The sequence below is a fragment of the Pyrgilauda ruficollis genome, unplaced genomic scaffold (assembly GCF_017590135.1).
Source record: "Pyrgilauda ruficollis isolate IOZ18807 unplaced genomic scaffold, ASM1759013v1 scaffold29, whole genome shotgun sequence".
In the NCBI taxonomy this organism is placed as follows: domain Eukaryota; kingdom Metazoa; phylum Chordata; class Aves; order Passeriformes; family Passeridae; genus Pyrgilauda; species Pyrgilauda ruficollis.
This window is the reverse complement of record NW_024524266.1, coordinates 349,917-422,005: the sequence shown is the minus strand read 5'-3', so window position 1 is coordinate 422,005 and position 72,089 is coordinate 349,917. Positions and strand designations below refer to the sequence as shown.

Below are 72,089 nucleotides of genomic sequence, written 5' to 3'. Positions count from 1 at the left end.
CACAGCAGACAGACAAGCAGAGCTGTCATGCAGCCTGTGGCACCAGCACTCCCTATCCCACCACTCCTTCCAATGCTAAGAGAACCCCATTTACCTTAAGGTGATTGGGGTCAGGCCCCACTGGGGGACTCCAGGACATGCTGTCAGGCGCCATTCGTGATGATTCCTCAGTAACCTGCTGAAAGGAGCCAGTCTGACACAGCCATCCTCAGCCTAAGAGGAAAGTTTATTGGTAGACACTCACTGGGATCCAGGGCACACAGTCCTTCCTAGAGAAGCGATGCTGTGGATCTCCAGAGCTGAGATGCCACACGCACCTCCCCAGCACCAGTGCACGCTGCAGCCCAGGCAGAGGGACAGGCAGGAGCAGAAAGGTGCTCACCCTTCCCTGGTGCTGCAGGGCACCACAAAAATTCTGCCTGTTCACCAGCCTGGGCTGTTTGCCTCCAGCTGCTGGTGCCAGCTCTGTTCTGGTTCCTCAGCAGCACAGTACAGAGGGAGAAAGCATCTGTGCTTTCCCTGCAGCTGGGAGCCTCTCAAGGACTCTCATCAGCTCACAGGGGCTGGGATTGCTCCTTAGGCTGGGCAGATAATGGGTAACCAGCTTCATACAGGTCTCTCCCCACTACAGCACCAGTGTAATTAGTCAGTGTTCTGCTGGAGGTAAATATTAATTAACTGAGATGAACCTTCTTTTTACCTTAAGATTTCAATTTAATTTTTATTCCTGAATCTAGGATACATGTCATACAAGAATAACACATTAATGCATTAAAATTGAAAATTAGTGGAGACGATGAAAGGATGAGAGGTATAATTAACTTTCAAATAACATACAAGTGCAAGTAGGCAGTATGATAATATGCATAACAAATAATAATAATAATATCACTGCTTAAGGTAAAACCACCTATTTTAACAATGGACACAATTAAGATGATTTCTCAACATGTTTTTGGGAAGTGTCTGTTCATTGCAGCCTTGCCTGAGCCAGCAATGAATGCTCACATGATCTTAAGTGCCAGCACAACCATGTCCTGTTATATGTCAGGGGTAAGACCTAGGCACAATGCCCTACTTCATCCCACCACCTTCACTTTGATATCCCCTGAGACCACAGCTGAGGAAACCATGTTTGAAAGGAAGCCACAGCTTTTGGATGAAAGTTAATCTGGTCTTAGGTCCCTGTCCTACTTTAATCAAAAGCTCAGCCTTACTCCTGCAAAATAATTTTTTGCAGATATGGTGATCTGTGGCACCCTTAAGCCCTCAGTAGAAACAGAGTGTTTGGCAGTTCTGGATGAAAACACCGCTTGCCAGGTGAACCAGGCTGGTCAGGCAGACACAGGAAGCCAGAGCAGATCCCATAAGTGGGAAGTTAAGCCTGGGTCCTTCATACAACTTCCTAAAATCTTTCTTGCATCCACTTTAGAAGTCCAGTCATGGCTGAGGTGATGTTTTCTGTATGGACTCTTGGTCCCTGCTGGCTTTGGTGAGCTCACATTTTCATGGTGTTTGATTCACTGAGTAGCAGAATTAAGCCAAAACTGAGAAGGCATGTTCTGAAAAGTGGAAACAACTTGTCAATCTTTGATAAGATGTATTTTAGATTACAAAGAGAGAAACCCTCTTATTCAAAGTTCATGTGAGTTAAGATGAGTAAACCATTAAAAAGAACAATATTAAGTAAGTGTTTTTATAATTTCAAGTGTTTCACAGGCATGAATTAATTAGCTGTAATATGAGATAAAACACTGGATATCAAAATGTTCCCGGATTTCACTGGGGCACAGGTGCCATTACAATACAGACCACAGATAAAATAGCTTGCAAATGACCCCATAGAAACTTCCAGGGCATTAAAGGGAGGGAAGGGAAGAGGAAGGGAAGGGAAGGGAAGGGAGAATGGCTTGAAAGCAACAGCTCTTTTGAACATCTCAACCAATTTTCAGCATTTATTTTCAAGGAGACAAGTGAAAAAATATTGCAATTGTTTTAAAAAGTGAAGAGGAACAGATGCAGCTAATAACTCAGGAAACAATGATTCATTAATTAAATTAGGGATCAGAGTTCTTAAAACAGCATGTAAAGACTGAAAAATTGGTCTGATGGATGACATTAAATGTCAGATAATTAGGATCACTTTTGACAGAACAGAGGTTTAGCAAAGAAACCTAAAGTTTTTAAAGAACACTGCAGTAGCTTCTGGAAATATCTGCATTTCAGTAGATATTCTTAGTAGAGCAGATGAAGACAGAGCTCTGTCAGCAAAGGCAATTTTGAAATTCATACAAATTCGTTTTTGAGATTGTTTTAATCTCACTCCATTAAACGCTTCCCATAACAACATATTGCACTTTACCACACTTCCTCTTTTGTCTCAAAATATTGCCCTTTCAGACATAAATTGCTAGCCAAAACTCACAGTCTTGAAGTTTTCTTTCCACTGTGGTCAGAACATGACTGCATTTGGCCCGAGGCTCTGTACTGGAGCATCCTGACTTCACCTACTGAGCCCTATCCCCAGACTTCATGTCATCCAGCCAATCCAGGACATTTTACTTATTCTGGCCAGAATCCAGATCCAGAATCTGATCTGAAATCACTGTGGCAGGGGAAATATCAAGATTCCCTTCTCCACTGAAAAGTTTTAATTTAACAAAGGCTTTAGGTCAACCCTGGAAGAAGTGTTCTACACCAAGTGTTGAGATGTAAACACAAGGGTCTGTCCAGCAATGCTCTCAGTGCACTTTCACAAGATTTCCTTGGGTTCAGCACTCACTTCAGATGGGTGTCCCCTTCAAAAGCATATGGTCCCTTTGGTGAATTCCTCACTTCACCAAAAGTAACAAGAATCTTTCCATCTCCTTCAGCAAATTCCCCTTTTCAAGTGAAAATTAATTTTAGTGTATATGACTCCATGTCCCTATACTGAATTTATCAAGATCTCCCTGAATTTTCCATCAGACTTTTAAACCATCTTACCAAATAATTTTAGAGGGAAGTTCCTTTTAATCTTCAGCACTGTGTATTAAACAAGTGATCTTTAAAATGGTGATAAAAGTAAGCTAAATGACTGGTAACCATTAAATACTCTAACTACATGCTGTCATGTTAACCATAGGGTGCAACACCATTTCTCTTTTCTTTGTCATACATTAGGACTGTCCCACTGTATGTATATATGTATGTTTATATGTTGTGTAAACAAATTGCACACTCTTGTGTCCACACACTGCTTCTTCTGTCACTCATGTCCTGTGGATTTTCACCTCCAGCAGCACGACAGCTCACTCCAAGGAGGGGTTGCTGTTTACAAGTATAAATGGGTAATACAAGAAGAGAAGTGAATTTTCTGGCCTCAGAGTAGTTGGTGGCAGCACCTAATAATTAAATACTGGAGGCTTTGCTTAATTGCATCCTTCCTTGTGCAAGGCAAGATCTGAAACAAGGGCAGAGGAGATGAGCTCTGTCTGTATTGCCCTTGTGGATGCTGCTAAGCTTTCATGGGTGGTGCAGCCCTATCTCCCAATACCCCCACAGGAAGGTTATGGGCTCCTGGGTCTGTTTCAATACAGGTACACTGATCCTTTCCTCTTCTTGACAGCACTCCTTGAACTGGCCTGTCTGAGACTGTCTCCACAAAACCCCAGCTAAGGTAGTTAGCTCCACAGTCAGATTGTTCCGCTAGCACTTCCACCCATGCAGGGTTAGTCCACCACCAGACTTCCATGTTTCACTCTTTGCTAGAAGGATGGAGACGATCATGCGTTTTCACTTCTACATTGTGTTGTCACATATTTTTAAAAACTTGATGGAAAGCTGATAAAAGCTCAAAGTCACCATCTTGTAACTTGATGCCTTCCAAAACACAAGACGGGTTGTAAAGTAAGTTCATATAGCTTATTAAGAACAAAACCCAAAACCCAGGATTATTACCTATCTAATTTGCCCCAGTGACACTTTACAAGCCACCATACAAGACAAAAGTAGAAAGGACAACAGCATAAACTGCACAAAGACGAGAAATAGAAGGTAAAAAAGCCAACAACAATATATCACAAACAGCTCAGTAAATAATAGTGCAATTTTCCTAGCTAATAGAATGGTTTAACACCTGAATACACTTACACGCCTGATTAAACACTAACAACGTAAACCCATGAAAGAAGATTATAAGTTGTAATATCTCTTTGCAAATAATAGCATATTAGCCACTGTTGCATACTTCTCCAATTACATCCCTTTCATTCTTTTCATCTGGAAAACAGTTCACATTATAATAGCCAGCATCATTTGTGTTTTAAAACAAGCTATTACATTGTATGCGGTGTATATTGCCAAATTGCAGGTCTCTTTCTCCATATATCTAAGGATACTCTCAAAGTTAATAAAATCAGCAATTGGCAGAACAAGTTATCTTTAACTTGGCTTTCTATGAAAAAAAATGCTTAAACTTCAACAAACACTTACTTCTGGTCACACTGGACACTTTTTCCCAGCCTTCTTCCCTTTCTTATCACAGGTTGCCAGGAGCATGAACTGCACCTAAGAGCAGCATGCCCACATTTACCAAAATCCACGAGCCTGCCCACATCCACATCCATACAGCTGTGTTTGGCTTCTGCTCAGTTGACTTGAAACACGTGTGGGTGTCTTGAAAAGAAATGTGGAAGGCGAAAACCTCTGTTTCCAGTCACAACAATCTCAGTTCACCACCTTCTCTAATCAGTCACTTTCATCCCTTTCTATTTTCCATGCACTTCCAGCTATGCAATTCACTGTCTCTTTTTTCTTGGACATTCAACCACTGTAATTTACTGACCTTCAGGCCTCCCTCCTGCTTGAATTACTTAGAAATCCCTGGTTGGTTTGAAAATCCTCCAAGTCAGGCAAGAAAAGAGAACCCTTGGAGATTTAAGTGAGCAAAAACTTTCCAACCCAATGGCAGAATGCTGGGAAATTCCAACACAGTGCCCTGTAGCATTTTTATTGCTGAAGCTCTTAAAGGACAGGATAAACAAAAATTTCTCAGGAGCAGTTTGGGTGTGCTCCATTCTGTTTTAATGCACCAGGTGAGACTCCACCACCTGCTGCATTTGCATGATTCCTTTATAGCATAAAGCTCTATATTAAATAAAGCCTGAGGCTGAGCTAGTATGGCAATTTACAAGCTTCAGAGGATGTTCAAAACAAGGAGGAAAATCAGCCCAGTCTTTTTAAAGCATGAGTTTTCAACAGATATGATACTCATTCAAAAAAGGTAGCCTAGATGGATCTATCTGTTAAGAAAAGCCCAGGACAGTAGTCTTCTTTTCAGATAATTACATTCTCTTTTCTTCCCAATTTTTTACTCCAGCTGTTGAAGCTTATAAAATAGTAGTGATGATTTATTTATCATCATAGAGACAAGACAGTATATTAAGATTTTTCCATGATCTTCTAAACCATCAGGTACTGGCTATTTACTAAGACAGAGCAAGGAAATTTTGGACCAGTCTTCATAACTGGTACAGTTATTACTAAGTTCCCAACCAAGAAAGTTCAAATAGTTTAAAATTTTTCCTTTTGCTTTTTTGACTCCTAGAAGGTTACAATTTGCATGGTCTTTATAGTCAGTCTACCCACTAGTATGCCCATGGGTTTCACAGTAAGTTATTGTTAAACTGCTCCTATGACTGAGACATAATCAGAAACTATATCACCACTGTTTCTAGTGATCACCTTTCCTAGACACTCTCTTGGGGTGGATTATCCAATGTTATTCTGATAGCACCCTGCACCTCTCTTACCAAAGAGCTCTTAGTGTTAAAGAGCTTTATAGGAGTAAGGTCCCTTGGAGATAAAGCCGGGAGGAAACAAACTAACAAACCAACAAACAAACAAACAAACACAAAACAAAAACAAAAACAAACAAACAAAAAAGAGTAAAGGTAAATGTTGGCAGATGCACAAGTGAATTTAGCACATTTTGGTGGCATGCAAAAAGGAATTGAACCTGGCTCTAAGGTCCCTTGGAGATAAAGCCGGGAAGAAACAAACTAACAAACCAACACACAAACAAACAAACAAACAAAAAAGAGTAAAGGTAAATGTTGGCAGATGCACAAGTGAATTTAGCACATTTTGGTGGCATGCAAAAAGGAATTGAACCTGGCTCTAGTCCACTTCTACCACCTCAACAGGAATGAGGATAACTGCTAAAGCAGACAGATTAGGTAGTTTTCCCCCACTTTTATTTTGCATTCCTTTTTTCTTGTGCAGAACTGTGGGTCTGTGAAGATACAGTGTGAGAAATGAAAAGCAGATAAGACAAATTGAAGACAAAAAATCCCATCTGAAAGAGTAACCTGATGTAACCTCACACCCAACAGATATCTCAGGAGTAATAACAATAGCTAACTGAGACCTGACAGAGCCAGAAAGCTCATCTGCCAAAAACTTGTAGGTGCTCTAGATTAGTAGTTTGGGAGGGTCTCTTATTGCTGTTATTATTGAGGTGGACACAAAGATGAGACATTTATATCTACAGGATCCAATGAAAATAAAAATTTTTTTCACCCTTTGCTCCCTGATCAGCTGAGAACTGTTTTAAGTTTCACATTTCTCTCAAAGGCTCTGGATGAACTTATGTTGCCTGCAACCACACTATCATTTCTCAGGGTAAGCACAGACCATATGCCAATGAACAGACATCTGATTTAATGCAGTTACTGAGGGCTGGAAAAAGGACATTTCTGAAATATCAGTGTCAGGCTGGGGGGTTCCTCAAAAAGTCATTTAGTTCATTTCCCAGGAACTGCTGTGAGATCAAGATTGGACTTCCAGGTGGAAATTGCTCAGGCATATCCATAGCATATACAAATGAAGTGACAGCAGCAGGAGTTTGAGACCAAGTGACCTACACCACTCTAGAGCTCAACTCAGCTGCCACCACCATCAAACCGCATTTTGCCAGACCGGTCTTAGAAAACCAACTTGGCTAAATTACTTTAGGAATTTTGGCTTTGCAATTAAGCTACAATTTTTTTATGGCAAACTAAGCTTCTTGACAACTTCCACAGGTCAGGCCAGGATAAGGATCTGTTCTCTTAGGCACTGTAAGACCAATGTCATGGCAGCCTTCCTTGCCTCTTTCTTGAAGTCCAGTGTGCAAAGTCATAGGATTCCACTGTGAGCTTTACCAGAGTCTTCCTATGTCTTACAATTGACATTTCTTCTAAGATATTTCTGAAAGAGGATTGTGTCACTGGTTCAGATTAGGCTGCTAATCCTGGGAACGCATGGTGCTGACTGTCGCAGCGTGGGGGCTACGTGCCCCCGGCCCGGCGACGGCAACAACAGGGGCACGACAGATCCCCCTGGCAGACCCTGCGCAATTCCAGCTGCCAGCGGAGGTTCGGTGCAGATGAACAAAGAGGTCTTGGGGTCGGAACAGGGGTAGCTTTATTCACCAACACAACTCCCCGGACCCAAGGTCCAAAGACCCCGAACCAAGGGCAGGCACTAACTTACAAACAGGGGCAGTCTTGGGGGAGGATACAATTTTTGACCAATCGGGAGGACTGAGGGTGGAACACAAGGCGGAGAAATACAATGTGTAAACCAATAGGAGATCTTAAGGGAGGGGAAAGGCTTAGATAAACCAATGGGGTTTCAAAGGATACAAAACTGACACAGAAGGTTCTGGAGGGAAGGGCAGGCTTAGGGAAGGATTGACATCTGAGGAGGGGAGGAGCAGGGAAGGTTTTGGGGGAAAAGGGTAGGGACAAGAGGGATTGACAACTTAGCATGGAGTGGCCAGGCAACAAACAAGAACTGACCGTTAACCAAGCTTAGTCACAATAAGGGAGTGAGTTTAAATTTAGCAACATAAGATACAAAATGGGGAACCTATGCCACTCCAAAGGCAGGGGGAGAAAAACACAGAGGGATTTAAAAACCACAAATCAAGCAGTAAAATATACCAAATAAAGAAAATGAAAACACACCACAACAACTGACACTTGGAAAGAAAAATTACCCAAATTTGTGCATCAATTTCTTCTTCTTACATGCAGTGATATGCACTGTGCATTCATTTTTTTTCCTTTTTTTTAATATCAGGTCATCTCTTCAGCGTACCAAAATCATTCTGAATTACAAATGTCCCCCGAAGTTATCGACAGGCTGCCCCAAATTTCATCTCATGAAAAATTTTATACTCATATGCTGTCTATCAACATCAAGGCAGTTGATGTAAAAGAGGCTGAGGGAAGACATCATCACAGTCTACAGCTTCCTCACAAGGGGAAGCAGAGGGGCAGGCACTGGTCTCTTCACTCTGGTGACCAGTGAGAGGACCAGAGCGAATGGCCTGAAGCTGAATCAGGGGAGCTTTAGGTTGGACATCAGGAAAAGTTTCTTCACCAGAGGGTGGCTGTGCGTGGTAATGGGCTCCTCAGGGAAGTGGTCACAGCCTGACAGAGTTCAATAAGTGTTTGGACAATGCTCTCAGGTGCATGGTGTGACTTTTGGGGTGTCCTGTGCAGGATCAGGAGCTGGTCTTCAATGCTCCTTGTGGGTCCTTCACAATTCAGGATATTCTATGATACTGTTATTCTACAATTGCATCAATATTGGCTGTGAATACAATAACTGGACAGTTAAAAAAAAAAATGTTAATGACTTGAGTGCAGGAAAGGCTGCAATGTGTATCTGTCCGTATGAAGCACTTCCTTGTCCTGACCATTATCAGCAAATTCTAGTGTTTTTTGATTTGGACTAATTAGTAGTCAATGACATAGATAAGATGTGTGTTAACAACCTCCACAGGAAAAAAATCACCAGGAGGTTGTTAAATAATAGCAGTGGAAAGGTTAAATTGCTCACTCAGGGCAAGTCTGTACCCTACAGGAAATAATTTCCTACGCAGGTCTAGTAGAACGCTGCTGTCTCAAGCACTGGTATTTAAGACCTGTTCAAAGCATATTGTTCTGGTTGTGGCTCCAATGGCTCCTGATGTTGCTACTAAAGTTTTCTTCTGCCTAAAGGTTACCTTTAAGAAGTACATATTTTCAAAGTACATCTTTTCGTTCTTGCTTCTTTGCTGCACTCACTTGCACTTGTGCCAGCATTGCTCGCAGCCTGGATAAACTCCAAGGTAGATGACGGAAATGGCATGCATTGAAAATAAAAAAATAAATTAAAATATAACCACCCCTGTGGTCTTTGTCAGGACTCTGTGGAGGGAATGGCAAGTACACTTGCTTCACCACAAGAGTAGAAGAAACACAAAGCTACCAAAGTTTGTACTTGAAGCTGGAGGAATCACTATCCACACTTGATACTGGGGGAATGGAAATGCCAGTGAGAATAATGCTCCCAGCTGGACCTCTAATCATCTTTGAAAAACAATGACATCGAGGCATAGGATCAGAAGGACCAAATACTAACTGCATTGAAAAGCAGAAGTAATCATTCATCTGGAAGGCATGTTGTAGAGCCATACTTGGGACCCAACCAGAGAATAAGCCTCCACAGAAGAAAAAAAAATTTAAAAAAAAGAAAAGAAAAAAAAGGAAAGAAAGAAAAAAAATGAAAAAGAGAAAGAGCAACATTTTGTCTGGAAAAGTTGCTCCATGGGAGTTACCCTGGTTATGTGTCACGGGAAGAGTCAGGAAGCAGATCCAGGTTGTGTCTGAACTGAACCACTCAAAGCCGGTTCATTAAAACAGGAAGCCTCCTGGCATGTTGGCAACTTCAGTTTATTCACCTGAATAAATTATTATTCACATTATTTGGTGTAATGACCTAAAAAAGGAAATATACGTATATATACTTTATGTTCTATAAATACATGGTACACGTCCCTACTCCGGAGGCAGATACCCAGGGAAGACAGCAAGGTAAGAGCAAAACCGTAAGTAGTCACTGATGGTTTGAGCACCACTTAAGCAGCTCAAATCTCTTGAAATGAATGGGGGCGGTCGCACACATGAAGACCGTCTTGCACAGAGAAACGCTGTGGTCCAACCAAACTCTTCCACCAGCCCTGCTCTCTGCCGCTGCCACACGCAGTGTCAGCTCCCCGGTGACAAAGCAGTTGCACGAGTTTCTCTGTCCTTTCTGTTCACTTTTTAATAACATTTTCCTCCAGGCTTCACGTTTTTCCCTTCTGTTTCACCTCCCGCGGCGCGGCTGCAGGGATTGCGGGGCTGCATTCCCGGAGTCCCTCCTGCAGCAGCCCGGCCGGGATGCGCCGGGAGCGGCCGCCGGGAGCCCGCTGTGGCCGGGCTGGGGACAGCGGGGCTCCGGCCACGGCCACAGCGCCACACGGCCAGCCTGGGAGCCGAGGAACACGGGCGTGCTCCGGCATGTGCTCGCTGCCGGCCTCACACAGCGCTTCTGCTTAATTACGGGGAAGGCGTGGAGTGAAAGCAGCGCTCGTGTGATGCAGCTGTATCCGCTCTAATCCTTCATTAATGCCTCATCACAAGAGTACTGTACTTCTCGTTTGTTTCGTTTGCCGAAGGTCAGCATACTTGGAGGCTATTGTCATACAGCATTGCAGACTTTTTACATATTTCTCTGGTATTGTTCCAAGCTATTGTACACGCAAATGAGTCAATTGGTATGCAGATTGTCTATCATTAAAACCGTTTCAAAATCAGCTTTGTTGTGGGTTTAGCGAGGAGCCTGCGTACCCTCCCTGAATGTAATGTGTGGTTCTGCGCTGGTGCCGTGAGGTGGTTGTGGAACCTCGCATGGGACCACTCCTCGTTTTCATATTGGCAGAATTTGCAGTGAAATCGTGGGAAATTTTCCCTGGGGTCAAGTTCTGCGAACTGAAGTCCTCTGCTTGCCTCACCCTCTTTTTCACTTTGCAAACCACGCAGGCTGTGTCTGGCCATATCAGTGCCTGTGCTTTTCCCTTGCCTCCTTCTTTTACTGGATTGTATTTTGCCTCAGTGTGAGTTCCTAAAGTCTGCAAAACTTTTCCCTAGTCTCCTTGGGAGGCATGTCAGCCCCAGAGCTGCTGCTGCCTTTCCAGCAGGCAGCACATCTCTGCAGGTACCAGCGCTCCCTGCCTCGCTGCCCATGGCACTGAACCCTCCTCATCAGCCCAACACATCCAAACTTCACACACACTCAGGGCAGAGCCTTTGTTCTTACTACTGAATTTCAGCCTTCAGTGAGAAACAGTGCTTCAGAAAATAAAGGCCACTTTCCTTTTCTATCACCTTCACACAGTTATTTAATGTTTCGTCTGTGGTTTTTTAGCAGTTCTTACCCAGGTATCACAAGCTCTTGGTGCAGAGACTGGATTCACTTGTCCACAGAAACTATTTTAATGACTTCTATCTGAAGAAAAAAAAAAAAAAGTTTTTATTTGCAGTTGCATTGTGTCAAGTGGCATAAAAATCTTCTGTCTTTAACAAGGGAACTATAATCATCATAATAATAATAATAAAAAGTTAAAATTAAAAGCTACATTTTTATAAAATAATTTAATGACAAGGAAAGTTCATTTTAACAACTAGCAATATAGCAGGAGATTCAGAGGAACAGAAAATGTAGATATGCAATTCTTATCAGAAGTGGAGGAGAGCTGAGTTAGAGACCATCATTACAAACCCAGTATATACAAGGTTAGGGGACCTCATAAGATGCAGCTGAAGGAGCTGAAAAAGTTGGTTAACCTCAATGTAAAACTGCTTTCTATCATCTTTGAAAAATCATGCAGGTCACAGTGCTAGACAAGTAGGAAAATCTAATTTATGATCATCTACCAAAGAAAGATCTGGGAAACTACAGATCAGTCAAGCTCACATTTTCCTGGGAAAAGCTGTGTATTGAGCCCTTATGGGAGGTATGTCCAAGCAGATTAAAGTCAAGAAGGTGATTAAGACTGACCATACTGGATGATAGCCTTCTCTGATTAAACAACTTGCTTGAGGGGAGAACTGTGGAGAAAACACTACCTTGATTTTAGCAAGGCATCTGACAGCATCTCCTAAAAAAATCCTTGTTGACAAGCTGGAAAGTTTTAGTGAGCATGGAATTACAGCAATTCTTGACTACTGAAACCTGTTGCCAACAAGACATATTTTTCTGTCTTGGTTTCCAAAGACCAAAGTTAAAACAATAAGCATGAAGAAATTTTCCATTACTTCCAACTATTTCTTTATTTCAAGATGTACAGATGCAAATCAGACACTCATATCAAGATTTGTCAATGGTCTTTTTTTATCACATCTGAAAAAATCTGCTAAAATCAATTCCCAGTCCAGAGCTGTTTAAACATTGGCTCTTAGGTGCAGAGAGACCACCTCCCTCACTCGTCAGCATCTGGGGGAGAGATGTCACTCTTTGACACCACTGTTTCTGGCACAGGAGATGGCTAGAGTGCCCTTGGGGATAGTTTTTTAATGTCCATTTGAAGGCAAAGTTTAGTTAGGTCTTGAAGCATGATTTGTGATCTACTGCAACTGTATGGACTTGTGTTATTTATTCCAATCTGAGCTGGATATCAGAGCAATTTGTGTTTGCTGAGCAGACTGAATACTACACATTTGTTTAAAAGGGTACTAGCAGAAACAATATCTTTTGCACAAGTGAATTTTTGGTCTTTTGGTTTGTGTTTTACAGCAACATTGCAGAAAGGAAAATTGTAATTTACATTCTGAAAGAACTCCCACCCTGGTGTCAGGTAAATTCGTGCAGATAAAATATTTCCAAATGAATCTTCTCAGCCAAGAAAATGGCAGTAAGATGTACGTGGCATGTGATGCCTGACAGTGCAGTGATCTGGTGTAAAATGGAGGAGAAAAAACAAGGGCAATCTATACTTTCTGTTTCATTCCCCCTGACAGGCCTGAGATGAGAGATCTACCCACTGGTTCTCGGGGCATTTTGAACAGGGAGAATTCCTTTCTGTTGCTCATCAGCACCGTCTATCTTCCTATGGCTCAGGGGGAAGAACTGGGCTGCCAGGAGTTTCCACTAGCTCTGCCTAGTCCTAAACAAAGGCAATCACTTAGATCACTTAAGCGAGCAGCAGTAGCACCCAAACACATACAAAAAAGGGTCAATTTATAATTATAATTTCCAGTACAGCAACCTAGCAACTCTGGAGCCCTGGCATAATGACAGGAACCTCCCTCCCATCATTGCCTCTTGCCCACTGTGATATCACAGCTCATTTTAGGTTTTCAGCTGTATTATCCGAGGTGAGTGGTCACCAGAGACACCATTCAAGTAAATGTGGAATATAATCACCTCCAAGTCCAGCTCACCCCAACTGAAATACTAATGTTACCAATCTTACTTCTGTTTTCAAGTTCTTTCTGCTTGGAATATTCCTTGCATTTCACTGGGCAGAGTAAGTATTTCACACAGTAAATCCGGTCAAGTCTACTTGCCTGCTAGCAAGGGGCACAATTTGGTGAAACGTTTGTTGCTACCTAAATCAAGAAAATCTTGCTGTTGCAGGATTTCCACTCATTCAGAGACACTAACAAAGTGAAAAAGAAAACTTCCTGTCAGTGTCAAAACAGATTACCTAAGATTACACAACAATGTCAAACACACCACAGGATTGTCAGCAGTGTGGGGTCTTTCCCTCTAACATACAGATTGCATGATTCCCTCCAGACAGGAGGAACACAAAGGCTGCAGATGTCTATGAACACACCACATTACAGTCTCTGATTTCACACTGGTTGAGGCAGTATTGGCTTCAATAGTTACTTCAGTGATGGAGAAACCAGCTGATCCCCTCCCCACCCCACATAATTCTTTATTAGATGGTTGACATTAGCAATGAAGTGCTTGCAGTCACAGGATTCACCACTGAACTTTGGAGTATGGCATTAGCTGGTAACAATACTGAGATCTTTGATGTAATTTTCTTTTAATTGGCCTCTTAACTCATATCAGTGAGTATCATAGAGTTGAAAAGGATGAAAAAGACCTCTCAGACCATTGGGTCCAACTGTTGTCCTTTTCTGAAACATTTTTTCTCTTATAGAGGAAGAATATTAACTAATACTGATATTGCCTAAAAAAGAAAAGAATCAAAATCAGACAAACACAGACAAAACTCAGGAATATAAGCAAAAAGAGGATGTGATTACCACACAAAATACAAATCTCAACAATAGCTGCAGTCAACTATTCATGACTTTTAGGAGAGAAGTCCTAGGGCAATGGTATGAATTCAGTGATTTCAGAAGAGCAGTCTGATCATGAGACACCCTGCACTAACTCAGCACCAAAAGCAAATGATAGAATTACTGGAATTTCTGTAATTCTACTGTACTCCAAAATCATAAGCAGCTATCATTAGCTGTAATCCACAGCTGCTATTCAGAAATGAAAACTTAAAAGCACCACAGTGCCTGCCTCACAACAGTGGAGTTGGTCATTTCCTGGTCATGACACTAATTTAGTACAGCCAAACGTGCACTACAGTCAAACAAACTGTGTAGTACAGTCAAACAGACCAGCAGTGTAAGTTGCAGGTTTTATAACCCAGATTATTCTGGGGAAAAATACTGGGGCAGGGAGGAGGAGAAAGAATATCTTTGCCTCAGCTACAGAATTTGTGATGTCTTGTCAGCAGATTTTTTCAAGGGATTTGCAGCCTGCTAAGAAGTTAATCTACCCCTTTTGATTTTGATTTAAAAGGCTTTCTCTTGAGGGTGATATGTCTAATTGTCCAGACAGAAGATGACATCACGGGCTGAATCCCCACCTTTCGTGACCTGTGTCCAACCCCTTCCTGGGACTGTCTCACTACCTGAACATTACCTCTTCTCCACAGCTCCATTCCTCTTACACCAGCAAGTGCAGTTGAAAGGTGTGTCCATGCCAGCTGGGAAAGGCAGGTTACCCTGCAGGATCCCCCCTGGGGAGCTCGGCTCACACTGCCAGCAGTGTCTGCATGGCCAGAGGACAAACCTCTCAGTCTGGCCCTGCAGGTTTGGAGCATCGTCCTCATGAGTCAGAGCAGCTGTGCCTGCATGGCCTCTGCATCCCAGGGGTTCAAGCAAACTAAGGGCAAAGTGCAAAAAAAGTCACAGATGTGGTTCATTTGAGAGCAAATTTAGTTAATGAATTCCACACAACTGTAACTTCAGTTAATGCCAGTACCAAAGCCTTGTAATGGGTTTGCTTGCTAGAGAGATCTGCAAACCACCTGCACTCTGAACTGGAGCCTTCTCCTTGCTTACCCTGCTCAAAAATTAATTTATTTCTTTTGCAAAAGGCAAAAAAATTGTTTGAAAGGTAACTGTTTTTTTCTAAATTTGTACTTGTGAAACATAATATATGGTTATTTCAATTATCTGACAAAATGGCTTTTTTGCAAACAAATCCAGAAACATTCCCTCCTCCAATATTTGGATAGAAATATATACATATATAGCAGGAAGATAAACAAGGAAAGAGAAATAAAGTAGATCTTGATTACTAGAAATATTTTCTAACATCAGTTTTTGAAAAGAAGCTATACTTTCCTTTGATACCATTGGGGTTTTAATTTTAGTTCCTAGGATGTTTCATAAGCAGTAAGGTCACTCCTGATCTGCTTCTACAGTTCACTCCTGTAAAGTAACCAGACCTACTAAATGACTACTATTTGTAATACCAACCTTGAGAACAAACACAGAAAAAAATCAAGATACCTAAGGTTGTTATAAATGTATCACAGTATTGAAAATGAGCATAACTAAATGTTTTATGTAACTTCTTAACAAGAATGTTTGTTCTGACTCCAAAACTCCTGGCTACAACCAAAGTGATTTAAATAGAACAAGTATTTATTAAAAATTATTTATATTTTCTTCTTAAGAAAGGAAATGGTGCTTTCTATAAACAGAAGAACATGTGATTTCTTTGACACAGATATAAGTTACAGTGGAAAAAGCTCAGAAAGCTTCAAATAAAATTGGCATTTTTAAAAGGTTGGTTTAACAAGTTGATTGGATGAGGTTCAATCAGCCCATACAGTCTGGTAATTCTAGAAACTTCAGTGTAAAAAACCCTGCTTTTTTTGCTTTCTGCTACCCAGTGTGACACAAGCACTGGCTGAGAACATGTTGCCTGCAGCAGTGGTGACCTCACCCTGAGTCCCTGCTGCAGGCACAATGCATCACTCCCAGCTCAAGCACACCACTTGCCGTGGGCCATGCAGCAGCGCAGGGCACCCCCCAACAGCAGAGACTCTGCCCAAGTGCCCCTGCCAGCTTCTAGCCATTCAAGCAAAATCCAATCACAGTCTAATTATTGCTAGAAGCTGTCCTAAAATTTGACCCAAGATTTCCCAGGGAGGGAGATGCGCAATATTTTGACCCAGGCAGCAAATTGCTTACAGATTTAAAGCCCCAGTGCCAAAGGCTAGGATCACCACAGCCTCCAGAAAATGTCACCAGTATTTTTTACTGGGGGACACTGTTTCCTTTTCCATTAGACCTCAACATGAAGAAGTGAGCTCTTTTGGCAATGCAGCTGTTCACTTAGTGAGGCCACAGCTTGGCCAGATGGAAAGTGGAATTCTTATTCATAGAAAATACTACAATATAAATAAAAATACACTTCTGTTATAAGTCAGAACCTTGTCTTGAAAAAATATAGCACACATTACTTTGTCTGCACTTTGAATCAGAATTCATAATTCATATAATAGCCAAAGTATCCCAGATTATGAGGCCACAGCTGAAAATGCACCATTTGCAATTCTCCACTGTCCTCTAAAGGCTGCTTCAGGAATTTCAGTCTCTGAGTGTGAAAAGCAAACTGTATCAATGTACTAGAGCACAAGCCAGCCGGTCCAAGAAATGTGAGCGGTTTATGAAGAGCTTCAGCTGGAGCTCTGCAAGGCACTGCAAAGGTTGGTCTGACCAGGGACACAGAGCCACCACGCCTGTGACATGTGTGACACCGCACTGGCAGCATCACTGGCTCCGGCAAGGTGTGGGATCAGCAGGATTTCTGTTCTCCTGCATCCTGATGCAGTTCATTTTGCTGGTGAGGTTTGGAAGTCCCTCAGCACGGCCAGGTGCCTGCTACAAGTAATAATGTGCATCCAAATCAGCTTGCCAAAACTGAACCAAAACATTTTGTCTTATTTAGTGCCTTCCGACCCATTAAAGGTGATTATGAGGAGTTCTTGTTTATAAAGGAGAAAGGTCAAACTTAAAATATGCCTGCAATTATACAACTGTCCAGTAAGAAACCCTCTAGTTCAAGCCACAAACAGCTGTAAACTTCTTCTACACAGCTATTTCTTCTGAGTCACTTACAGCATTGCCCTTTCACAGTCTTAATCAAGGAAGTGGTAGCATTTATTATTTTATTTTTCTTCCTGGTTACCATCCAATTTCTCTTTTTTTGGTAATTATTTCCTATTCTGCTATTAATGTCTGGTTTGATCCTTTCATTTGAAGGAGTTTTCTTTAGATTTCCTGAACATTTTGCTTGTGAAATACTGGAACCTGTGCACATGTTCTAACTCTGAGATAAGTCTGGATCTGATTCTGGTTTTGTCTTAAACGTACATTGTGTTAATAAAGTGCCAATGAGTGGAAATTATGCTTTTCTCATTTATCAAGTACCATTTTCACGCCACATTTTATGTTCTCTTTATGCTTCCTGTTCACCACTAAATGGCGCAATTTCACTTCTCTCCATCTGACGGTTCAGTCGCTTGTTTTCTAAAGAATTTTCGTTTATTCCTTTTCTACCCATCATAATATGCTCTATATCTTATTTTTACACATCAGGTTGTTAAAGGAAAGCTCCCAGTTGCCTTTTCAGTTACTTTTGCAAGCCTGTTTGTAATTTCCCTCTGTTTCTTTATGTTCTTCAGCAGGTTCAATAAAAGCAAGGGGTAAAACTCAGTACAAATACCCTCTTTTAAGGAGTGGATGCAGTGCCTTCTTAGAAAGCAAGGCAGAAGACTGTTCTTTACCTCCCTCTCGGTAATTTTTATAAAAACTTTAAAGGGTGATGAAGTGGCCTTGAGCAGCTTTGGGAATGTTCCCATTGTAGAAGTGAGAGGCATCCTAGATGCCTAACTACTTTGTTCTTGTGGCAGGTAACACAAATGCAAATAATTCATTTTCATTTTCTGCGGCACTGGAAGAATTCATACATGGGGTAATCACCTTGTGACAGCTTTTTCCTATCATATATTTTAATATTCAGACTGATGGTAATAATCACTCCAATTGCATTTTCTATACCCAAATGTTTAGCTAACTTAATTGCTGTTCTGATAACTTCTGAAGGAAAACATTTGACATAATTGGCTCCACAAAGAGCTGAAGTGAATTAAATGTGCAGTGATAGAAATTTCACCTCCTACACTCCTCAGATTTTTCTTGGTATGTTTTTCTTTCTCTACTATTTCCTGAGCATCTCTTTGGCCACCATTTGATGCCTTTCAGGACTCCTGCTCTCTTCTCTGCCCTTCTCTCCCTTTGTAAATGAAAACCCACCAGTTTGGTTTCTTTAACTCTCCTGACCTCGGTGTTCTCTCTGACACCATGCCCCCCTGGTCAGCTTTGGCTTTTCACCTGCACTTGAGTCCCTTTTTCCACTCATGTGGCACTCAGGTTTTAGTCTGAAGATGTTATGAAAGAATGTACAGTACTGGGTTGTCAGAGTGTATTAGCAAAAAGATAACTTTGGAACAGAAAGAAAATAAATACTGACTGAAGTACCTTTGCTGCTCTTCTGGTGAAAAAGAGAAAGCACCAAGTTAATCCTCATGAGTGATTTTCACACCTTAAGGACTGCATTGCACCAAGCTAACAAAAATAGTTAAAATACTACATCAGAGAGCCTGTTACTTTGGGGAGTCTGAGTAGTTCATACCTTAAAGTCGTAGTATTCTTTGTCAACATATAAATAAAATGTTTTCATTATATTTTAAAACTGTGGTTCAGCAAGCCCTCAGAATGATACATGTTAAATAAATGGCAGCAGAAACTTTTTACTCTGCACAACTGCAGATTAAGAAAGAGTATTTTACTTGTAATTGTTTATTATTATCATCCTTGAGGAAGTAATTTGGTTTTGTTAAATAGGGTAGAGCAGGCGATGGTTACAATGTCCTTGTAGAAACCAGACAGAACTATTTCCTGCCTTCTGAAACAGCAGGTTCTTGTAGTCCCTGCTCTACTTGCCAATATTTGCACATCTCATGCAGCTCTCCCAACTTTTTCCTCTCTCCAGTTAGCAGAATCTTATTAGAGGCTAAAGTGGCATTTTAGATTTCAAGTAATCAACAGATGATTTTCAAAATTAATGAGGCACTTTGGAGAACTCCCTGAGCACCCTTATGTGAGTGTGAAATACATTCTGTCATCTCTGAGGCTGCTCATTCAGGTGAAAATTGAAATGAGTACAAATGTGCAGAGCCACGGCTTGTTTCTAAGGTCAGCATTAGGAAACATTCATGCAAGGTCACAGACAACTCCAATCTTTAAATCTAGAAGTTTAAAACAAAGCTTCAATTTTCTGTCCAAATACCTCCCTTTTCCCCAACCATTTATTACCTTGCAATTCTGTTTAAAAAGTTACACATGTACTTAAAGAGTGTCCTTAATACTGAAAGTCATCGTTAGATGTAGTATACTGGAAGGTACAGCTTCACATTGACCAAAGAAAATTTGCCATTCTTGAAAAGAATGCTATTTTAAAAGGTTGAAAAAGTTCTTGTCCAAAACATGAACACCTTACATATGTGACAAGAGGAAGATAAAATCCTTCCACAACTAATTTTAACAAAACAAATCACGTAGATGTAGGTTTTTTAAATAAATAGTTTGCTCCTGTGCAAGGCTGAGAGACCTTGGCATTTATTCACTGCCTCTGGTATAAGAGGAGAAAATACACGGGGCTTTGACTGGATAGAATCACTTAAATAAAACTGGATTATGATTATATTCTGTCCTTGATCTCCTACCCTAAGCTTATAACTAATTCACTGAAAAATACATTATATCATGAGCTTCTCCATGTCCTAGTGAATGCTTCCAAAATACTAATCTGCATCAGACTGTACCCTGGTGCAGTCAAGCTGTTAGAATTTACAGAGGGAGATGAAACTTTCATGGGTTGTTTTTTAACTTTTTCTTCTTCAGAGGTCATATTGGTTAAGACATTGTTTCCCTTCAGTTACCAGAACATCCCTTGTAGTTTAAAAGAAAAAAAAAATATTTTCCAGCTCCTGTATTTTTAAAGCATTTATGATATTGGTAGCAACATGTGGATAGCCCTTCAACCAGATGACTGTTGCATATTGTATGACACCCTACACTGGGTGATAGTTTTGTTCTTGGTTTCTGTATTTCTACTTTTACCACAGTTTCTCCAAAATTTCTTTAGGCCTTGACAACCCTGAAAAGGAAGGGGCCGAGTGTGCAAGCTCAGTTAGCAATGGCCCTGGGACAGGATACAGTGAGCAGGAGCTGGGCTTGTTCCAGCCTGGAAACATGGCTGGAGACACAGACACAGACCTGTATTTGTATTTTCAGACACTGTAACTCTAAGAAAAAAACCACTGAAATTACCAGTCAGAAGTGTGCATTAAAAAATAAAGAGCATCCTTGTATAGTAAATGTGTTACTAAGCATTATTCTTTAACACTGACTGCAGTATATAACTTCAGTGTTGAAAAAATCAAGAAGTGAAAATCTCTCACGTTTCTCCTCAGAAATGTACCTTAATGGTGCTGCTGCCACCCACTACAAGGAAAGCCACTTGTGCCGTCACAGCAGCTGGAGCCTGTCACTATGTGCATTTATGTATAATTCAATACTGGTCTTTGAGCACAAATGAAATATAAGATCATTCCTCTCCCACTTGTTAGGAATTGTTGACAGAGGTGAAGCTGTCACAAGAAAACCTGTGTAAATTGAAATAAACATACCAGCTAACAGGTTAGAGGGTAAGAGAGTGATGTCCACCCACAAAGAGGCATGGGACAATGGCAGGTCCCCACTGGTCCCCTCAGCCCGGCAGTCAGAGCAACTCCTGCAGCAGTGAAGACTTTTCCCAGATCAACAGGTTGCTGGAGAACCACATGAAAATGATCATTCCCAGCATGACAAGTACTGTGAGTTTCCCGAGTACTGCTGGATTCATTTCAGGAGCAAAGAGAGTTTAACCTTTCTCTGGAACTTGTCCTCTAGTTCCATCATGCAATATCTCTCAACCCAATGGCCAAAGAGTGCTCATGCAGCTTATTTTTTTTCTACGTTTTGGTCAAAACACAATCAAATAATCTTTGCTGTTCTTCCAGACTTTTCCACAATATGCTCCCACCACACTGGCAAAAACTGTCAATGATCCATGACCTTATGACGCCAAGCTCAGCATCTTTCAGCTTTCCCTTGGCTCATGGAGTCCATCCTTGCTCACAGCTCAAATGCTGCCTGCACACTACACCCAGCAACAGCAGCTGCACCAGCAGGGCACAGGGTGAAAAGCCTTCCATGCTTTAACAAAAGCAAGGATCTGAGGCCTGCACAACAGGAATCCTGGTGTCCAGAGAGCAAACCAGCCAGTCCAGGGCTGCACGTCAGCACATGGTCCCCATCAGAGCTCACTGCCACGACGAGTCACAGCAGCCTTACCTGCATGGCCAGGCAGGTGCCTCTGACTCCCAAGGGCTCCAGCAGAGTAAGGGCAAAAGGCAAAAAAGGCCACAGACCTGGCTGATCTGAGGGTAATTGTTAATTAATGAACTGCACACAACTCTCAGTGCAGATAAGACCAGTTATCTGCACTGATAAATCCTGCAATGGGAAGGGTTCTAGAAATCAGTATGTTTCTAATTGGAAGCATCTCCTTTCTTAACCTGTGAAAAACTTTCAATTACAAAAAGCAACACACTTATGTGAAAGATAATTGTGTTTTTATTTTTCTAAGCTCGCACTTGTGGAACATAATAAATGACCTGATATAATGACAACTTTGCAAAAGAAGAATCCCCCTCTCCCCAACATCTGGACAGCAATATATAAATATTTACAATGAAAAAAATAGGAAAGTGAAGAGAATGAAGTCAACATTAGCCAAGTCAGTTTGTTTCTACATATCTGATTTTGAACATTAAGCAGTCAAGATAAACCAACACTTTCCTTCAGTACTGAGGCTTAAACCCCATTTTTAGATCTTATGTGCAACAGATACACTCCTGACTCTGCTTTTATAGTTTGCTCCTGTACAGTAACCATAGAATTTCGCCACTAAATTTTTATTCCAGGTTTTTAACTTTGAAAACAACAAAAAATTAAATATAACTTTATATGTCTCCTGATACAAAGTTTCTCACACAGTCAAACACATCACAACACTGAAAATCAGCATAATGAAATGCTGTATAGCTTCTTAACAAGGACAATAGGTCTGGGTCCTGACCTGTTTGCTTTAACAAAAGCTCTCTTCAAATAGAACAAGTACATATAGAAAAAATAACCTTCTTATTTTCTTATTAAAAAAGGAAATGGTGCTTTCTATAAACAAAAGAACATGTGATTTCTTTGACACAGATATAAGTTACAGTGGAAAAAGCTCAGAAAGCTTCAAATAAAATTGGCATTTATTTAAAAGGATGGTTTAACAAGTTGATTGGATGAGGTTCAATCAGCCCATACAGTCTGGTAATTCTAGAAACTTCAGTGTAAAAAACCCTGCTTTTTTTGCTTTCTGCTATCCAGTGTGACACAAGCACTGGCTGAGAACATGTTGCCTGCAGCAATGGAGACACTGATCCCACAGTCTGGCCGCTGGCTGCTGTGTCACATGTGAGAGCTCCGCCTGCCCCGCGTGCCCAGCGACACTCGCAGCCGCGGCTCTCTGGCCTTGTAGTGCTCGTTGAAGTCCAGCCTGAAGCTCAGGAACCGAAGGCTCTCGTCTGAACTGGTTGTCAGCAGGACCAAGAACTGCTGGACGATTCCCTGAAGAGGAAAGAAGAACCCAAGAGACAGTTAAGGAAGCATCCCTGGTGTGTTTTGAATAGGAATATCAGGTGGTGCACAGATCTGGTAAACAGGAAGACAGAATCTGGGAAAAGGCAAGCACAAGGGTTCATATCCAACAGTTATGGTGGATTCATTCTTTCTGCAAAACCCCAGAGCTTCTTTTTTATTTTTCAAATATCTGCTAAGCATGCTAGAATCTCCAGTGCAAACAGCTTGGCCTTTTGAAGTGTGTTCCCCACTCCCTGTGCCCTGCTGGCACACTCCATCTGTCTGAAAGCTCCCAGGCTGCAGAGCAGTTGCCTCTGTGTGCCACTGCCTCAGGACAGCATTCAGGATCCAACCTGTGCCAGCAGGAGACCTCACCTTGAGTCCGTGCTGCAGGCACAATGCCATCCAGGCCAGCATTAGGGCACTACCAGCTTCAAACATACCCATTTGATGTGGCTTGTACAGCAGCACGGGGCACTCCAGAATAGCAAAGCATGTGCCCAGGAGGGCAGTCAGTGCTGCAGACACAACTAGACTGAGCATTTGGAGCAATTTGAGAGGGGATTTGCACTTGGCAGGAGGGATGTACACTTCTGCATCCCATCTTCCCATTCAGCTCTAACCACGCCACTGCAGGAGACCCACAGGACACAGGAAAGGAGAGGACTCTGGGAGGATGGGAAGACTCATTTGAAGAGTTCATTCCTAATCCCCAGCAAATAGTAAAAGGAACATGCCCAAAACTAGAGCACTGCATTACTTCCAAAGGTGATGAAAGCTGGCCATGGAAATCCTGTTTGGAAAATCCATAATAGGTCTCAGAATGAATACAGTCCAAGCAGGCAAAACCTAGATTGCCAACTTGTAGAGCACATAAACCATAATTTATTTACAACCTACACTTAAAGACCTACACTCAATTTTCTGGGGAATGGTAGCTTTAGCATCAGATATAACAAATAAAGACAAAGCCAGAATAAATTACTTACAGAAGATAGCCTGAACATGCTCCCCCAAACATCTTATCCACTGTCCCCCATCCCTCCAGTGAGCTTAAAATTTTAAGTGTAAGGCCCTTAATAAGAAACTTTCTGCAGTCTTTAACAGCAATGACTTGTAAACACTATGAGTAAAAAAATGGAATGCAGAAGGAATTCTATCTTTTTCCACCTCAGACTACACCAAAAGATAGCTATTACTTTCACTACTGGAGGAAGAAGACAACTTACATGAAATTACTCTTCTCCTTTGTCTAGGGAATATAAATGATCACAAAACCTTTGACTACTAAGCAATAGTGAACACAGTCTTATAAGTAGAGAAGGAAAAAACAAAGACCTTGCTCCAGAAACTGTGCACACATGAATAGAGAAGTTACATCTACTCAATATTTGAAATTAATTTCTACACAAAGCTCAGCATATTTTTGAAAAATATCATTCAATAGGCACCTGGTAAAAGTGAGTGAGTATTCGCAGCTGTGAGCACATTTTAGGTATTGAGTCTTGAAATTCTTTCATCCTCTTGTTCTCTTCTTCCTCTTCTGATGCAGTTACACCCCACTTGCCCTAAATAGAAACCAAACAAGTTAAGAGGTGAAGCATCACATGATTCAAGTTGCTAACTGGGCCACCTTCTGCCCAGCTCCATCAGGTTTATAAAAACCAACCACTGCCATAGAAAGACAAACACAGAGCCTCCAAAATGGAAACTATCAGACACCCCCCCCCTCCCCACCTTGGTGGTTGTACAGCACATAAAAGAAATATGAGGTTTATTAGGAAGGCAAGTCTCACACCAACAGTGCATGTCAGTCTTGCAGCAAGGAGGCAGACATGGAGCTACAGCCTGTTTTGAAAAAGGGATCCATTTACTTCATCTGAAAGAGTCCTAAATTTCTCATCCTCCAAAGTCCACTAGATAAATCAACTCAGATTTTGGGCAAGACAAATCAAAAACACCACTCAGCCATTTTGCTTGAAGTCACCAGCAACTTCTGACAACTTTTACATCTGTTCCAACTACATTTTTCATTTTTACTGTACCGCTACATGGTATCTAAAATCCTCCATATATCAAAAGCCTCAATTAATTTTCACATTCTAGAAATATCCTTCTTGTACCTCAAGTTCACGCTGTTTTTTCCTCTCTTCAAATTGCAACCTCAGCTGCAGCTCCTCCAGAGCAGCTCTGTACATTGCATCTTGGGCATTCTGGAGCTCAATGATCTGGTCAAAAACTGCTCGAAGCTGATTGAGAAGTACCTGCGAGACAGGTAACAAAATAATTAAACAGCTGTACAGCACAAGAGTTTTAATCTTACTACCCTTCTCCAGAAAAGGAGCAAAGAAAAAAGTAAAAGAAAAAAAAAAGTAGAAGAAAAAAAAATTTTTTTACACAGCTGGAGAGACTGTTCTGCAAAGCCATAAGTCAGCTGTGCTACAATTACACAGCTTCTCAGGATGAAAAAGAACTGGCCCACATTACAGCAAGTTTTATTATGGACATGTGTCAGTATGTCTGAACCTACCATTATAAAATCTTATATCAGAGGAATAAAAATGACTTTTCCCTTTGCTCCTACAATGTTAAAGAAGGTCATTCCTTACATATATGCCAAGTTTATAAAGTTACAATTACATGCAAAGGAGACCACTTACCCTGGAATCACTATCCAGTAAGCACCGAGCTATGATTGTATCCAGAAAAACTTCATGAGCTGCAATGATGTGATCCAGGTCCTGTGCTTGTTGGACCTTGTTCCAGAGTTCATCCCATGAACATTCAAGCACCTGGAGCAATGATACAGGATTGGGCTGTTTCGATTTGCTAGATGACATGTTGTTTAAAATTTAAGACACACAACACATACAGAATATTGCAAGTGCTTAATTTTCTAAGTAACTAATTGGGTGGGTAGAGTATACCTCAAATGTAATGTAATACTGCATTTGATGAATGAAATGGACCATTTCTGATGCCAAAACGTGACACTGATGCAGCACGCCAGAAAGCTCTGTAAATAAATCCAAAGAGACAGCATGTTAAAGACTGCAAGGACAAGCACAGCCAACAAATCAGCTTGATAAATTTTTTTCACCATATTGAATATTTCATAACACAGCCACTAATCTTAGATGGTAGCAGCAGTGATCTTCTGAGGCCAGGTGTCCTCTCCCACCCACCACAAGTTCTTAATTATGAAATAATAAATTTGTAAGTATTACTATGCCATAAAGAAGTGTAACTCTCAATAGTTACTTTTTACTGAAAGACATGTAGATAGATTAAAAAAAATTCAAGAGTGAGCTAGTACAGATGCTCAAAAATATGGCTATATTATCTAGCTGAAAAATAAGATCAAAAAGTCCTGGTCCATGAAACATAGACCAGAGGCACTACATTTCAGAGCTTTCCTATTTCTTCTCAAACATCTTTCTCTTCTTAGCCTCTTCTGTTCTTAGCTAAACAAAAGCAGAAGGAATAAGTGAAGGTAAAACTAGTAAATTCAGAACTGTGCATGTATGAGACTTAATAGTCAAAAGACAGCATAAGAAAGAGGGAGACATGGGGTACAATAAGAAGGCATCAAGGAAGATGAATACAAAGGGATCGAAGAGTTACAGTCTCACAACCAGGTCAGCACAAAGATACTTACATTAGTGCAACTTTTCAAGACAGGGATCAAGGATTAGGTAAAAGCAACAGATAGGAAACATCTGTTTAAAATTATGTTATTTTACCATGATCATCCTTACCATCATCTACCATTAAACAGCCAGTCAAGAGGAGCACCAAAATGCAAAATTAATCTGAACATGATTCATTAGACACTCTTTTCCCTCTTCATACACAGTTTAAAATAAGATGCAGTCATCTGTATCTATTTTAGAAGCATGTCATCCATCTGGACACCTCTCACCTGGCATACTTTTCAGAAGCTTTGCATTGCACATGTGCCCTTTCCATATATCAGTAAGAATGTACTCCATTCTCTTCGCTCTCCAAAGGAAATTAAATACTCTTAGATAGTGGCTCATGCACTCACGTGTAAATACCTACAAAACAAAGAAAATACCGGTACAAATTAAGAGACATACCATATGTCCTGAAGTACCAAAAGCCCCTTCACAGTTCATCTTATCTGATCCATGCAGTTTATTGGCAAATATTGAAAAAAAAAAAAGAGTTTCTAGGAAATCCCAGAGCTTTTGGGAAGATCCTCCCTTGAGGGCTGAACAGGGCACTGCTGGAAGTGAAAGAAGGGCTGAACAAAACAAAGCCTAAGCCTATTTTAAAACTGTGTATGAAAATTCCTTCTGCTGGTCAGACTTACAGTTTGTCCTGCTTAAAAAAAAAGTTCTTTATAAGTTCTTTATAAAGGCTAAATACATTCGGATAAACAATGCAGCTATCTGTATTGTCTCCAAATAAGTTCTCCAAAAATACATTCTTCAGTTCCTTTCAAATTTTCCCAAATTAGTACCTACAGACTAGTAATTATCAAAGAATAGGAGCACTCAATTTATTAAGTTCTTGCTAAAAGCTGTGCTGGAACAAGTGAATTACTGATATTCAGTAATGACTGTTTTAAATGTAGCTCTTCAACACTCACACTAACAGGTAAGAATTGATATTTTTGCTTAACTGTTAATACAGTTGGTACATCCTAGATGAAAAAAAAAAAAAAAATCTGGTTTCACACTCCAGACCAAAAAAAGGTTACTTCAATTAAAAAAAAAACTTAGCAATTTAATTCAGCACTCAAAACACATTCAGAGGCAGCAGTGTATGACATTACCGTTGCTATTGGCCCATCAACATGATAGTCCAAGCTGAAGACATCCCATCCAGTGTCCCCAGGAGATACCTGCATTAAAAAGATATGGTCCTGTCAGTGTATAATCAGAGAATACCAAAGCTGAAGATGAGCATTACTTGCTTTCTCTTTCATGAAGGGCCTATGAGCAAACAAACATCCACATCAACAAGACATACAGGAGTTTCTTGTTGAAAGTAGCAAATTAGGCAAAAATGGATCAAACTGTTTGATACAAGGGTGAGACTGATCTCACACAAATACTGATGTTTGCAACGTCAGTGTTTCTCCACTGAACCTAGTAAGGAAAATACCAATAAGGACAAATTTCTTTGGCATCTGAAATCTGAGACAGATTTATTTCAGATGCTACAGCTCACTAAGTCTAATCTCAGGGACTGAAGCTTTCAAATTAACTCAAGTTTCTTACCACAGGCCTCTTCCATGAAATGTGCTTTCACTGCTTCTTTTTTTTTTAACTAGAGGCAAGAAGGAGGCAGACACCCCAACCTGCCCTTTCCAGCCCCAATTCTTGTAAGAGCAACAGCATTAAGAGCTATTTGGAGAACCTCAAATCAGCACCACCAGCACCAATTTGTGTTAGGCCCCAAATACTCAGCCTTGTATTGCCAATGGCTGTAAACCCACATCTTGAAATACAAATAGACAATAGACAGAGAAAGCAAAAAGACGACAACTTATTAAATTACCTTTATATTACTCAAAGTACACTTCAGTGCGAAGGAAGGGGGGGAAATGTATTCACATATGAAAATTTTCATATAGATGTCTGCATGTACACACACAAACAAAGGTATGTTTCAGATCAGAGTCACCATGATGCAACAGACCTCCAGAAGTCGAACATCCAATCGCTTGAGAATCTCAGGATTATCGAACTGGGCATTCGTGGCCCTCACCGCCGTTTCCAGGATTCCAGTTAGATTATGCTGATACAAGGTTGTAGCGGGTCGTGCAAGCTCTGGCCTGGTGGTTATGGAACAGTCACAGCACATTACTGAAATACTCTGCAGCAGCAATTCAGTAGTAACTGCAGCACACAGCAAAACCCTTTTCTAACCAACTTTCAAAACTATTACTCTTTCAGACTTAATGATGAAGAAAATCAGTGAGCAAAATATTTGCACAGAGTATGAGCAGAATATGTCTATTCATATGCAGCTATCCTCCTGAATATTAGCATGAGGAGCAACTTAAACCTCATTTAATGCCAGTAATTTGAAGTTACCAGGATTGCTAGTTTAGCTAGTCTGTAATCTGAGTTGCATTCAGATCTTAAATGAGGCAGATTACAACATTAGCACATCAAACCAATGATTTCATTTCAGTTTTGAGAAACTTACTGATAGCCATCTCATAGGCTCAGAAGTGCTGGCAGGAACACAGAAACCCACCCAATCTACGTAACTTCAACTTTCCAAAGAGTTGCAACATGCAACTCTTGTAATACCTCTCTGTCCCTCAGAAAGGAGAAGACTGAAAAATTTCTCACTCCTTCTGCCTCAAATGTAATACTGACTCCACAAATCAACCTCACTCAGGTTCACATTAAAAAGTGTGGTCATGTACTGTTGATTTTTATTTACAAACAAGTTAATGAAAGCTTTATTAAAAAGCCTGTCCTCTAGATCAAAGAAAAGCTTTGCAAGCCAATGCTTCTGATTGAAGAAGTTTCATCTGTAGCACCAGCATGTAAAAGTGCTGGTAAAACTCTTTAAGCATGTAAAACTCTTTAAGAACTGGATTCAGTAGTTGTGGGTGCATCTGAGTGCTTGAAACAGAAGCCGGTGAGGAACCAAAAAGATTTTAAAAATTGAAGGGTTTTGACACAATGTTTTAGACCAAACACCTCCAAAATATAGAGGCCTAATAATTCCAGCCAAGCTAACCAGTAGCATCAAGAGCGGAATGTTTCTGCTTAAACTTGCTGACAGAACCAAGAGAAGTGCCAACACCCTGGCTGTCACAGGGCCAACATAAAGATATCTTTATTAGTGCAACTTTTCAAGATTTATCAAATGGTACTGTATGTACCACTCATCAGAAAGGAAGAAAAAGTTTTAATCCTCAGGGCCAAAGAAATTAAACCCAAAATAGAATTTAAAAGTTATTACTCAAAGATTTCATTGAACAAGGTACTTAGAGAGTCCTCTTCAAAAAGCAAAACAGTTTCTGTGCTGATCATGCACAGAATCATCAGAAATTCAACATAATTACCCTTCCTATTTTCTTACTTGAGCAAGTCCATTAAATGCCTGATAAAGTCTCCTTGACCAAGTAACAAGTAGCGCCTCATGGCCTGCATGTGCTCCAGCAAATTGTACTTCTTATTGAGAACATCCAGCAGGTATTTGCTGGTTTCAAAATAAGCTGCATCAATTTTCTCTTGAAATGCATTTTCCAGATCTGTGAACAAATCAGCAGCTAAAAGAAAATAAAAATTAAAATTAAATTAGTAGTTTTCAAAAACTGAGGCAAACAAGCTTTGCAGTTGCAACACACAAACAGAAAAACTGCCATTTCTTCTAATCCACTGTGTTATACATTTGCCATAGCCAAAGCAAAAGCAAGTCTAAAGCAGTGTACACTTCAACAATATTACTTTTAATCTGTGCCCAGATTGTACTTGCCGGTAGAAGCTCAAGTTATGTATATAAAAAGTTGGGGATTTTCAAGCTTGCTGAAATACTGAAGTTTACAAATCAAGTAATTTATCCAGTCCTAAAAGCCCAGAATTAGGAAAAACCTTTCATGAGCAGAATCTAAATTAGAAGGCACTTCTAAGGGTGCAGGGGAAAATAAACGAAACAATCAGACTGTTAAAACACTCGACAGAAGAGAGTTTCCATACATAAGAGAATGAGAGAATATGCTGAAGTTACTTGGGGAACAGCCAGCAACCTGACATTTTCTCTCCATCTTTCATGCATGGCAGTTTGGGGACAGAAAGCAGCAGAAAGTAGTAGGAAGCTAATTTCACTGTTTTTTACAACTACAAGCTCATCAAGAAAGGGACTCCAGTAAAACTGTTATGAGATAGCAAGATCTGTGGCCTCATCAATCAGTATGCAATACTCCAAATACTGGATTGCCAACTATCATAAGATTCAGACCTTCTTCAGCATTAAAGGATATACTCCCACTCTAACTACTCAATTAATAAAATGCTTATGAATAGAAGAAATAAGCAGTGGCTCTAATAAAGAAGACACTCTTTAAGAAGGGAAGTCTAAAAGGCTGGCTCACTGACATTCCTGGAAATTTCCAAACTATCATTCAGCAATCAGTGAAACTCCGTAAGACACAAAAAGTTCAAGAGATGTCAAAGAAATTACACTTTTATAATTCATTACTGTGTTTAAAGTCCCTAGACTAGAGAAATACTACTTAGTCAAGTAACACACATCAACCTTAGGGATGTGAGAATTAACACAACCTGCAGAGTAAGTGCAAGTGTTTTTCCTCAAGATGTTGCGAGCCCTGCAGGCAAAACAAGTGAGGGAACAAGCCAGAAAGAGTTACCAGCTGATCTCTTCACCCCTGGACACAGAGGCTGGGCCTAGCACTGGCTGTGCGCACAATCAGAGCCAGCAGGCAGCAGGCAACTCCCTGGCTTGTCTATAGCTAGCCCAACATGTCAGGCATGCTGATCCCGTCTCCACTTACACAGGGGTGTGTGTGTGTCTAAGCAGTAGCTCTGAGCGACACACACCAGTCTCAACTTCTTACTATCTCAAGCAGAAAAAGCAGTCTTTCCCCTCTCCTTAAAAACTGATCCTCTTGCCTTGAGGTAAGTGACCTGGCCACAGCCCTTTACCTGAGACTGGAAAGTCAAGTTTACATCTGTAGCTGTAATGCACCACCTCTGCATACACACAGCCCCCAGCACAGGCAAAACGCAGCATTCCTGTCTGACACACAAAACTGCTAAAAAGGTTGTTTACATCAAACACAAGGCTTAGGCACAAGTTTTGAAAACTGTGCAAAATGATCTCAGAACAGTGAGGAGCCAGAAGTGGATAAAGAAAGGGTCAGACGAAAAGCACTGACAGGCAGGTCCATGAGCTGCTACTGAATAGTGTCATTCCTGGTCCAGAAGTCCCCAAACTACAGACAGCTACATGCCAGAGCTGCCAAACCCATGAAATGTTCAGATTTAAAATGAGAAAAAGCATCCAGAATGCAGGCTGGCATCTTAGCTTTCCATGATCTTAATAATAAGAAATCATCTAAAGGGAACTTTCAGGATACTGTTAGATGGCACAAACAAACACAAAAGAAAGCATTTCCAACATCCCTGACGTAGAATGTTCTTTCAGGATTAAATGGGTAAAATGCCCTAAACACAAATGCAGTTTCATGCAGAATTAAAGCAATGCAATACCATGAGGTATTAGGCTGCCAACCATAAGCTCAGCACACCTTCAGCACACTGCAGATGGAGTAATATATTTCTGAAACTACACATCTGTCTCAAACAGTTATTCTCAGCACTCAGGATAATGTAGGTGTGCTTTGAAGCTCTCATCCCGCACATAATAGGAAACCTGTATTTGTGCAGATCTTCCATTCAATCAAGGACAGAGAGAAACAAGTGCAAATTTAAAGAAATATTGGAAAAGCATGGCCATAAATGCTGTATAAAGTGGTGAAAGTAGTGCAGCCAAAGAATGGTTTTTTCCCGTTTTTCCAGGAGTAGCTGGCAAGATGATTGTTCAAATGCATTTATAGCCCTTATCCACTTAACCCTGACCCCTTTCTGCACTTTAGGCTTATCTTTAAGCAAGCACTAAACATGGTACAAAAATCACACTATTAGAAGACATATTCTTCCAGATATGAATGGGATTTTATCACTGGAACATTTTTCATGGAGGTACTCATGCCAGAAGTCCACACTTGTGAAGAGTTAATATTAAAACTAATCCAAGGTTATTTGGCATATTTTTATAAAAAACCCTAAGAAATCTAAACCTAACAACCCTGCATACACAAGCTTTAAAGCTATATATAAGTAATATTATAAAATGTTAAGAAGTATGTTCTTTGAAAACAAGAATTTGACAGAAAAATAGATTAGCATCAGAAAACTCATCCCAGTGAGCTCTATCTCAACAGTCAGACTATCTTTGGTATATTAAACGAGTTATCAAAAGAATTTACAGTAGCAAAAGACCACTTCCACCAGAAGGCAGCAATCTGTTCTTTCTCCGAGATGTAGCAGCATCCTACACATTCTTTGCTTAGTATTTAGGCATAAAGTCTCCTTGGTTTAGATGTTTAATATTTGCTACCTTCCATCATAACAATGTTGACTTCATTGCAACAAATATGCCTCCAAAAAAATAACCACAAACAGTATAGAAGTTCTCAGTCAATAAAACTGAGATCTATTCTAAATAAAACAAAATTATCTGAAGGAATTTAACAGTTAAGTTTTGGTTCCATGTTCATCAGCTCACAATCCCATTTTTAAGTAATCTTCAAAAATAATTTTACAAACCTTCCACATACTTATTTTTGACATATTAATATAGTGCATTTACAGAAAGGCTAGAAAGGTTTCTGTTCTGTTTTTACTGCTTATTCCATTACTTACAGCTAACTGAGTATTTTTATTTTTCAACCACAAAATGAACCAGTATTATGGAATTGTATGATGGAGTATATTTGATGAGAAGTCAAACATAGTAAATTCTTATTGCAGCACTCAAGAATATCCCTGCTCCCACCCCAGCCAAGGCAGGTAAAGGCAAACTGTTTTTTGACTGGTTTCATTCACAAATTCAGTACATTAACAATCATACAGCAAACCTATCAAATTAAGAAAATTATACACATGCATCAACATACATCTTTTGTAAAAAACAAGTATACATTAAATTATCTATACTTTAGGGCAGATAGGATTTTTGTACTCCTTTCCACCCCACCACCGAGCTTACAGTCTAAACGACACATAGTACAGGAGGTCAGTTCAAAGGGGAGATACTGAATAATATTAATACTGTACCATCTTTTGAAGACTCTGCAGATTTTGCAACAGCAATCATCTTTGTGGATGGAGTTTGGTCATGACAAACTTGATGCAAGAAGTTTATAGATTTTCCTATTAAAAGGACCTGAACAAAACAGGATTTTTAAAAAAATTATTTGCTTATAAGAAAAAAACCCCAAAAACAACCAAACAAAGAAGCCATCCACAACCACCAGGACAACAAGATATTTTGTCATCTTTCTGTGCTCTTAGTTGCACAATCCCAACCACAGCAATCCAGAACAGCAATGCTAATATGAAAATGTTTTAAACACATTTTAAAACTTCTTTTCCCTCTACTTGAGATCTCCTCCAAGTTTAACAGTTAGAGAATGGAAAGGAGAAACAGTCCTATAGCCTTCCTCAGCAAACAATTTTAAAATTCTTGAGAAGATTATTTTTTGTTACATTTGGCCTCTATTTTCTCAACAGAAATCTAAGCAGCAGCACAGGGCAAACAAATCACCAGAAGACGGACTTTTAGATTCATACCTTTTTTGATTGCTCCATTGTAATAAAAGATGGGATCATTGATTTCCTCAAAGTGTATTTGTCATGCCACAACCGATCAGTTTTAACTGTAGGATCTGAGGCTACAAAAAACTGAAGATTGAAATAAATATTTAAAGCAAAAGATTAATGTAAACTCTAACCGATAGTTTCACCTATTAGTCCTCCTATTTTAACAGATGCAGAGGGGGGAAAAAAACCCACAAGAAAAGCAAAAAACCCCAAATTGATATGGTGATCAAATGTTACAGTCTCTCAACTCCACACAAGAAAATCCCCTCTTTTGTAAAAAACTACAACTACTTTATTAGTTTTGTTGAAGTGAAGTTTGGATGGATTATGCCCTCATCTTGTCAAACAATATACCTATTTTCTGGAAGTGAACTTTTTTCACTGCCTCCAAATACCATTTTCCCCAAGAATGGTCAATTGTCTTTGTTCAAAATTGTCTATTATATGAAAATTACAGTTTTCAGTACAACACATCCAACAATAATTTTCAATATTAAGAACACTCTTCCAGTGCACATGCAGAAGAGCATGCATTAGAGCTAACGAACTACATGAAATACAAAAAGACAAAACCTCATATCTGTAGAGAATATGGGGGGAAAAAAAAAGGCTAATTTATACTTCTAAAAACAGATTCATATACATTTTACACAATTCTGACCTTAAAGACCAGCTGTCCCTGTCACTCACTTAAATTTTGCCCAAAACAAGGACATTTCAAGAAAACAGATAGCATATTTGACTCTCAAGTAAAATTACTCAGATTTGTCTCAGAAGTGCTCAACTAATTTAAAAAAATGATTCTTTGACTTCTTGTAACAAAAAAAAGAAAAAAAAAGAAAAAAGCTAATCACTTTAAAAAGACTGTACTGATTTGAGATAGGAAAGTGTTGAGAGAATTTAGAAAAGCATAAAAAATATTTCCAAGAAGAAAAAGGACAATTACTGGAACTTGATGTTACAGAAGTCACAACAAATAAATTTGCCGAGTTTCAATTCCGGAACTATAAACCTCTTCTACCCAATCTGACAGACTGAACTTATTTATCGAGGATAACAGTATGCAGTCAGAGAAAAACAGTCTGAGCCTCATTCCAAATACAAGGCTTGCATTCTGAACAGTTACAAAGAACTCTGTATACATTACTGGTGTTACAGTAAGCAAGAAAAGATATAGAGGAATTATTTTGTCTCCAGAAACAAGGACCTACTGTCAGTACGCCATTCTGACTCCACTAACCAGACCCAGCATATGATTAGTTGAAGACAACACATTGCAACTTGCAGATACCAAATTCATGAAGAATTCATTAAGAGAGTGATATTTCAGGTTGTTATTGGATGTATTGGTTACTCATGTTATGCATTTTCATCACACTCTACTTTTCAACTTCTCCTCTAAGCTTCCCACAGATTGTCACACCACAATGCAAAGAGATGAAGTAGTTACTGCAGCATATACATTACCTCATGGTATGTATCCTCCAGCTCTCCATCATAAATCCAGCGATAGAGGAAGTTCAGTACAGGATGTGATACTAGGCCAAGAATGTGCTGAACCAGAGATCTCATGTAGGGATCTCCTGTTTTAGTATACGCATGAACTGCTGAGGCTAGTTCACCACCTTTTCTCCCTGTAAGAAGAAAGGAAGAGGAACAGAAACATTTGAAGGAAAACCTAATGCACCCCATTTAAATTTAGCAGCCACTGATTTTAGCTACCCCTGTGTCCCACTGAGCTTGCTAAACAGCAACTCTAAAATGTAGCAAAAGTAGATTTTTTATTTTTTTTTATTGCTAACAGGGAATTCCTAGGTTTTAAGGCATGAATTATTAATCTCACTAAAGCATTAAGCAGAGTTCTCTGTCTACTTCATGGCAGCTTAGAGGAATGCAAAATTTAAGGCATCAGATCACACACACAAGTTGATGTCATGCTTCCAGAGAAGCATTAAAGGAGCCTTAGAAATGTTTTCCTTCTCTCCTGTACTTGACACTCTCAGATATTCTGCATGCACATATGAACACAAACACAGTTTTCATGTTTCTTGGTTACAGTTGCCCTCATAGCCCCATTAGGGAATATCTCCTGTCTTCTTGCAATTGTAAAGTAAGAAGCTGTCAAAAAAAAAAAAGAGTTAAAAAATAGACTGAATATTTGATTTTGCTGCTATGCTCCACAGCTTACCACTTCCTTGTGGCAGAGGCCATGCAACTCAAAATTTTTATGAATGTCTTAAAAGTAAAGCCCATTAAAAAAAAAATTTGCTACCGATTCCAATAATTAAGGTAAAGCAAGCACTGTAGGTTTTTTTTTTTTTTTTTGGCTAAGATGCTCTTTCTGAAGGGCTACAATCTCAGAAATCTGAAGTACCAACAGGGAGAAGCATCAATTACTGGTCAGCTTAGTCAGCTACCGGCCACAGTTCTGCTAAACTCCAACATGACTCTGCCTAGCACTTTCTTGTGGATTGCCACCAAAATCATGATATTTGCAGATTTGCAAAGCTTTGTTGTTTCACATGAGTCTGAAGACAAGTTACTGATGACTCCTCTATGCCATCGAATATAGAGAAATTGCATAATACTCATATATAGTGAAGAAACTCAGTCAAGCATTTCATAACATATCAGTAGGGTTTTTTCAGTGTACCATTCTCTGAAAAATGATTAAATAACTGAAAATACCATAAAAAGTGCATGCCTAAAATTGAAATTTTTGAGCACATTCTAGTTTCAAAAAATAAGAAGTCTGAATGTATCAACACAGCACTATAATTTGTCATGCTTTGTTTAAATTAAAAGAGGGAGAATCTGAACTACCTACTTGGAATTTTCTAAAAAAAAAAGTCCAAAAAAACCAGTAATATTATTGATACCCACCTCTAACATGCATAATTACTCAAAGTTATATAACATCCCCAGAAATATTAAATTAATGTTAAACAGACCTTGACAGTGATCAACAAGTGCTGCAAGAGTCTTTAACCTTATTTTGGGGTCATATGTCCAGACCAGAAGACGGCGAAGTGTTAAACTGCTCTCAAGTCCCAAATTCACACCCTGGTCATCTTCCAGTTGTAACTGATTAAGTTAGAAACAGAAAAACATGTCAAAGAACAAAACTGAGGCAGAACTCAGGTTTCATAATCTGAAGTCAGATTTTCACTAACACACTTGAAATACCCAGTGTTATGTATTCTCTCATCAAATCACTGGGACAAAACCTGAGAGTCAGTCTTTAGTGGAAACAGGCTTGAGCAAAGGTGAAAGAACAGAGACAAGCGTAAGCACAATGAGTTAGACAAAGCACAAAGACCAAGAAAATTAAAGACAGCAAGGTAATAGTCAAGAAAAGAAAGAAGTGCAAAAGAAGAGAGAAGAGATCCTGAAAGACAGTCTTGACAAAGAGTAAAGAAAAACATCTAAAGGACAGGCAGGCTGTGGGAGGTAAACTTTTTATTACTGCCCATGCAGATTATTTTAGTTCCACATGTGACAAATTCCATTCAACGTCTTCCTCCAGAAGCCATCAGAACTTAACTTAGCCTTATAGTGAGATTAAGGAATTGCTACAATGAAAGAAAAAGACTAAACTTTAAAAGCTACAATAAGAAAACTCTATCATAATGTGATTACCATGAATCTCCCAACACTATGGAAAATAAATGCCAAGTATTTGCATCCAAGGTGCAAATGCAAATCTTATACAAGTACAGATGGAATAAGCAGGACAAGAACACAATTTAAGAATACAGAAGCAAGTTCCTGGAGCAGTACAAGGAGACAATCTCTTAGAAAATAAGCTGTTTCTGATATATGACAAACAACCCACTCTTTGCTTTCCCATCTAGCACCTCTTCTTAGCCAAATGCAACATCCCAGGTAAATTTAAGACTAGTGTCATCCACATTAAGTTGAGCCTTAGAGCCAGTTAAATTAATTTGCTTCCGAATTCTCCTGGGTCCATGCCTGGGATTTTTCTTTGGTGTTTTTGGAAATCAGCAATGACAAGAGAGATCATGAGCCACCCTCTGACTTTAGGGAAGACATGGTACATCTTCATCATGGAACTGCATTTTTAAATGGTCTGACAATGTGAAAACAACCTGCAAGAAAAAGACCAGAGATGCTTATGGAATAGTAGACAGTATGCTCAGGATTACTCATTTAAGGGCAGAAACATGCTCAGGAGAAGTTCTGAAGACATAATAAAATATTATAAAGAGAGTACAGAACCCTTTGACAAGATTCTTGTTGTTCTATGCCTGTACTGCTCTCTAGAATAGCAGTTAACAACTCCTAAGCTGGCAGCCTGTACAATCTCCTGAATCAAAAAATGTCACATACACAATTTCAAGTCAATTTTCTACATGTTTTCAGGAAGCTAAAAGGTACAGGATTTTTGTCCATTCTGCAGTGTGACCTTCAAGCCCTTCCACTTTTCACAAAAGAAGTCACAAAAGAATCTCTCTCCTCCACTGCTGGATCTCCTTCCTTTCTTTTGTGTCTTTGGGAAGGAATGCTGCCAGAAGCTTCTGAAAATGAAAACATAACATGACTCTGGGAACCCTTTCAGTTAGGTGCTGAGGTACCTAGATTCCCCAGAAACTCTGGTCTGCTGCTGCAGCAAAGCATTGCTGACACTGTACTGACTGTTCCCTATGAAAAGGCATTTAATCAACATGCTCAATGTACTCATGAACTCTAACACTGAAGATGAATCTGGCAAGGAGCATGAAGAATAACAATAAGAACAGCAGTAAGACTAGGAAAAATGTGTCCAACTACTGAATGATGCTTCATGAGGGGTGACACAAAAAATGGAAAATGCTGAGGTACTTAATGCCTTTTTTGCCTTGGTAGTTCAGTAGGATCTGCTGCTGGGGAAACAGATGCTGAGATAAGAAGAGAGAGAAGTCTGGAACACGGAAGACTACTGAGAGAAGGATCAGGCTAGGGTACACCAAACAAATGGGATATGCTTAAGTCTATGGGACCTGATGGGATGCACCAAGTGTTGAAGAAAGGAGTTGGTCAATGTCACTGCAAGGCCACTTTCCCTTATTTTTGCAACACAGCAATTGGAGGAGGTTTCTGATGACCGTGAGAAGGCAAATGTCATGCCTCTGCTCAAGAAGAAGCCATAAAACTACATACCAGTGAGACTCACTTCATTCCTTGGGATATCAACTAACTGAAAAACGAAGCTTATGGAGGACAAAAAGCTTTCTCAGGAAAAAAAGCTCAGGGAAAGGAGAAGGAAATAGGAACATTTGTGGTGATGGAGTCCATCTTCCCAAGCAAGTGTTAAGTGTCCTGAGGTCCTGCTTGCCAGGAGCAGCTGGACATCTGCCTGCTGAAGGAAGGAAGTGAATGAATTCCCTACTTGGCTTTGCTTGCACGCACAGCTTTTGCTTCCCCTTCTAAACTCACTAACTTGATTGACTTGTCTTTTTGTTTTCCTTCTATTTTCTCCCTGTTCCTCAAGAGACAGGGGGAAACAAGAGGCTGGGTGGGTGCCTGGCTGCTGCCCAGGGTCAACCCCCCAAAAAGGCAAATGCAGTTTGAAAATAAGTAACCCCAGAACTTTTGTCTTTTCCTTACAGGCTTTCCCTCCAACCCTACTCATCTCTTTTTTTGAAAGGTTTGGTGGGGCAGGAAAGGTAGACAAAACTGCATCTCAAAGTAGTCAACCACTTTCATGGTCAAGAAGTTTTAGAAGTTAGGAAAAAAAAAAAAATCAAAGCGTCAGCAAACCAAGAGAGAAAACACATTTTGGACAGAGCAAGAAGCAATTACAAAAGGAATAACTGGATAATAACCAGGAAAAACAAGCAAAAAATATTTATAACAAGCATTTCAAAAGAATGTTCAAGAACTGTGAACTAAAAGGAATAGATGCTTTGAAAACATTAACAAAAGCCTATGACAAAATATAATTATTTTATTAAAGTTAGAATTTTAAAAGGCAGTATAATTTAGCTTTGGGTCAATTCTCAGAATAAATTTTTCACCATTACAAGTAATGAACCCTTTGAAGCACCTTTTAAAAAAGGCAACCAGCAGAATGTTTACTTTACTTGTGTTTTAGAGACAACATCTAGATGCACATACCTACCAACATTTGTGGAAAAACTGCAAGATTATCAGCACTAAGTTGGTCTATATGTTCCAGAAAAATAGTAAAACATTTAAACATCTGCAGAACAGATGTTTTTACTATCAGAAAACAAAGGGACAAGAAAAATGTACAGACTGCCCCAACACAGGACAAAAGTTGGAACTGTTATTACTAGCTGCTAAATCATGCACTGCTGGAAATATGCACTGTTTTCTTCTCCACTCAAGGATGCATGACATTGTTTGGGATTTGAATGATAAAGATATTATGTAAGGTGAAACTGACAAAAAGGATGCAAAACAGGGACAGAGACTTAGAAACACACATTGTATTCTTTGCTTATGTAACACACCAAATACCAGTGAATTCTTAAGAGAAGAATATTCAAGGGCACATACATTTGAAGAACAAGAAATGTACAGAGAATTGTGTTCACTGTCAACAGAAACTGCTGTACATCCTTTACATTCTAACAGAATATCAAGGTATTACCTTTTTAGGAGCTATTTAGATAAAATAGAACAAAATAGTGAAGTTGAATACGTACCACTTAACTTACCTGAGAATGTAAAACAGACAGAAGTCGGTAGTATTCTTTAAGTTCCTGATGTAAGGCTGCACAAAAACTCTGTAAGAGAAAGAGAAGAAAAAAAAGGGAAAAAGAAAAGTAATCAGGAGGGATCTTTCTGATTTAATTCTACCACCAAACTTCTAACACAATCAGAAATTTCTTGAAGGGAATCTTTCTACAAGTTTCAGCATAAAAGCCAATTCTTAGAGAAATGGCCAAAGTATAAGTGCTTCCCTAAGAGCTGCATGTACCTTTTCCAGGAACTTATACACATTAGCAAGTGACCTTGTTTCTTGCTACCTTAACTACCTTAACATATTAAACTATGAAAAGTGTAACTCTTCAAGTAGATATATCATCTCAGTAATGGCAATAGTCATTAGCACAAGGATGTATAAATTATAACAAGACCCAGTTGAAGATTTTTTAAAATAATCATGTAAGATACAGTATGCAGTGAAGTAATAGAGTTTGAATTTCAGGAAGTCTTCTAACAACAGAACACAAAAGTTAGGCAACTATCATTATATTTACAGTATAGACTATATGACATGAATAAGAAAACACAATGCTCAAAAAATGCTCCAAATAAGTGCTGACTGATCAAGAACCATGAAATTTTGACCTTTTATCAATTCACAGTTATATATAATTCTTCACTTGACATGGAAGAAATGAACAACACAAAGTATATCTTCAGAAATCTGTAAAATGTGCAGAAGTTAATTTAGGCTGGAGCTAAAGCAAAAACTCTTCCTTGTAAAACACAAGGAAGCACAGCACTTTAGGTTGTTTAAAAATCAAGGTAAATTTTAAAAACAATTCTTGAAATAATACTTGTTTAGTGATAAATATTTTCCACAGTTCAGAATTGGGGGAAGTCCTGCTTTACTTCTGTAATGGTATTAACCTAACATACAGACTAAAAAAATGCCTGCAACACATTTTTCAAAACAGAACTAAAAATATGGCTCATTAATTTAGGAACAACTGATAAAGACTTTAAAACTCGCCAAAAAATGCCCCAAGATTTTTATTCGTTTGGTTTCTTCGAGAATACTCTCATGCACATACACAAATTCTTCAGAACTTTCTAACCAATTCTCAGCTAATGAATTTGATATCTATTTTGATGGATTTTTTTTTTAATGGGAAATTTCCCAGGATTTTCCCTTCAAGATCTTTTAAAATTACAGTCAAAACAATTTGGAAAAAGGAAAACTTCATAGAAATAATCCAAGAACTTAAAGTACTTATTCACTAGAGTACATAAAAGGCAGGAATAATTTCTAGAAGCACAAAGAGAAAATAAGTCATCTTTCCTGCTAAGCAGTTAAGAAGCCTAGGAAAAAAAAAGTCATTAATCTTGCAACTGTATCTTTAAGGAAAGGATGTTCCTTTCTTCAACTCAACATTGTAAATTGCAAAGAAATTTGAAATTCATTTTATTCCAGAGGATACTGAAGGGCAAAAAGAAATCCCTTTATGTGTAACTCCACTTTTCATTTCTTCTCACTTGCTTCTCCAGGAAATTTTTGAAGCTGGCAGTTGCCAAGATAGAGGGCAGAGCAGAGCCTCTAAGAAAACAATCAAAGGCACTGTTCTGCTCAAAAAGAAGAACAGCAATCACTGACTTTAATGATTTAGTAGCCAAAAGGATTTAGACTCTAACTGGTCACCAATTTTTCGGAGAAGCTTTACAAATTAAGATTTACATCCAGTACCAATTCCTGTATCACAAACCACAGACTTTTGCTTCCCAAACTGTTACAGAAAAACTGGACATTACCCTAGAATTCTGATTTGGTCTGCTGCGAAAGAGAATTGAGGAAGGAAACAGAACGCTTGTTCAAGAGAAAAAAATTAAAATGCTCATTAACTCAACTGGATCTCAACTCAAACGGGCAAAATGCCAAAGTACAAGCTAAAATATAGTTAAATGCCAATTATTCTTTTTGTTTTATGAGGACAAAGTAAAACTTAAGATATTAATCAGCAAAGGTAAGAAAATATGAAGTGTAACATATTGTTATGTCTCCACTTCTAATGTAGAGACATAGCAACCTGATATTTTGTGTGGTAAAACCAGTCACCAGAATAATAAAAGAGGTGACAGACGGCTTATTCTACACCTAGTTTAAACAAGGGTTTACACCATGATCCTTTCAGAACATTAAGTGAAAGATGTTTTATATCACTATGCACTGTTGTGCTAAATTCCTTAATGCAGTGTGCAGCACCTGAAATTCTCAGCTATAAAAGCTATGACGAGCATGAAGACATGCTCTCTGTGCCCAGATACTGACAGCAAGAGTAGAATATAGCTTTTATTTCTACACTTATGTCCTAGAAATATACACAAGTGTTTGCCTCAAGTAAAATTAGCAGCATTAGAGCTATGCAGATTCAGGTAACTTAACTGCACAGCCTTCTGCACAGGATCGGAAACCTGCATACAGAAGCCAAGATACTGTACATTTAAATTCACTGAAGAATTAAAGTTCTCCCCTTTCTTTAAACTTGAAGATTAAAGCCAGAGACAGTAAAAATAATCACAAGCAGGAAGCTGCTAGATAAAGAATAAAACTTCACCCAGATACAAGGGGGAGAGTCCACAGAAAATGCATACACAGTAGCACTGCCATATAAAACATGGAAATCAGCATTGGATCAGTAGAAAAATAATTATTTATATGTAACTAGACGGGTTACTTAGAATAAGAGACAGAATGGAACAGAATAAAACATTAGAAAAGTAGGAAGCACTACAGTGTCTCTACTGACCTCTTAAGAAAAATTAGATTGAAGGGAGAAGCACTTCAATTTCTTGGCAGATTAGGTAGGATGTTATGGCTAGAGGCAAGGATAACATTTCTGTCGACTCAGAAGGGATAATATCCAGTTTTACAGAGGGAGCAAGTGAGAGGAAACGGGAATGTCTTAGCAGTAAATGTGGTTTTGGCTATTACAGCAGCAGTGAAGTTACTGTAGACTATAAATCATGATGATGAAACCTATGAAAACAAAAATTAATATTCTTTTGATGCTGTATTCAAAAGAAAGGGCAGAAGATAATGGACTACTTGCATTTTATGTAAGCTAGTGCAGTACTAACACATGAACATCAACAATAGCTGACAAGCATGTCTCCTGCACAGGTCACTAATAACTGAATTGTGATTAATTACCTCATGGATGACATCATCCCATTTAAGAAATGTTTTTGTTTATGAACATGCATGAATAATTTTGAAATATTGGGTTTTTTTTTTAAATGGATATTAAGAAAAGGAATTTATGAGAGTTTCCAGCTACAAATTACAGGGGCAAATCCTTATGACCAAAAAGGGCAAATGCCTTTGCCTTCTAACTATGACCCATATCAAATGCAGCATCCACAAAAGGAGTAAATCAAATGATGAATGATTCAAGCTCCAAAGTTTATGCATCATTCTAGCACTGCATTTTCTCAGTAGTTTCTTAGCCAAACAAGATCAAACACTGTAGTTAGACTGTTTCATCTAGCTGACCGACCTGTCCCACCAGTCCAAATGCACGATCCAAACTCCTCTGGTCTGTATATTTTCTTATTTTGTTATGTAGCCACCCCAACTCTGCAAGTCTGCTTGTAGTATCTCGGAGAGATTTCGACAAGCTCACCTATAAAATTAACAGAAACAAGTCTGAAATTAAGTCAAATCTGCCATGCCAATACTGGTTTCTTCACAAAGGTCACCCTTTCTGATAAAAAAGCCAGCTTCAGAAACAATTCATTTTACTTTCTACAGTACAGATACTGCAGAAAAGCAGATAACCACGTAATTAGAATTATATTTATATAAAATAAATTATTATATATTTATAAAATATAACACACGTGCATTGAAAAGGCAGCAGCAACAAACTACTGGCAATTTTGAGACCTTCTCTTTTGGAAATATTAATGTAACAGTATTCATACACTCTTTTTACATTAGGCAATTATGGCAATAACAAAATGGTCTTCAGAAAAAAGGAAGAAATCTGCATTTTCATGTTGCAATATTGGACTCTTTATCTTATCCTGACAATCAGCAAGACTGAAAAGATGAGAGTTGTAGCAGAGGTGTTAATGACTGAAACTAAAGAAAAAGCTTTGACAAAATAATTAGTAATTGCGATATGTGAAAGAAACCTTCAATAGAAAATGAACAACCCAATGCCTGACTAGGCATCAGGAACACAAACTTGTAGAACCCAACTTCCAAGATTAAGTCCAGATTTTATAAGTTATTTAATTATATGTCCTTCTGAACTCTTTTAGTCTGTTTCTGGTTTTCTTCTAGTATCTCACTCACCTTGCAAGCCTGCCTTAGTCCCAACACCCCATTTAGCTACCACTACTATTTTCATCTGAATCAGCACATTTCTTCCTCTAAATTAAACAGATAATACACTTCCTACTTGAGATTTTCCTCTTTCACATTCAAGCATTCAAAATTTCATTGCATAAAAAACCCCAAACAATCTGACTGATAACACAGACCACAAGACAGAGACTGACTTCTGCCCACTTCTGCAACTGGGCCTATCCCATCTCTACAGACGATATTTTAACTTTGACGGCAAGCTGGAACAGTCAAAACCAAAGCAAGGAATTGTTCCAAGAAGTTAAGCTGCCAAAGAACTAGAAATCAATCCCCTTCATTAAACTTTTTAGTTAACAGTACAGGCATTCTCCAAGATAACAATTAGTGTCAGAGTGTGTTATCCACACCAGAGTGGGCTTGAAACAGGCTGCAGCACTTGGTTGTAAGACCAGAGTTCAGTCCCTAGCCCTCTTGTTTACCCACAGAGGTACAGCTTTAACTTCTTGAACAACTTCTGTAGGGTAAACTCCAGCCCAAACAAGCATAATTGGACACAGAAACCCTGCCTACAGCTAAAACCAAAGAGATGACAACAGAACTATTTAAAATTCTGCAAGTACAGAGTACTTGGCAAACATTGAGTACAATACACATCCGCTGGAATTAAATGAGGAACAAGCAAAATTGGCTTGGTGTTATTACATTTGTATGTCTTAGATCAACTCAGAAACTGCCATCTTATACAGTGCTGAATGTCACCACCAGACCTAATATTAACACAAAGATTAGGAAACATTTCAGCAAGAATAGCATCTTAGAAAATGTGTTTCTTTCTGGGAAAAAAACACCAACAACCCACACTGTTACAATGAGACAGTCATCTGAGGAAGAACTATATGCTTTAACTACTATTTTGCCTAATATGCAGTCAATACAACTAGAGGAGGTATGATCTTGGTCCTCCTTGCTAGTCAGAAATTCCAGCTACAGCTCTGGTGGGTCAGATAATGTCACTTTCACCAGGTCCAGTAGCTCAGACCAAGTACAAGTAAGGAAGAACGGAAGATGACTGACTTGACAACAATAACTCAAGACAGTTCTCAGGCAAAGATTATTCAGCTGGCTTGTGGTCAGTAATTAAATTCCCTGAATTACAAGTTCCAAGTAAAACAGCTTCCGACCTCAAACCAGCCTACTGGATATGAAAGCTACACAGAAAACCAATGAAACCCATTGCCAATTTTGTAATCACTGACAAAGTTTTCTTCACATTCCTCTAGAAAAATATATTATGCTACCCTTCTTTTGCCATATATAATCTCATATATAGAATATAATTTACTCAATGAAGGTGCTGAGGAATTACAAACTTTGCATCATCTACAGGTGGATGTTTATAAGAATCTGTTAATTAAAAATAATTTAACAGGACTTAAGTTTTCCCATTTATCCCTCCATTAAGCAGACATAAATGTCATTGTAAAGGAATGGTGAACACTACAGCATTTCACTTTTTGTTACTATCATGAAGGAAGAAAGGACAATAGCTCAGTATCAACATTAAGACATGTCTACCGTGCTCATGGCACATGAAATGGCCCAAAAGTAATTTCCCCACCATTTAAGGACTATGTAATATTGTCATAGTAGAAAGTTTTTAATATAATTAAAAATTGAAAGTGTTGTCTTTCCATCTGAACAAGAATATCTTTCCATCTGAACAAGAAAACCTATTAGCAGAAACTGAGCTCTGAAGCTGTACTGTCTAAATACTGAGTGTGAAGATGCTAAAGCAACCAGCACCATTTTTTGTTCTTTGGTCAGCTGACCCAATCACAGTCTTAGGGTTTTCTGAATTGCAGATAGGCATAACATCTCACCACCTTAAAGCAAAGTCTCTCAGGCATCTCTCCTCTTCTTTTGTCCCCTATTCAATGTCTTCATTCAAATTCACATCAGATCTTTCTTCAGTTCTATCACCAGTCCTTTCTTTTCTAGGTCATCTGCATCTGATCACTTATAACTGCAATCAGGCCCATAACATCAAGTGGCTAGCATCTATTCCATATCTCTGTTACATTTAATTTAGTAAGAATGCAGTAAAAGGCCTGCATCTGCTTTATGTTAATTCTTATACAATGAAGGGAAGAAATGTTGACAGAAGTCCTCAAAGTCATAACTTACAAGTCCTTCTACTGGATTAAGAGCTGGAAGACTACTCACATCTTGTGAAATGCTACATTTTCTTTCTGGCACCTAATCTACCCAATAAATTTTCAACTACTAGTGTTGAAACTACTCTCTTGTATTAACAAAAGAACGCCCAAAAACAAAACAAACAAAACCAGCACAAAACAGCTGGTAGAGGGAATACAGACTTGTAATAATATTTTAAATTTTTTATATGTTTCTCACAGATATTTTTCCCCTATATACTTTTCTCTTCACACATGAAATACAAGACACCAATACAGTACCTTTCCCTCCACTTTATAGCAATTTTCAGAATTGCACATTTTGATGTTTTTTCCATCTATTCCCTGGAAGACATATAAAACATCTCTTACAAGATTTGCTTCTGTTATTTCAACAGAACCTAGAAAAGAAAACCAAAAACAAAACAAGTATTTAGATTTGTTGAGACAATAAGTTTTGATTACAACTTCGAAGAACTATTTAGATGCATAGCCAAAAAAACCCAAAACTATAAAAACTATAAAGCCTGTGCTTGTAACTGGTAAAGAAATATTTTAGGTCCTCTTAGTCTGACAGGACAGCCCAAGATGGCCTTTACCTGCCTCTAATGCTACCTGTGGTTCTCTCAGAGCAGTCAGCTTGTATGGCACAGGGCATGTCCTATTTTACCTGACACATTGGCCTGTTCTTACACTTGGTTATCTCTTTTGATACAACACCAGTGCAAGTTCTGAGGCAAGCACCACAGTAACTTTATCTTTCTTTGAACAAACAGTTCAAGTTGTTAAACAGACTTATAGAATAACCTCTTCTACATTCACCTAGAAAAAGAACAGTTAATCCAGAAGGAAGAACTGCTTGTTTCATAATGGCTTTCATTTACATATGCCACTGCTCAGTGAGAAGACTGATCAAATCAGACTGCATAACAGCCATAGAGCTTGAAAATATTTAAGTGTAAAGTTGCTTCTGGTTCTTACCTTGTCAGAGATTAGATTGTGTGAGAGATGGAAGAGTTTAAAGGAAACATAAGATCAAAAAATGCACTGTGTAGGCCACTGAAACTATCCCTACCTTTTCTGGGCAAACCGTCACCACTTGCTTTTGTAACTTCATTTATGATTTCATGAACAATTGTTAAACCATTTTAACAACTATCCAGGAATTGAGATACTACAACATGCTTCTCCCAATTTAGACAGCACTCTTACTCTTGTCAGTTTGCCTCCCCAACACTCCATTTTCCCAGGAAAAAAAAAACAAGAAAAATTAAATTCTACTCTTATTTTAGCAAAAGCAGTCTTCACTTTTAGATACCATTTAAAATTCAGTCTCCCCCCCCATAACAACAAGATGTGAACAGGTTGTCCCTCTTAGGAACTTGTAGCGAAATGGTGAAAGATTCAAGTGCACATTTATTTAATTGATAAATAATACAACAACTATTAACATCAGCCATACAGTGTGCCTTTTAATATTCTGTGTAAGGATGTAACAGTAAGAAAACTTCAAAATAAAAGCAAGCAACTTCAGGAGAAAAAAATTAATTACAGGAATTTAATATTCATAGAAATGTATCATCTTGACAACGGACTTCTATATTCTGAATGCAGTCCTACTTCTATTTCTACACCAGCGAGTGACTACATTTATAAGACAACTGTCAGTCCTTATACCCATCCCACACAAGAACCGAAGTCACAGCTGCTGGCTGACTCAACAGAAGAAGTATTGCTTTTTATAGCAATCAGTATAATAAATTAAGAGGCAGTGCTACATTTTATATGTTTTTCTTTTCCTATGCTTTTTTCCACTCCTTTTTCTACTTTTTTTTCTATTTTTGTATATATTAAATCTACCACATATATAGAACACACATTTACATTACATAGATACACACACACATATCTTCTTGCATATGACAGTCTTGTTAATTAGGTTCTAAATGCCAAATAATGTCCTCAGATACACCAGTATAACTCTGATCTTTAAGCCACTGCTTTGTACACTGCTATTCAAAGATGCAGAGGCTGGCAGACAGGCTATATTTTAGTGCCTTAATATCCACACTTATATGTATGGAAGTTAAAAACAAACCAAAACAAAACACCACAAACAAAAGCCTGCATGTCTTATCTTCCTTTGTCAGAGAATAATGGTGCTATGGCATGACAACATCTGCCATCAGCTAACTTACTCAGAACTTACTTTTACAGTAAGAGTTGCCACAGTCGCCACAGAGATCACCTGTTAAACAATTCCTTCTTAGCTGCACTTGTGTAAATTCAGATGTCCTCTAGACATCAGCTTCAAGTTTACAGGCACTTAATCATGGACATAAATTAGGAATATTAGGAATTCAGGAAGAAATTCCTTACTGTGAGGGCTGATGAGGCACTGGAACAGGCTGCCCAGAGTTGTGGATGTCCCATCCCTGAAGTGTTCAAGGATAGGCTGGATGGCTCTCTGAGCAACCTGGTCTAGTGGAAGGTGTCCCTGTCCACAGCAAGAGAGTTGGAAGAAGATGATCTTTAAGGTACCTTTCAACTCAAACCATTCTGTGATTTCATGAGTCTATTTTTTTTTTTGACAACATTTTATGTCACTTGTTCTAAATACAACCTCTGTAAACAGTATGCTAATCTAAAGAAGAAACGGGTTTAAGAGCTCTATATTCCAGTTCACATTTCCAAGTTCTGAAAGACACAGAACCACAAAGAGATGAGTATTCCAACAAGTTCTGTTTACTGAGCTCTCTTTCTGACTCTAGAAACAGTAGCATCTTCTGATCATCAAAAGAATGATCATTGCTCACATGTCACTATCACTTAACTAAGACAAACACTGGAATGAACTCAGTCTTTCAAGAGGACCAGATCACAATCCAACTAACCAGTGCAGAAAGAAATTAACAACCAGCCAAAGAGACTGTGGTCAAATATACTAGTCTTACATATTTGCTTCTATCCTTCTATTAAGTACATTCTAGAAAAACACTCTTGAAAAAATCAACATGCTATGATCCCAAAATAATTTTCAAGATAATGGAGGATACAGATAACAACCATAAAAGACATTATCTTTAATGAATACATCTTTGCTCACCACTTGTGTCCCCTTCTCGCCTCGACCTCGGCACACCACGAGAGACAGCATTTGAAAAGCCTTTTGAGGTAGTGCTTTGTAAGGAAGGCTGGCTTGCAGTTAAAGTCCATGCAAGACGTGAACCTAGCTGCTGACGGAGGCAATCTCCAACACCTGGAGCTTGATAGGATTGTCTAAAAAGATAAAAAGAAGAAACACCTTTAAAAACTTTCATTCTATACCCATTACATGGTGTGGAGTGATGCAAATTTTGAAAGATGCCCCTAGTTTGGGGTAGTGGTGGCTTAATAAAGGAACCTTAGAAAAGGGTAGAGAACAGAAAAGCAATTTATTTTTTCCTGTAAGCCTACACTTTCAAAAAAGCCCCCTGTAGAAAAGGGAAGTATAAGTTTGACATACATGATTTCATATCAAAGATTAACTTTGATGAAATGTGCAACTATATTGAAACAGGTTAAAAGTGAAGGTATTATAAAAATAATAAACATAGTCATAGTAGAAAAATCTAAACATTTAAGTTTTGTTATTAGCTGAAGTGTAGTTACATGTCAAAGAACTATTTCCAGCTACTCTACTCTTTCAGATAGTTTGTATCAAGTGCCTGAAGATGTAATCAAGGAGGGCTATCCAGGCACTTCCTTTCAAACTTGTAATTGTTTCCACAAACAAAAGTCTTAACCCTGAAAAAAATATCACACTGGCCAAGCTCCAGTTGTCCAGGACTCCCTGGTAAGCCAGGACTGATAAAATGACGGACAGCACCTTGGTGAGCCATCCAGTCCCACACACTTGTGAGCATCTAAGTAGGTCAGCAGGTCAGTAATTCCTCCTTCCTAGATTACAGTGGGTCCATTCTGCTCTCTGTCCACATCTACCAGCTCAGGAGGCCGCCTATCTTGAGAACAACCAGTCTCAGTGCTGAAGACTGAGCTCTGCTGAATTCAGCATTAGTAAGGCCTCAGAGTACAACACTGAATTTTGGCTGTTCAGAAGAATGTAACTCTAGAAAAAAAAAAAAAAAAACAGGTACAAAGAGAAGCTCAGGAAGAATGAAACTCACAGAAAGATTTAATTTGGGTTGTTCAGCTCACAGAGTACAGGACTAAAGAGCACAATGAAATTGCAATAAAATGGAACAGTATGAGCAGGTCTGAACAAGAATATGCCAGAAAGAGGGTAGGTTCTGCTGATATTTTTAAGCAAGCAGATATAAGAAATAACCTCACTGACGTATCTTTCTATATTGTATCAGTATTATACAATGATTCAGGCTAGAAGTGACCTCTGGAGATCACCTCCTACAAGCCTTCTGATCAAAGCAGATCAACGACAGAAGGCTAGCTGGTACATTGCTCAAGTAGTATTTTTAATATTTTCAAGCATGGAGACTACACAACCTCTCTGGGCAACCCATTTCAGTGTTTCACAATATACCTCCACCCTTAAACATACACCCCCATCTCAATGCAAAAAGGTTTGGGTTTTTCTCCCTTTTGATTAACTGTGATTCACAACTCACATATTTTGCCAGTTACCACTTGCTCCTTCCCTGACCCAAAACAGTCTAGCTCAGTCTTCTTATGCCCCTTGCCATACCATTACATAGGTAAGATCCCAAGAGTTTTCTTCTCCAGGCTAAACAATTCCAGTGCTCACTCAGCTTCCCCTCACATGTCAGATGCTTCAACCTCTTAAATGGTTTTGGGCTTCACCTCCAGATTTCTCCTTCCAGCCTGCCTGTATCTTCTCTTTGTATTATAACTGGACCCAGCATTTCAGATGTGTCCTCATCAGTACTGAGCAGTGAGAAGTTTTATTTGCCTCACCATCCTGGTGATGTCTCTCATAACACAACCCAGGAGGCTCTTAGCCTTCTTCACCACAAACTGCACATTCATTTTCGACTTGGTGCCTACCAGGAATCCCAGGACATTTTCTGCAAAGCTGCTTTGCAATCAGTCAGCACGCAGTATGTACTGCTGCATGGAGTTATTTTTTCCCAGGTACAGGACTTTGAACTTCAGCAGTTTCTGACTTTGAAGTTTCTGGAGCCCACTGAGCTCCCTCTGAGAGACAGGTTAATGACCTCCTTTAACAACCACTCCTCCCAGCTTCGGATCTTCTGCAAAATTGCCCAAGATTCACTCTATGTCATCAGGTGGGACGAAGGATGCAGATTCCGGTTATACCATTAAGGATTGGGTTCCAGCTGGACTTTGTGTCACTGATGATAATCCTTTTCAGTCTAACAGGTTCAGTTCACCTCACTGTCACCTTACCAAGTCCATATTTTATTAAGTCTGTCAATAAGGTTGTCACAGGTAGACAGCATTAAAAGTCTTAGTAAGGTTGAAATAAGCAACCATTACTGCTTTCCCCTTGTTCATCAAGTCAGTCATCTCATCACAGAAGGTTGCAAGATTGGTAGGCATGCCTTTCTGAACTCTGTGCTAACTACTCCTAGTCCCGCCCTTCTTGTCCATCTGGACATGCTTTCCAGAGCAACAAAGACTTACCCAAGGGTGTCAGTGTCTTGCGCTGACTTTACCAGCAAAAAGGCAAAGCAAGCACCAAATACCTCAACTTTTTCCATATCTGCCACCTAAGTCCATGCCCCTTGAACAGGGGCCCATGTTTTCTCTAGCCTTCCTTTACTGCTTATGTAGTTGCAGAAATATCTGCTGTTTCCCTTCATGCACCTTGACAGATTAAGCTCTAGGTTAGTTCAGGATTTCATTGCAGTCACTCTGCCCCTGGATGCTCCTTTGCACCTGGCCCTGCTGCCATCTTTTGTACACTTTTTTATGTCTGAGTTTTGTCAGAAACAACTTGTTTCTCCATGCAGGCCTCCTGCCACTTTTAATTCCTCCTTGCCCATTTCTTTCTTAAGCTTGCAGGAGGTGATCCTTGAATTCCAACCAGCTCTCTAGTCCAGTAGTTGAACTAGACTATCATTGTAGCTCCCTTCAAACAGAAATATCCTATTCTGTTCTCTCCTTAATCCCTCCTTCCTCCAGGGCATCCTCTCAGGGGATCTTTCCAAGAAGATCCCAGAGGAGCCCCAAGTCTCCTACCCTGAAGTCCAGGGATGAAATACTGCTTTTTACCAAGCTTCCACTTCCAGAATGCTGAACTACATCTTCTCACTACTGCAGTATTTGTAAAGCCTATTAATAACAATAAAATCCAGTTCTGTCAGTACTAATTCCATAATATGAATTTAATAACTCATGTCAAACACGCTCTACTAAAAAAATACATCTTCAACTCAAAAAAAAAAAGCTTTGATCCTTTCTAAAAATGCATCTTGTGATCTCGTGTTTGTTTCACAGCTCTTGGGGGTGGGAAGGAAAATTAGGAGACAAGAAGATAGTGATTAAAAACGGACACATTTGGACAGCCATTTATGGCTTCATATGGTCATATGCCAGCACCTGATATTCTGAACTGTTCAGCTGAGGAACTCAGTTTCTCTCCATCTAAAGTGGAATTTCCAATGGCATACAAAAGCAGAGGGTGAAGGAAAGAAAAAGGCAAGTCTTCTCCAAACCTATCAGTAAGGTGAATTTACCCTGGAATGAGTGACTGTGGAGTTGGAGTTGGCCCATTTAGGGCATACAGGCTGATGCTGCTGATCCCACTGCTGCCCATGCTGCAGGAACTCTGGGCAGACTGAGCACTGCGGTCTTGGTAATTCAATGGAAGGGTCTGAGGCCTGGCATAGTAATAAGGAGTTGAGTGAGCATCCCGTGGCAATGCTTGAGCAAAAAGCGTGGCATAACTTGACACCTGAAAAGGATTTGAAAAGGGAAGAGAAACAAAAAAAAAAACAAAAAAAAAAAAAACAGACAAAAAAGATGTGGGAAGTGCTTTAAGTCACATGTCAGTTAATAGGAGTGTAATATCAACAACACAAGAAATATTTGAAGACCATGTTTATGCAAAGAAAAATTTGCTGATGCAATTATCATGACAAAAACTGCCTTTCAGTGAGCAACAGCATTTTAGCAATACAACTTCTTTTTGCCTGCAAATCATCATTAGCAATAGCTGCAAAAAGCATTTTGGTGCCAGCAGCACTGCAACAACATTTTGCTTTCCCTACTCCATTTAAAACTCACTATCACATGAGCAGACATCACACCACCAAGCAGAAAGTAAACATAAAAACCGCCCATCTAATACACTCACAACTTCAGTTGCACATGTTCGACAGCTCATATTTTTACATTTATGTAGTGTAAGAAAACTACACCAAATATTACAGATACTTAACAAGTGTTTTCTTCCCTTCAGCCTCACACACATATCATGAAAACAACCTTGAGGTACTGGTCAAGTCTGGATAATGATTCTTGAAGACATCTAAAATAACTGACACACATTGCCTATTTCTCAGAACCAACAAAGTCTCCTCACCTACCTTGTTAGACTGTTTACGTGGATCTTCACTAAGGCTAAGCAGGAGGTAGAGTATTGACCATTTGTTTTTCAAAATGCCCTTCAAAGAAAGATGAAGACAAGCATAAATAAGTTCAACTCTTGATAAGCACAAAATTCTTTTTAATTATCCAATTTCCTAATACAGACACATATAAATCAACTTTCCAGATAAATAAGACTAACTCAGAGCCACGTTTTTGAATAAACAGGGAATGTGCAGTGCAGCCTCTATATTGCTAATTTTATGAATTTTTTCCATGGTGTTCAAATCATGAATTCTCACCTGCTCCAAGATCAGCAAGTAGGCTCAATTTAAAATTCATACCTACTAAGAATGTGGTTTATACAGAGTCGAACTGTTACCAGCATTCCCACACACTCTCACCACTTAAAACATCTCAGATGCAGCCATTAATTTAACCTAAATGTGAAAAAGGAAAACTTTTGGTGAAGTTTTAAGCAAGGAACTATCTTTTCTCCTTTCTCCCCTCCACTCTCCTTTACAGGGAGGTCTTGAAAGTGAGGGGTTTGATTTCTATTACTTTAAATGCCATTTAAGAGAGCTACCAAAATTTTAATAACTTAAGATAGAGACACTGTTAATATGAAACTTGAGGAATACACAATACTCTCTAGCGAACACAGACAGACTTTTAGAATAAGACTGTCTGCAGTTTTAGATCTCAGAAGAAAGCTGTCCAACTTCAGCTAAAGCCGAAGCTACAAACAGAGTACTTTAAAGTGAAAGCAAGCACTAAAATGATTTCTTTTAAATATGCGTGTTCCTAGATATGCTACTCCATAGTTCTGTGACACTAACACTTGCCCTGAATTTACCAGGGACAGAGAACCTTATGATGCACATTAAGCTGAGCCAAAGAAACTTATACAAATTCCCTCACAATATTGATCAGCCTATGATCTGCAATACTGAGCAATGCTGAATATAAAGCAAACTTGAGTCATATCAAGATTCAACACAGACTCTATCCCTTATGAAGCAACATAATTTACCAAAGCTCTACATTTTTATATAAAAAGAGACATTCTATATTATTATGTAGAGCACAATTCTATTATCTTCTGCTTCAATCTCAAGAACAAGCAAAAAGTAGAAGAACTGCATCTGCTGTAAGTAACTAATACAGCAACTGATAGACAAGTGGTGAAGAAGGAGCAGCAACTGTTTCTTCTACTGGCCAGGTTAGAATAAATCCAAGTGCTCCAAGAAGCATGCTTTGGTCAACTGGCAGGCTGCCATAAAAATAAGCACTGACCTCCTTTCCTGTTTGGAGTAATGGATGAAACAAAGTTAAAACAGATTCACATATGCTTTTTTCCCTTCCAACTGCTTTCAAGAGAATTGTTGGAAGGAGAGCCTCATTGATTCAGAAAACATATCCCTTCAAGCCCTTCCCTATGCTCACAGGAAAAAGAAATTATTGTATGCCATTAGTAATAAACCTAACAGCAGACTGAATAATAATTGGTTGTGTGAATTTTAAAGAAGCCATTATACTATTTCACATACACAAGATGCTAGCAGAGGAAAAAAAAAAAAGGTTAGAAAAACCTTAAATGTTTGAGGCAGTAAACAGGAGATAGCTTGCATTACATTCAGAAGAATAAGCAAACGTATAACACAGGCAAGGCATTTTGTTCCAAAGATTAGTCATCATGCTCTGCATCACTATGCTTGCCAAATGGCAATGCAGTACATAAGCTACAGAAACATGTTACACAAAGTCTGTATTACGAGTTGTCTGCAAATAAGTGCTGTGCTGTACAAACCAGTGCAACTAATACACAAACCCACTGGATACCAAAACCAGGACAACGTTACTCAGTAACGAGCTCCAAACACTCACAAAGTAAAGGGTAAGTCAAGAACTGAACAGAGGAGGAGGAGAACCAAGTTCTGACTAGTCATACTTCCCATAGAATACCTTTTTTGTAATCTTAACCTCAGCATTATCATGTTAAACTCAGGTTTTCCACACACTAACATCTTTAGTCAGAATATTGGCATGCAGTGTTCTTTGATTAACACTGGTGTTAGAGCCATCCAAGTCAGCAAACTCTTAACTTTCAATATTAAAAGACCTGGAGCACTTAAAAACTCAGATGCATGAGAATATTAGATTAGTAAAATCAATACACTGCAAGGGCGTTTCTGTAAAATAAATGATGAGAAAATTAATCAGTTTTACATATAAAATGATCCCTTTATTTTTATAGAGTTCCTTTCTTCATATAACTTGAATCAAATACTAAAAATACAGCTAGGGTTGAGAGGCATCTCTAGAAGTTGTCTGGTCCAAACCCCCTGTTTAAAGCCAGGTCATCTACAGCAGGTTGCCCATGACTGTGTCCAGTCAGGTTTTGACTTGTCTCTAAGGATGAAGACTCCACAACTTTCCTAGGCAAGCTGTTTGAATATTTAACCATCCTTGCAGCAAAAATATTGTTCATGACCTGAGCACTCTCCAAAACAACTCTAACATCAGAAGGGTGCTTATGAGTGCTTTCAGTTTCTTTACACATTTATTAAACTACCTGTGAACCGAGTTTTCTGTAGAGTTCTGAAAACAAAGCAGCATCTGCTTCCCTTCTTTGCCGCACAACTATTAAAAAAAAAAAAAAAAGTAGATTAAAAATTTGAAAAAGTGTAAAACTCATGTCTTAACACATACTTGTGGTAAATTATAAGATGCAATCAAGAAAGCTTCATGATGCTGGACTGTTTCACTGTATTTACTTAAACACTGCTTTCATCTTATCTGCATACCAGCCCTGAGAATTCTTGCAATGCAAGTGATTCAATACAAGTACCTACCTTTCTTAACTCAACCAAAATATACCTTTTTTGTCCTGGTAAAGTCTGGTCTGCCATTCAGTAGATTTAGGGACCTAAGGGACTGAAGACACAACTGAAAGCAGATAATCATTAAAGAATGTTATAAAAACTACTAGTAATTGCTCCAAAACTCGAGTGTAATTGTTTCTATTTTAGGCAATAAAATCAAGGATGCCATTTGCTGCAAGTCAGGCAGAACTCCAGGGTCACACAACTTTCATGTATTACAAAAATAAGTCTCAAATCAATGCCAGTTACAGAAGTACCTTCTTGGAGGAGACACATTTTCCAACTAAAATTTCTTAAAAAGCTATGTTGCATCAGAAAGAGCCATGTTAAAAGAAAACCAAGGCAATAAAGACATCTGAACAAACTTCAGTGATAAGAAAAATAGCTATTAAATGCTAGAAATGTTAATTAGCATCAAATGTCACTGGTAAGTACACTTTGCCAAGTAAGTCATTACTTGTGTGGTATCTCCAAAATAAATGTAAAGTTGGAAGGACATATATCCAGCTGAAGTTGGGGAGGAGGATGAGGGACACAGTCCTCTTCAGAAAACTGGCAACAGGCCCAAAGAATACACGCTGTGTTGTCTACAAAGTAGCCAAAGTATGGCAGAAAGTATATATTGTAGATTTCAGTGTTTTGGAGTTGTAGCTAGAGGAATTCTAATGGGCTTATTTGTCTGTCAGCAAGTCACGGAAGCTCTGCATTAACAAAAAATACACACGGACCTTAAACCAGTTATAACCACTGACGTCAGTTATCCTAATTCAATCTCTGAATATTCAAAGCTCAAATATGAAGTTTTAATTTCATTAGCACAATTCAAGTAATTGTTTCTGGACATGCTACTGTGCAGCAGAATCTGCTGAAAGCAGTCTTTGGCTTTTCAAGAAGAATTCATCACATCTCCTTTGGATACACACAGTGCAACACGTGACTCAGAGCAGCAGAGAGCACAATGGAATGGAAATACAACATCCCTTACAAAATCATGATCTGATTTTGTTTTTAAGAAGGTGGTTGCGGAAAACTTGTAGAGAAACTGAAGGCAAGTCAGGTAAGTCACAAACCATTCCATCAATTCCCAGGATACTCATTCAGCAAGTTTCACACAGGTACTCATGAAGTTAATTGTGCCAATGTGCAATATTCCTGAAGTGCACATCTCAAAAATATCAGTCTTTTACTCTTCTAAGAAGAACTATGAATTATGAATTCATCATTTCCAAGTACTATTAAGGTGAATGGAGTGCAGTATTAATTGCTCTTTGTCGTCACAGTAGCTAAGATACCAAGCAGCAAGGAAAGTTTAAGCTGAGCATTCAGAAAAATCTGAGCTGTGAATACAAATAGCCACTCAGGAATATTTGCTAGGAAATTAATAGCATTTACATCATGAGATTTTCAGGAATAAAGCATTAATAATAGATTAGATAACTATCTGTGAGGCAGAGTTGTCCCCTTTTCCGAGAAATAACCTGATTAACTTCAAAAAGAATTTCATGTTTCTAAGAAAGAAACAAGATGCACTTACGTTCTTTCTTGATTTTCTCTGCTACAAGAAACTCATCACGCTCAACAGTGGGAGCAAAATTGCTTCCAATAACTCTCACTGCATACTGAAACTGTTGGGCTGCATCAGCTGAAAGAAAAAGAAAACACTGTCAGTTAAGTAGAATGCTACAGTTCTATTAAAACTAATTTTTAAAAAAGTGAGACATATTACATTGCTATGTCTGAAAGCAGCAAAAATGTACCGGCTTAGATCTGATAATATTATGCTGTGATTCTTAGGCACACTTCTAACCAGAGGGCAGTAAAGTCCAGTTTATCATAGTATTAATGTGATATTTCAAACACACTCATCTGTACACACTCCACAAATAACTGCATCAAAATTTGTAAATAAGCCCCTCCTATTCTGAGCTGAAAGAGACACTTAGGTCTACCCAGTTGCTAGAGAGCATTTGCCCACTTAACTGGCTCTGCCCCTCCCCACGGACAGAAATGCTGTGGGACCTGGCACACAGTCACACAATTCAGCTCACACACCACAGCAATACACTCACGTTCACCACCTACCCATGGATCTTCATTCAGATATCCACAACAGTGCTTTTACCAGTTTGCATCTCAGTTTTAGGTTTGGTTTTGTTTAAAACAGTTTGAATGGTTTCACCCATTGGTCCAAAGCCAGCTCAGAGATATCAGCATCACACCCCAATCCATAATGTGACACAGAGGTCACAAATCAGTGACCTCCTTCCACTGCTTCTTCCTAATGCAATAATTCTGGTTTTAACCTTGTTGTTAAACTGTTTAACAGTTTAACTGCACTGCTTTAGTGCAAGTATCTTGCTTTCTGAGAAAACTAACAGTCTGGTAACACCAAGAAAGGGCCAGGTCAGTATTAATGCTTCTATAGCATAGTTATATTCCCATTTATCAACCTGAAAATCAAACAATAAGCCTACAGACATGTAAAGTGCCCTTAGAAAAGGTCAGACAGATTTTTATTCCTTATCTAGAAACAACTGTAATAACACAAGGAAAAAGGTACATAAGAAAATAACCAAGTGTGCTTGCAACACTTGAATCTTTTTACTTCGAGAAAGAAACCCATCCAAGCAATTCTGCATATTGTCTGTTCTGTATATAACAATTATGTGTGCAAATGCATCACATCCTTGTGTGTTTTATTCAGCCAGCTGAGCAGTCAGCTCCCAGGGAAAACTGCCAAGTAATGCAGCAAAGGTTCAGCCAACGATGCTGGTCAGGACAAATATGTACAAAAGGAACAAAAAAATGACATACGGTAAAGAACCACTAGAACAAGACATATATTAAGCATTTATCATCTCTTAAATAATTAATTTTTGCAACCGGAAAAAAAAAAATCACCTTGGAGACAGTAGGAGTCAAATATTGATTAAATGCATTAAAATCTTCAAAAACTTATGGAAAGAAGTTTGAAATTTAAAAATCACAATGTGCTAGATTGTGTTTGAATGCTCTACATTCTTCTTGAATGTCCATTTTATACTGTCTTGTACTATAAATGTCATCCACTGGTCCAACTCCACCAGAATATAACTGTAGAACAGCAAGTATTAACCAATTCACATAAAGAAATGGCTCACACAATCAGGGAAACAGTCCGCACACAAAGTTATTAACATTTAAAAGCATTTGACAATACTGGCCGACAGAAGGAGCAAGAGTATTGTTCTATTGTCAGAGAAGAAAATGCCACTATTACTGTAAGGTCACAAATTGCTATGACAAATGTCTCCCCTACTGTTAGACTAAGCAACCTTTCAACTGCAATAAGGTTTTGAAAATACAAATATAAAAATTTAATCATACAGCTACTGATGAACTAGGTGTGAAGAGTTAAGTATGCGGAAGCATTTCTGTGTGATTCTTAAGTTTAATGCATGCCACAACAGAGCTCAAGATTTAAAAAAAGTATTCTGCATGGCAAATTAAAATCAAATACTGACACTAAGTTATCCCAAACAGCGTATGTTCCATTTTTTCCTCAACTGTGTACTTGGCAGCAGATAGGAAAGGGGCAAGCTTTTTCTGTAATGGGCAAGTTTTAAGGAAAATCTATTACCTCCTGTAACAACTTTCTATTTCGACACCAACCATAACAAGACTAGTTAAAGCACTGAAACTTAGTATAGCCTTTTCCATACTGCTGTAACAAAGCATCTGAGAAAGATCTCTAGTTGAAAGACTGCAATTCCACCCAACAAATCTTGCTTTTTAAACCTGTAGCACTACTGAAAACATGGAAAATTATGTTCTTTATACATTGCTGATTTGCACCAGCAATTCAACAGCTCTGTTGCAAGACTGGTTTTCTATTTTATTTAATTCAGATTTTCATGTTTTACTCATACCAAGTCCAGCTTCCTTTTTACAAGCAAAATTCCCTGCTGTGGGTGTTTCTTCAGCAGATTATTTCTCATGAATTCATATAATAACTTCAGTACCTAAAGTGATTAAATATAACTAAATACAGATATGTGTCAGTACAATAAAAATTCACACAGCTTATAACTAACAGGCACATCTAATTGCTTCCCTCCTCAAATAATCATCATTATGACAGCAGACATACTTAAAATATACAGCCATCTATTTGAACATCCTTCATCAGAAAATGATTACAGCATGACTCTGTTACATAACAGCAAGCTCAATGTATCTGATGCAGCTGTCTGAAGGCTAAAGGGGTAAAACAACATTGATCATTACTTGATTTCCAGAGGTCTGATCAGAGCAGAGAATACAGAGACAGCCACCTCTCCTCAGACTAGATCCCCTAAGTAATACACACACAATTAACGACACTGATAAGCAGCCACACAGCTGAGCAGAGAACTGTCACTTGTAAATCAAAAGAAAAAAAAATGAAAATTTAAAAACTGTCTCCCTTGAACAAAGCAACCCTTCAATCCTTCAAAGATCTATACTCCACGCAGCCATTCAAACTTTCCTACACACAATGCAGTAATAGAATTGAACTACTTCAAAAGCCAGGTAACAGCACTTTAAAGCTGAAGAAAATACAAGTGTAGCCCCATGGAAAAAAATACATAGAAGCAATGCATAGGAAGACTCTGGTTGTAAAGAAAGCAAGGAGAAATAGGACTAAAGATAAAACTTAAAGGAAAAGTTCACAAGACAAAGAGATAATTAGCCAATTATTACTTGCAAGAATGCAGTATTTCAGAGGATGTGCTGACATTCAGCAAGACTAGTGCTATAAAGAAGCTTCTAGCATTACCTATAATTTTAGGGAAGTGAATTGAAATTCACTTTATACTCTTACATATTTCTTTAAATAAGATTAGTTATTGGTCAATTAAGTTTCCAAAAGTGGGCAGGGGGAAATCCTGAAAAGCCCAAGTAGTAATTGAAACTGTTTTTTCAAATCATTGTGAGAAAACTGCTTCCTGAAAAGATGTTTGGTTATTTAAATACATCTATAAACAATTTCTAAATTATAGGACCACACTAAAGAAAGTTTAGCTAAACCAGTTTCCTTCTTTCTTGAAAGGCTTCAAAGATTAGCAAACTCTCCAGTCAGCTGTCCATCATCCCAGACAACCATTTTCCCTAAACACAAATACAAAATTATTGTGAAACAATTACACTCTAAACTGCATTCAGTGCTGTAGGAATGGTGCTGACCAGGGAATAATTATTGCTGCAAACTACTTCAGATACAGGTGCTGCCAAGTACACATATTGAAGTAAAAAAAACACCAAACAACAAGCTTATTTCCTATAACAAAATGTTTGTTGCAAAATTAAGCTGGGAAGAAAAGCTGTAAAACTTTTCACCTTCTCACATATACCATGAGTACATATGACGTTGGCCAAGACAGCAATGCTGCTGTATCTCCTCTGTTTTACTCATATCAGATGTTCTACATTACTATGAAGTATTACCTGGGGAAAAAGGCAGCGGCATTAACACGGCATATAACAATAAAAACTAGAAGGCTAATCTCAAACGCCATTAGCACTGCTGTTTTGTTCTTGAGGAGAATCCACATACACTGTGAGCAAAACTGCTTGTTCCAGTAGAAAAGACTGGGTCTGAAATGTGCAATTCTAGGCCCAGCCTGGTTATGACATGCAAGGTGCTGCACTGAGTTGAGGCAATCCCAGACACAACTGCAGACTGGCAGAACCCAGTGAGACCAGCCCAGCAGAGAAGGACTTGGGAGTTCTCAGGGAAGAAAAGCCGGACACGAGGCAGCCATGTGTGCTTGCAGCCCAGAAGGCCTGATACACACCTTGGATTATATCAAAAGAAAGGTGGCCAGGAGTTCAAGGGAGGTGATTCTCTCCTTTACTGTGGCCTCATGAGACACCACCTGAAGAGCTGCATCCAGCTCCGGGGTGCCCAGCACAAAAAGACTTGGACCTGTTAAGAGCAGGTCCACTGGAGAGCACAAAGATGGTCAAAGGGCTGGAGCACCTCTCCTGTGAAGCCAGGCTGAGCTAGCGTTGTTCAGCCAGGAGAAGAGAAAGCTCTGTGCAGAGACATTATTGTGGCCTTCCAGTACTTAAAGGGGGTTATAAAAAAGAGGAGAGCAACTTCTTACATAGGCAGATAGTAATAGGACAAGGAGGAGAAACGATTTTAAAATAAAAAAGGAGACATTTATACACCATGCTAGGGAGAAATTCTTTACAGCAAGGATGGCGAGACACTACAGCAGATTGCCAAGAGAAGCTGTGGATGTCCTGTCCTGGAAGTGCTCAAGGCCATGCTGGATGGGTTTTGAGCAACCTGGTATAGTGGAAGGTGTCCCATCCCATGGCAGCAGGGTTAAAACTAGATGACCTTTAGGGTACCTTCAAGTGAAGTCTTTCTGTGACTCTTTGAAACACTATGAAGTGTTCGTGAAAAAAATTGATTTTACATCAGCCTTCTGATTTAGACAACTATCTTAAACTTCTGCTGAAGAAAGTTTTTATTTGAAGCACTTTAAATTTATTGTTAATTGTTTTTCTAGTCTCCAGACTCCTTTCCCGCAAAAGAAAATAAATCAACATAAGCACAAAATAAAGCTCAAGCCACACACTCCCGTATCTTTCCTTACTTAGAAGTTGTCCACAAACTTTGATGCACAGCACAGGAAACATAACTATTCTTTAATTCTGCTAATATGGATGGCTCTTGTTGCATTGCTAGTAAACAGATTTATTTGAGTACTGTCCCACTGGACTATCAACAACTCTGTCACAATATTTTCAGAACTTTCCCTCACTGTGAATTTTTGACTCTTTTGTCAACTCCCATCTGCTCTGTTACTAGCATAGGTAAAAATCCTTCCATATCACTCTTTGAATTAACTCTATGCTTTTCCCCAGCAATGAAATTTTAACATCTATTCCAATAATTCAGAGTTTAAAAAATCAAAATCAAACAGCAGTAACAGAACTGCCACTGACACTCTGGAGATTAAATTGAGGCCACAGTATGGACTTCAGGTAGCAAACTGCTCCCCAAAGACTGAAATACTACTTCACTTTCTAGAGCATGCACACCTCCAATAGTACTTTGGTACACAAAAATCTTCTTAGCTTTCAAACTCAAATAGATTCAGCTTGAATATTTACAGCAATACAATTTGTTTCGATTGGAGGCACTAAGAAGTCTTAGAGTTTTAAAGATTACCAGGAGATTTGTGAAAGATAGCTAAGAACAAGAAGTTCTTTGTCAGAAGGACTAAAATCATTGTCCAACGAGAGGTATGCAGCCCTGTATAACCACTGGAGCATACAAACACAGGGGAGAAAAAGAAAATTATAGACATTACTGCACAGGTAAGCAAGCTCCCTGCAAGATCAGGTGTAAGTATAAAAGTGAGTGGATAGCCTGGAAAAACACAGAAGATAATACAAAGCCAGTGCAGTAATTCTTAGACATGTGGAAGAGAGAGGTCAGCAGCAGCTCCACCTGCAGGGGCAGAGACCCCAAACTAATCACAGTGGCTGACTGCAGACACACAGCACCACGCAAAGCTTTACACCCCACCGTGAGGACCGGCTAGAGCACAGTAACAAAAAGATTTCAAACACTAGTTTTAGGGAAAGAAAAGTTTAAGCAGACAAAAAAAAAAAAAAAAAAAAAAAAAACTCAACCAACTAAACAGTTCTTCCACATCACTCAGTAGACCTTGTAATGAATTTCTCAGAGGCAGAGTCTTTTGCAAAAAGTAAATCCCAGGAACTAGGCCTATGCAGCTGACTAGTTCAGGAAACAAAGCAAGCCCTCTACTTAGGGGATGATCCCAAAAGGGGAAAGAGAGAGAAGATGGCTCCACCACTGAGAGCCTGAAGTCACAGTCCATCAAACCACAAATTCACTTCAACATAAATCTTTAACTAGCAGAGAAGGTGGGAGCCTTCTAAGGCCATCACAGGCAGAAGCAAAAAAATTCCTTGATGGGTTTATGGAAGACTTCAGGCAGGGTATTGCACAATGAAGACTCAGAAGGAGAGTAATCCCACTTTAGCCTTAAGTGAACAATTATCACACAGGCATTATATAAACAGATCTCCCCATCCAGATGTAGCTTCCTCACAAACGTAACACACAAGTGCTGAGAAAGAATAAAGGGAGAACAAAAATTCTCAAGCAGAAACTCAGGGAATGCACAGGCAGGAACAACCATTAAATCATCAAACATCAATTCCTTTATTATTTACCAATTAAATTTCACTCAAATTCATCAGTACCTTGTACTGCACATTCACAGCAGGTTAACTACACAAACGGTTTAAGATGGATGTTTTCAGCTTCTTGAATTGTTAGTAGAGATTTCTCTAGTAAATTTAAAGATTTCTTAAGTGTCTAAGGTTTTTGCCCGTGTACTCTGTAGAAGTACTTGAACATCATAAATTACTTTCCGAATACTAAACTGATAACACTTGTAAAGTTTGCTACAAAAAAGAGGATGTGTATCTACAAAGCAGCCTAACTCGACCATACACAAGGAGCAAAGAAGCTGCACACAGACCGCTAACCACACACTAATACCTTACTTCAAACTTAATTCTCTGCTGAAAGGAACAAGAATTACAAGACTGAAAAACAGTGAGATGCTAAACAGCTTGTCCAGTGGGTTCCTTACACCTTCAGATACATGCATCTTCCTCGATCAAAATTACCTCATTGTCTTTTATGTATTCCTTGGACATAGATATCAAGGGGGTGGGGGAAAAAACCACCACACACCCGTTTCATCACTGAGACTTTCACAGAATTTTTGATTTAGCAGTCTCTATGCATTTGAAGTCCATAGCTGAGCTAACATATGTACTACAGTTGACTGCTTCAAGGGAAATCCTCTCTCAGAAGGCTGAGGTTTCAGTGCTAGCAACCCTTCTAACACAGGAATAAAGAGCAGGGTAAGAACAGGCTTCCCATCTGTCACGTGCATTAAAACACAGGTGATAAATGTGGCAGACAACCCCCTTTTTTTCAGCTGTCACTTCAAAGTCCTCAGATAATCCTCAAGTGCACAGACAAGCAGACTACAGGTTGCACACAGAAACTTACTGTGATTTTGGCCAAAATTTCCACTTTCATTAGCCAAACATAGAAAGGGTTATAGTTACATTATCAGAATCTCAACACACATAAACAGGTTCAACATTAAAAAAAATAAACCAAACAGTTGTCTTGCATGTTTTCACATAGACTGCTTGTAAATAAAATTATTATTCCTGTCAGGAGATACAGAGAGGTATCGACACTATGACTCAAAAAAAAAGTTAGATCCTAAGTTGCTAGAAGTGAGCCATTTCACCTCAATAGTCATACTTCAGTTGTTACTCAGAGGTTTCCATTTCCATTCTCATGCTCTGCTTAACTTTAAAAAGTATCACAGACCTAGATAACACTAAGAAACAAGCTCAGACTTAGTTTAGATTAGACTCCAAATCTAAGAAAAAAGTCATGAAGAAAACAGGATTAGACATTATAGAAATAATGTCCTTGAAAAGGTATCCACTAAAGCAATATAATCTATTTTCCAATTCTTTTAAAATTTGTTTTTGGAAATAGAACTAGTAACTAGCACAATAATTTGAGAATTCTGGCAACAAATCTTTGAAATACTCTTAAAAGAGAACATATACCAATTATATCAGCAAAAAGTTTCCAAAGAATGTTAAAGGCAAGTAAAAGCTTTAAAAAAAGAGCTGGAAGAGCACCTTAGAATTGTAGTCTGATGTAACATACAGTTAAAACACTTGCTAAAAGAAACATGTGGTTACAGAAGAACACAAGAGGCATTAAACAGTTCAGAAAGTACTGCTGACTTGGTGGAGACAGGAGAAGAATAGAAATTTGCCACATCCTGATAAAATCTTACAACAGGAATTCCTGATACAGAAATACTATGGACTCTGGGAAAAAAAAAAAATACTGCCTTGCAGAAGACTTAAAAATGCAATGCAAAAGGAAAATATTTTGAAAAACAAAACACAGCAATCAACAGCTGTTGATCATAGAATTATTCAGGTTGAAAAAGACCCTTAACATCTTAGGGTTACACAGAGTGTTTTCCATGAAGGAGTCCCTACTCAACAGTTCAGTGAAGACAAAGATTCCCATTTCCTACCAACCGTACCAAGGCTCTCAGATGAATCACAGAATCACAAAGTGGTTTGCGCTGGATGGGACCTTCAAAGACCACCTAGTCCACCTCCCCTGACATGGGCAGGGACATCTTTCACTTGATCAGGTTGCTCAAAGGCCCATTCAGTCTGGTCTTGAACAGTTCCAGGGATGGGATTCACAACTCCTCTTGGCAACCTGTTCCTGTGCCTCACAATCCTGACTGTAAAAACTTTCTTCTCTGTGTCCAATCTAAACATACCCTATAATTGTTTAAAGCCATTACCCCTTGTTTTGTCACTTTAGGCCTTGCTAAAACATGTCTTTCTTATAAGCCCTCTCTAAGGACCGAAAGGCCACAGTGAGATCTCTGAGCAGAGCCTTCTCCAGGCTCAACAACCCCAACTCTCTCAGACCTGCTTTGTAGGAGAGGTGCTCCATTCCTCTCACCATTTCCATGGACCTGCTCTAATACCTCCACATCCTTTCAGAACTGGGGGCTCCAGAGCTGAATACAGTACTGCAGATGGGGTCTCACAAAAGCAGAGCAGTGAGGGGAGAATCACTGCTCTCTACCTGCTGTCCATGCTTCTTTTTAAGGAGCTCAGAATATGGTGACTTTCTGGGATGCACATTACTGCCTCACGTCCAATTTTTCATCCGCTCCCATCTTTCCCTGCAGGACTGCCCTCAATCCACCCACCCTCCACTCTCTACAGATACTGGGGATTGCCCTGACCGAGGTGCAGAACCTAAAGGTTCACATGGGCGTGCTCCTCACGCCTGTCATGGTCTCTCTGCATGGCACTCCCTTCCCTCAGCACATCACCTGCACTGCTCAGCTTGGTGTCATCTGCAAACCTTCCAAAGGCACTCTCAAGCCCACTGTCTATGTTATTAATAAAGATATTGATCATCATCAATCCCAATGCAGACCTCTGAGGGACACCATTTGCTACTGATCCTCATTTTGACATTGAGACAGTGACTATAACTCTTTGGATGTGGCCATGCTGCCAGTTTCAGTTTCTCATTCACCAAACAGTTCATCCATTAAACTGTTAGCTCTCCAACTGAGAGACAAAGATGGGGTGTGAGACCATGACATGCTGCCTGCAACAGATGGAAAGTCTGAGAAACAGACTATATATATATATCTGCACCTTGTTACACACTTTCTAGATTCCTAAAATAGCAATAATCCACTAGCCATGTTCTAGAAATGTTTTACAACAGGTAATGCTCAAAAGTCTTAGTTACTATCCTGGAAATATCTAAAGGGACTTGTCAGAATAAAGGGGCATGGAGAGAGAAAAGAATAAGGGACTTGACAGCCATTACTAATAATGGAGAAAGTCATCTCTCATACAAGAAAAAAGATGCAATAAAAGCCTCTGCATGAGTTTCTCTAGCGAGCCATGCTGATAAACAGAGCAACTTAAAAAGGAGTCTCAGCAGAGGCACGCCTTCCTTTCCACCCCTCCGACTGCTTACTAAAAACAGTCTTCGCCTTGACTGCAAGGGAGAAACTTACGCAAACAGACAAGAGATTCATTCCCCTGCTGCAGACTCACAGCAGCATCAAGACACAGAGGACCTGTAGCGGACCCGGCGCACGTCAATGGCTCCACTCGAGCAGGCACCGGCGGGAGACGGAGGTTCCTCAACCCGTACACGGAGCCCCCTTTCGCCCAAACACCCCGCTCCCCGAAGAGGAGAGCGCCTTCACCAGCCGGCCAAACGCTCCAGGGGAGCCGGAGCATGAGGGCACGGAGCCGTCTCCGGCCGCCTCCCGCCGCAGGGCTCCGGCTCGCAGGGCCGCTGCCGTGCCCAGCCGCCCCTCGCACTGCCCGGGCTGTCACCCCCGGGCCGGGAGGCCGCCGACGCTCCCTGCCGAGGGGCCCGGCGCCTCTGCAGCCCTGCCGGGGCAGCCCCCGCGGGCTCCGAGCGCTGCCGCGGGGGGAATGGCGGGGGAACGCCGTTACCTTCGCTCTTGCCCAGGATGCGGCAGCAGAGGCTCTGCAGCAGAACGTTGGGGGATTTTTGGTCCGGAGTCGCCATCGCCGCGCGGGAGGCAGGATGTGGCGCGGGGGCCGGGAGCAGGCGGCAGAGCCGGAGCACGGCGGGGTGGCGGAGGGAAGGAGGGGGGCGAGGACGCGCCGCCCGGTCGGCAGCGCAGGGAGCCGGCGGCACCTCCCGCTCCCGCCTACGGCGCCATTTTCACGGGACCCGCCGAAAGCCGCAGCCGCGGCCGCGCACCCACAATGCCCCGCGCGGCGGTTCCGGGGCAGGCGCCGCCCCGCGCGCGGGCAGGCCCGGGGCGGGAGCGCCCCGCCGTGGGACCTGCCCCGCCATCCCCAGGCGGAGAGCCGGACCTGCCCGGCCCGCGGCGCTTCCCCGCGCCGGGAAACGCCTCACACCCAGCCCCAGAGACTCTCTCAGTTCCATCGACGCTCACATTCACTGCAACACAGCTCTTGTACCCAGTGCAGGAGGTGGAGGCCTCCTCAGGCCATCTCGGGCAGGAGCGGAAAAGGCCTTGATGGAGTGCTAACAGAGGGCTTCAGACGTGGGGCTGCAGAATGTAGACACGGATGCCGAGTAATCCTCTTGCCAAAAATGGTTCTTTCATTCGGTGTGCTAGAGGCCAATACACACACAGAATCGAGGTATTTGATTTATTTACAGTTCTGCACTGAAAGGGGTGCTGGGTGGCAGATTCACAAAGCCAGCATCCCGACTATCAAAAACTTTTTACTGTTTATACATTTTAGTAAACAAATTAGAATTTATTGGCTACAAGTTGCGTAGTTCTCTTCTTAATTAGTATTCTATCTTCTATTAATGCTTCCATTTCTTCTCATCGTTATTAGTCCACATTCTCAGTCTTTCTGTTCAAGTCAATGGTTGTGAGTCGGGTCACAATCTTTGTCCTGCCGGAATTATGTTTTACCCAGTTGGAGCTGATTTCAGCACAGTTGCTGAGTTGGCTTTATTATTTCTTGATCTTGAAAGTTCTGCTAGATTCTTTCTGACATCTAAATTCTGCATTCTTTGTGTCCACCATCCGTGGTATATCCTTCTTCCCAAGTTTTGTTAACCTCCCCCAGGTCTGAGGTCATTGAAACATATAGAGCCCTAAAGCTTAACAAAGCAATTCTTCCAACAACTAATTTGTCTTTCTAACACCTGGACATCACTTACAGCTTCTTAGTTGCTCACTGTTTCCCAGATTAAATCTTTTCTTCTTGTTGTTTAGGCTTGAAAGTATACAAAGATCAAACACCAGAGAACACACTTTCTTCAGAAATATTTACATATTCCACATTTTGCAACAATCCCACAACAGCCATAAGTGCTACGTACAGGCATCCTCACAAACAAGTGCTGAAAAGGAACACAGCCAGGGAGAAGAAAAATTCTGAGGTACAAACTGAGAGAATGTACAGGCAGGAACAACCATTAGATTGTCGAAACTTTTTTGTTATTTCCCCGTTAAATTTTGCCCAATTATGTCACAACCTTATATTTTACATTCAAAGCAGGCTAAATACACAGATGGTTCAAGATGAAGATTTTCAACTTTTTAGAAATTTTTACTAGAAATTTCCTGACTAAATTTGAAGATCTCACAGGTATCTAAGGTTTTTGCCCCCAAATTCCATAGAAGTAATTGAACACGGTGAATACTTATGGGCAGGTCAGGTTCACTTACTCCCCCTGGAGAAGAACAGGCCGGGGGGTGGCTGCACTTCTGTGATTTGCTGCCTTGGGGATCAAGGCTCATTAGGGACTTTTCCACACAAAGTAATTACGAGTCAGGGCAGGTCTGGAAAAATGTGTGAGGATGCTGCACCCAGGTGTCCATGTCCTGCTGTGCCATGCAGCTGGGTGTCCTCAGTCCCTGCGGAGGGCC

At 39.6% G+C, this 72,089-nt stretch overlaps 1 protein-coding gene across 1 annotated transcript; it reads right to left on the bottom strand.

Annotated features, from left to right (window-relative positions):
* Positions 1-21,890: 21,890 nt before the first annotated feature.
* TUBGCP3 (tubulin gamma complex associated protein 3) lies at positions 21,891-70,437 on the bottom strand. The gene is made up of 22 exons (XM_041472422.1): positions 70,159-70,437; positions 59,552-59,659; positions 57,708-57,775; positions 55,132-55,209; positions 54,280-54,497; positions 50,709-50,881; positions 47,885-48,003; positions 44,593-44,718; positions 41,047-41,115; positions 37,315-37,447; positions 35,831-35,997; positions 34,334-34,444; positions 33,818-33,926; positions 30,039-30,228; positions 28,635-28,770; positions 27,766-27,834; positions 26,887-27,022; positions 25,892-25,980; positions 25,625-25,756; positions 25,088-25,228; positions 24,416-24,532; positions 21,891-22,952 (listed from the first exon to the last, which is right to left on the bottom strand). Exons 1-22 carry the CDS (start codon positions 70,232-70,234, stop codon positions 22,794-22,796), a joined length of 2,724 nt encoding a protein of 907 aa, XP_041328356.1. The 5' UTR covers positions 70,235-70,437; the 3' UTR covers positions 21,891-22,793.
* Between the last annotated feature and the right edge of the window lie 1,652 nt (positions 70,438-72,089).

Excerpts from the sequence above, each read along its gene's own strand:
- TUBGCP3 (XM_041472422.1), bottom strand. The coding sequence starts at position 70,234 with ATGGCGACTCCGGACCAAAAATCCCCCAACGTTCTGCTGCAGAGCCTC. Across the intron at positions 55,210-57,707 it reads ACAGAAAACTCGGTTCACAG|GGCATTTTGAAAAACAAATG; the intron begins GTAGTTTAATAA and ends CTTTCTTTGAAG. Across the intron at positions 34,445-35,830 it reads TGGAGGATACATACCATGAG|TTTTTTGTAGCCTCAGATCC; the intron begins GTAATGTATATG and ends TTCAATCTTCAG.